The following is a 72089-nucleotide window of genomic DNA, read 5'->3' on the forward strand; positions in this document are numbered from 1 at the left end:
GTTCCTTTCACTTTGTACTTAGATATACTCATGATACTGTTAATGGATTGGACGGCGGTCTAATCTAGCCTCATGCCGAGCTTTGTGATAGCACTCCCATCACAGGGTCTTGCCTGGCCGCTGATTATCTCCATAAGGGCTTCAGTCTGTGCCAAAGACTAAATGAGAGACAAGTCACTTTGCAGGGATGAGCTATTGGGAGCTGGTTGTCGAGCACAAAGCCCAGTTGTTTATACAAAGCTAGCCAAATGGTTAGCATGCATGCTGCTCTGTGTCCAGTGAACTTGTCATGACCTGGTTGAGTGCATCGTCCAATGTGTCTGTCACATCCTTTCTGTCTCTCAACAGATGCAGGTATTAATAGGGAGCCTCAGGGAGGTTCAAAAGGTTAATGAATCTGTAGCCTTAAGCAATATGGCACCAGATTCACCCTTCATAGATGCAAGGAGCAGCAGACCTTCTCCTAGATGAGCAGATGGGTCCTGTGGCACAGAGCATAGTGTGTCACCTGTACTGTAACAGCTCCACTTAAATGGAGTTCTAATCCCATAAGTCCTGTAATTGTAGCTTCTAATAAGATCACTTTCTATGGTCGAGTACTTGCTGTCAAATATGATTTAATGCTTATTAATATTTGATTTTTTTTTTTATTCAGGTCCATGCTTCATTGTACTTCAGAATGGATTAGGGCACTACATGATAAGTTTGATTAAAATGCAAGCGAAAGAAAAAAATTCTAAAAAAACAAGATGTCATTACATCAGTTCACTTGACTTTCATGCCCCCCTAAGCCTCAACAAATCTGCCGCTGGGGTGTGGAACATCCATTTTGTCCCCCTCAGGTGCTTGATTCACTTATATGAACATTTTAGGCGTCACCCCTATGAGTCATCTTGTATTTTGGATTCCCCAGATATCTTAGCTTTTCCAGTCTGCTGCAATGCCTTTTCAGATTGACATAATGCATTCATGACTGAGAACATCAACTAGAATTAACTAAGGGAAAGAAGATTTATTGATTTTAAAAAAATTTTAAGATCAACACACTTTTGTTTTCCTATATATTATATCTAAGGCATATTTGTACAATAAATATGGCAAAATCCTTAGGATAATGATGATTATTGCAATTTGGACCAAATGGAAACACCTGAAATCACTCTGTGACGTTACCCACCACTCATCAACTCTTACCCGATACCCTTTTGTAATCTCTTTTCCAGACAATGTGACTTTGTTGGCCACTGAAAGGTGAATGCAAATGTTTTGAGATATTTATTTATGCATTACTGCCCTACAGGATTAGCAAGAAAGTTTCCTAATTTATCAGAGTGCCAGGAAACCCTCCTAACAGCACCCCTCTCTTTACATTAAAAATTTAAAAGAGCTCTGGTGTTGCATGAGGATATGCCCAGGAAACATGGAGACCTGGGGTGTTTAACACATGCTGGGCTGCTGTGCTTGTTGTTGTGGTCTCAGCATGCATGTGAGAGACCAGGTGAGGGGGGGGGAGATGTTACAGGATCATGAACGAATGTGTCAGCCTTCATTGACTCAGCTAGCTTCAGTGGAGCAGCAGGAACCAATGCAGGGTGGTGAAATAAAGAGTGACACAGACATATTGGATCACTCATTGAGATGAATGGACAGAGACATGGTTATGACAATGAGATCCAGATGCAGAAATAAGGGGGAGGTTGTATACGGTATAACTAGTGTCATCTGTCATGCCATTTCAAAGGTGAGCGAGATAACTCTCCACCTACCTACAAAAATGTTATGGTCGTTGTCAGTTTTTCAGAGTTGCTGTGAGCTGGCTATGTGGTCCAGGTCCCATGTCCACGACAGTGCATCTCGGTCTCACCTCCTGGGTCAGTCAGTCTTCCTCTCCTTGATTGATGTCGGCACCCAGCCATCCACTGAGCTGATCCAGGAGCCGATTCCATTAGTGGGGATGCTTTAAAAGGCGGTGGAGCGGACGACCGGGGGGGCTGTACTAGTGTGTTTGTCTGTATAAGCTGTCCTGTGATTTCTGTAGGCTTTTATTATAAGCACGTGGTTACATTTTATAGGGACACTCGTTTTGGTTGGGACTGGGCAAGGGTTTAGTTTTCTTTTGTTTTCTTACCACTGCACCTTCACTGTGCAGCACATTAGGATAAGGGGTGGCTGCCGCCAATGTATTTTTGTTTAGTATTAATGATATGCTAGTGTAGCTTAGGCTTTGTTCTGTTTTTTTTGTTTCTGTGTTTGCTATTTTGTTTGTACCAACCCAGCTGATACCGCTGAGGTCTTGTTGTCTAGGTTTGTGCTTTGTCTTACTCATTTGCTTTTTCCACTTGTTCAATAAACAGTGATTATACGCCTAACTACACTGGCCATTTATGTTCTTCCCTTCCTTAGACACATAGGGACGTAACACCCAGCCATTATGCAAGAAGAACTGGCCAGCCATCTACAATCTGTCTACTACCAGACATCAAGCTGCTAGTTTAGCCTGGTGCCAGTCTGTAAGTCTGCTTGCCAACTAGTCCCCCTTGAGCCTTTGCACTAGTAGGTAGCAGGGAAACTGGGTTATAAATCTTAAGATGGTATTCCCCAGCAGGGCATTGTTTCAGCAGACAATCGGGCCAAAAACGGACCCCTGGACATCTTGTACTGTTGTTGGATTTATTAGCTGCTGTATATATTTGAACAAGGTCCTTTGGGAGTTGGTGCAGTGACGCAAACTCTCAACCGGAGGCTCTCTCCAGCGTTTACTTTCTAAATGTCACCAATCACTACCAATCATGATAAAAATGTAATGTAATACTCTTGTTATGTTTTAACCCCTTACTGCCTGACTTTATTTACAATTATATAGAAAAATAAATTATTTGTGTTTTTGCATTCAAGCAGATGCTAAATTAAGTGGTTGTTAATTTGAATATAGTATAGAATAGTATAATAATAATAATAATAGTATAATATATGTATACATGCAGATAATATATGTGTATGTACACACACACATAGAAAATGCATCAACTGGCAATTGTGGGATACATTGGCCACTTCAGCTGCATCAAGACCAGAAACGGTTTGAGGCGAATTGGCGACAGTGCTCTACAAGAGGTTAACCCTTCAGGGTCTGGGGTAAAACGGCGTTTTTTACTACTTTTCATTTTACCTTTGTGTTTCCCGTTAAAACTGCTTAGCTTGCCTTTCTTTGTGTCTTTCTTTTCAGCACAACCTCACCTATGTAATTCTACAAGTATTTATTTATTTTGACATAATATATGGACACACTGTATGTAAAAGTGCAAAAGAAACACAAAATCCGAGTAGGAACTAGTTGGATCTTTGGAGGAGCGGGGGTCTGCGCGGACACCTCCTCGCGTTCGTCTTAACGTGCAGTATCCACTTCATCCTCTGAAACTGGAGTCAGAGTCTTCCAGTGGAGGAGTCTTCCTCAGAACGTTCTTCCCCAGATTCAGCATCTTCTAACTCGTAGAAGAGCTGAGCTGTAGTGCGCAACTAAATTTAGTCTTAATAGGCCGATCGACAAAATTCAAACACTCTTTCCAACAGTCTTTGAATTGAGCACCTGCGTGCTTGTGTCACAACTTTACGTTTTCAAACGTGCGACATTTGACTTTGACGCCGTGTGGCGGTCCTAGACTCCGAAGGGTTAAAGGCCATATCAAATATTTCACCTGCAGCTGTTTCAAGTGTATGATGTGTTTGTAGCCACACTCTTGATCCAGTCTCTTTTCATCAAGCACCATCAAACTTTTTAAGTTATCAAAAACCAGCTGTACTTTCTGAACAGTCCAAATTATCAAATGATCGCCTGCTAAACAACAACTAAACAACCTGTTAAACAAAAATATTAACTATAGTAAACATTACACTTGTTAAACATCAACATTTTAGCAGTTTCATCACATGCATGCTAGCATGTTAGCACGCATTTAATTTTCAGCAAAACTGCCACGGTACAGCCTCACGTTTTAAAGCGGCTATAATCAATATTTGCAGTGTAACACTGGATCAAATGACTGTAATGTGAAAATGGTTGTGTGTACTAACAAACATTTAGACCTCAGCTCCACATAGCTCCTCATTCCAATTTGCACACGTGTAACACTCTTTGCACTACTAATTTTTGCACAGTTTATATTTCTATTATATTTCTTTTTTCACATGCTGCCTTCTACATTGCCTTTTTATTTATTTTTATCTTTTAACTATTTATACTTAAATTGTTTGGCATTCATTGCGGACAGCAATGAAAAAATTACTGCGCATATGATAATAAACACTTTGAATCTGTTATGTCTAGTTCTTACTTCTAGTTTGGTTTGGTTTTCTCGGTTACACACCACTGTCATAGTGTCATACTTGGCCACAGTTGGCAGCTGCTTTCATAGAAAATTAAACATCAGACAGACAAAGTTAGTGTCTAACTAGTGAACATTTAACACCTTAAGATACAGCTATTTCCCTCAGGTGTTGGTGGAGACCAAAAACAGAGCTAAAAGGAGAGTCAATATTGGACTTATATTATACATACACTACATAAACTTGACTGGAAAGGAACGTTAATATAGCTTCATATCACCAAGTGTAAATAAGATAATGTAAATAAGAAACTGTTTGCTTATTTGCACCACATTCACCATTAAAACGTTCAACATTCTTGGTAAACGTTCAAACATTTACCAAGAATGCCAACACCTCAAATAAATCTTAGCTTACATCTTGATAATGGCCATTTTATCTGCACACTCACACTGATAAACGTCAGAGAGCAGATGTGTTCATTGTTCCTCTTTGAGACAAATGAAAGATTTGTATTAGGAGTCATTGTTCTTTCATTTATTTCTCCACCTAGTCAAAGAATTAGAGCCAAGCTGCCACATTATCTTCTCTGGGATCTCTCACCGATCATTAATGACAGCATAATTAAATACAGGGTGCATTTTATCTCAAACGAACTGTGTGAGCTACAGCACATATTAGACATTCACTTAGACTTGAAAACTCCTATATGCTGTTTCTCAAAGTAGTGGAAGCGTAAATATTTGTTTTTGTCATCAAGGCTTTAGCTGAAGCTATCAGTGTGCTACAGTGAAATATTTAAGTCAGACAGAGATTTTCTTTTGATTGTTTGCTGTCAAAGCCGATTAACATCTTAATCTTGAATTCTTTATTCATTGTGTGCAGTGAAATCCACAACACTCCCTCAGAATGAGTCGCAGCCAAATGCATCAGTTGTTTTGCTTTTGTAGTTGGTTATAGCTTCAAAAATTGGATGTGGATCTGTTATTCTCGCTTGTGTTTCATCTTTTTTTTAACATGTTTTGGATCAGACATAAAGAAACAACTTCTCTTTTTTCTCTCCACAGATCCAAAATGACTTTTTCTGCGTAGCCACTGGTCGGAGACTAGTGCTGATCCATCGAAGAGCACTATGAGTAGATGACAACAAGCAGCCTTTAATCCAGAAAGGATTCCTCTTCTCTGTGATAAGAGTCTGCTAACCGTGTGTAACCACTACTGGGAGTACAAGTCAAGGACACATTCACTCCCTCTTAGCCTGCAGGAAGATGGGAGTGAGAAAATAAAGCTCTGTGAAGTCAAGAAGAGCTTAATGAATTCTAAGGAATCTTAAAACAAACTGCATTTGTGTGTCTGTTTGAGAGGACCAGGCAACCATGTGGACATTGGCTGCGACTATCCACCGTCTTCTGGCTGCTGCACTGCTATTGGCCAGCTGCCTCCAGTCACTGATGGCCACTGAGGATGATGTCACTCCGCGCATCAGTTTCCCGTACAGTAAGCCGAAATAATTACACACTTTTGTTCAGTTCCAAGTGTTGTGAACAATACTGGAAACATGGAATTCCAGAGGTATTATAGTTTTTCCAAAAATAATTGACCGTTCACAAAACCTCTCCACCTGAACAGTTATTGTCAAATGCTGAAGCAGTGTGTGTGGGGCTGTAGTATGAGTGATAATCTTTATATGAAGAGTGTGAATGATGATTTTGAAAAACTTGAAAAAACTAAAATACAAAAGCAAAAATGTAAGAGATGGCATAAATGGCGTGTTTCTCTGGTCTTATGTAAGCTGTAAACATCAGCATGTCTAGTTATTTAGCTCACTGTTGACAGCAGTAACCTTACCAGGATATGGCATTTTTAGTCTGGCTCACAGGATGTCCATCCATCCATTATCTTCCGCTTATCCTGGGTTGGGTTGCGGTGACAACAGGTCAAGCAGGGCACTCCAGACGACCTTCTCCTGAGCAACGCTGTCCAGCTCCTCCTGGGGGATCCCAAGGCATTCCCAAGCCAGATGACATATACAATCCCTCCAGTGAGTCTGAGTCTGCCCCGGGGCCTCCTCCCGGTGGGACGTTCCTGGTAAACCTCCAAAGGGAGGCGCCCAGGAGACATCCTGACTAGATGCCCAAACCACCTGAATTGGCTCCTTTTGATTTGAAGGAGCAGCAGGTCTACTCCGAGCCCCTCCAGGATGTCCGAGCTCCTCATCCTATATCAAAGGTTGAGCCCAGACACCCTATGGAGGAAACTGATTTCGGCCACTTGTATCTGCGATCACCCAGAGCTCATGACCATAGGTGAGGGTTGGAATGTCGATTGACTGGTAAATCATAGTCATTCCAACTGCTTCACACTCTGCTGCAAACCACCCCAGCGGATGGCTCGTAGCAACGAACTTGGTATCCCATACTCCCGCGATACCCCCCACAGGATTTGCAGAGGGACACAATCATAAGCCTTCTCCAAGTCCACAAAGGACATGTAGACTTGATGGGCAAACTCCCGTGACCCCTCGAACAACCCTGCATGGGTAAAGAGCACCAGTGAGTTCTTAGGTTGCTGCCCCAACCAGCGCTGACAATCTGGCCACAGCTCCTAGCAGCTGCCTCTGCAATGGAGACTTAGAACATGGCCCACTTGGATTCCATGTCCCTAACCTCCAGGTGGCGGGCCCACAGGGTGGCGGCTCCACGTCATTCCTTCAGGCTTGGCCCAGCTGGGCCCCATGGATCCAGGCCCAGCCACCAGATGCTCAGCGGTGAGCTCCCCTCCCAGTTCTGGCTTCAGGAAGGAGCCCCAGTTTCTCTAACCTGGGCATGGGAACACTGAACTTCTGGCTCCATTTCATAGAGGGGTATTTTTAATTGCTCTTAGTCTAGGCACTCCCATGGAACCACTTTGCCTTGGGAGACCCTACCAGGCACTATAGCCTCCGACGATACAGCTACCAGGTTCACAGGGGCGCACAAACCCCTCACTACGATAAGGTGGTGATTCTTTGGAGGAGCTCACAGGATGTAGGCTATGGATATAAAGCCTGCCCTTTGCCAACTCTTTCAGTTGGCATTCTCCTCCCCTGCTCTATATCAGTGTTTCCCTAATTGTGGTCCTGGGGACCCATCATTCTGCATGTTTTAGATGTTTCTCTGCTTCAACACACCTGATTCAGATGAATGGCTCATTATCAGGCTTCTGCAGAGCTGGATGATGTGGGCAGCATGGTGGTGCGGTGGTTAGCACTGTTGCCTCACAGCAAGAAGGTTCCAAGTTTGAACCCGGGGTCTTTCTGTGTGAAGTTTGCATGTTCTCCCCATGCTAGCGTGGGTTCTCTCCGGGTACTCCGGCTTCCTCCCACAATTCAAAGACATGCACATTAGGTTAATTAAGTGACTCTAAATTGCTTGTAAGTGTGCGAGTGAGTGTTTGTCTGTCTCTATGTGTTGGCCCTGTGATTGTCTGGCGACTAGTCCAGGGTGTACCCTGCCTCTCGCCCGAAGTCGGCTGGGATTGGCTCCAGCTCCCCTGCGACCCTGACGGATGAGTGGTATAGACAATGGATGGATGGATGATGATGTGCCAAATCAACTCTGAGTGATTGTGTCAGAAAATGGATGAACATGAAAAATGAAAGTCTTGCAAGATGGAATCTGGGTTTTCCCACAAGTTCTTGTTTGTTCTAATTCACACGAGCTTCTGTGATATCAGATTAATAACTAGGTACAATGTGGTCTTCTCAAATCCAGTGAACTCATCCAGAGCTAAAGTGTAGGCAGGCTTCTCATGGCAACAATCAAGTTATGTTTTTTTTTTTTTTTTTTTTTTATCTGTACAAGTCGTATCACATAGTCAATATATTGTCAGTCTTACAGTTGTGTTCTGTGGTGTTTTCCTTTGTGGAGATTTAGCCATTGTAATGAGACGGTTTGCCTCCCCACGTGTAAATTTCCAGTAAGACAAGTTTCCTCTGGACACTGTCACTGCACACTGGGGTTTGCACCTCCCAAGATGATTGTGATTTGAAGAAATAAGCCAACGAGTTTTCCCACTCCATTTCCAGAATGGTAATTTCCACACTTTATTTCTGGAGGAAGATCTGGCTGACCTATGCCAGATCTTTCTTCAGAAATAAGTGTGGAAATTCAGTTTATGTAGTCAACATTAATGTGAGAAATCTGCTACCACAGTCGTAATTTCTGCTAACAAATATATCTGTTGCTAGCTAGAAATGAGTAGCCTGTGTTCGTCTAAAACCAAGGACCTATTGTTTCAAAATGTAAGAAAATGTACAACATTTAAGAATTCCCAGAAGTAAATCTGCCAATGTTGTCATTGTAAAGTGCATGCAGGCAGTGCGAGAATGGAAAGCTGGACAGATGTAGCAACAGTAACTGAGGGGTTGGAGCCTAGTGACCAGTTCATTTCATACAATATAAAATAATTGAGGTCAATGGTGAACAAAGACAACAAAGCAGCTGCAACATTGGTGCAGGGATGGAGCCGTTGCAGAAGTGTATTCACAGACATGTTGAGATCACGAGCATCTACAGCCCCAGATACAAATGCACCAACTCGAAGACACCTGCACTACAAACGCCACTTCTTATAAACACATGCAATTACAAGTTTCCTCCCTGAAGGTCTTTTTCGGATTAGATGTCAGTCACTTTGCCCAAATTCCCGTGTGTTGTTTTTTCATCCTTGACAATTGGGTAAACTATGCATGGCATAACATAAGTCTCCAGAGTGTTGCTCAGGTTAACAAAAAATAGATTGTAGTAACTTGGGGCCTGGTAAGTTTTCTGTAGCACATACAGTCTGGCTTGGTACCTTTTTAAAAGCAAGTTCTGCAAAAAAGCAAAAAATTCTGTTGAATGTAACAATTTATCTAACAAATATAAACTTAATGTCTCCTGGCAAAACCGCTGACTGAATGGGAGACCTTTTTGCACCTGACTTCATCATTGCTTATAATTACTCCATACACACTGCAGCACTCTTGTTATCAGAATAACGGTGGCTTAAGCTTTTCTAATGTGGAAAAAATGGGGCTGTTTTTCACCATTTGTTCAGCTAACAGCTTTTTGGTAATTGATTGATGCATTATGGGAGCTTATGACAAATGAGGGAAAAAAAGAGATAAAGTTGCTGATTGGTTTCAGCCTGCTACTTTTTGGTGTTGCTAATCTTTTTCTTTTTTTTAAACTTCCTGTGTTGTAGCTGTATGAAATGTGATTAACAAGTTGCATCTTAAAATTATCCCCTGGTTTATGTATTTCTATCCCGTCATTGTCTCTATTTTTGCAACAGTGTTCATGCTGGCATATATACTGATTCAGCAGCAACTAAAGTATAGGCTTATAAGCATGAAGGGGTGGGTCAGCTCCTGTAAACAGTACATATCTGAATTTGAAGTTCCTCCCCCTGAAAGCAACAGTCCATGCTGGTTTTTGTCACTCCTCAGCCAACTCATTGAGGCACCATGCTGTAATTCACATGCACCACCTCAAATTGGTATCATTCATACACAACCTTTCACATACTAAAGCTATTTAACTTGTTCCTCAAAGAACTAAATTGATTAAATTGGCCCAAGGCTGTTGCCAGTGTGTTTTTCAAACCACTGATGTTTCTGTTTCCCCCCCAGTTTGCTTTACACCACTCAGGAGTCATAATCTAAATTTCATTTATTTTGAAACCAGCAGTTAGTGATTGAGACTGCTTTGGAGAGCATAAGTAGTGGTGTGACACCACATGCATTTCACCTGATAGTAGAAAATCTTATTTAAACATCACTGACTCTGACTGTAACCTGTTCATTAAGAGTACAGCTTTGCATAAACAGGCGCTGCAGCATCACTGACATGCTTAATAGTTTGTATATAAGCTCGCCTCAATTTAACCCGCACCATTGTTGCAAAACATGTAATGCAGATCACTGCTTTAAACCGCCAGTGTGGTTTCTATAGTTGGTAAGAAAAAGGTGACCCAGGCTGTTTTCTCTAGAGAGGACCTTAGCCTCAACTCGGCCTTTTTCCTGGAGAGGCATCCCTTTTTTTGTCCTGCTTCCCTCTCCTCGTGCTCGTTCCTTCTTTCCTAATGAGCAGACTAATCTCGTGTAGTGAGTGGAGGTTTTTGTGGTCGCTGCAATGGGTGAGCTTGTCTGTATTTCATTATGGCTCTTGTGCACAGAGAAAGTACAAAGGATCATGGGACTTGAAGCAGTAAGCATTGGTTAAGCATGTGGCATGTATCACTGTTGTTTATCAGAAACTTTTCGGGCAGGAGGTCAATGTCTTTCTCCAGAGATGTGCTGAGGAGATTATTCATTTTTTTTTTTTTTTTTCTTTCACTTCACAGCAAGGAGAAAACCAAATTCCACACTTAATAAGAACAGTTTACATTAATGAGCTGTAATATGTCACATTTTTTGGTTCTTACATCTGCCAGCAGCCAGTTAGCTTAGCTCAGAATAAAGACTGGAAATTGAAGAACCAGTAGCTTGGCTCAAATGAGTAAATCAATACATAATATGTTTTCACTAAGGTACTAAATGGTAAATGGTCTGTATTTGTATGGCGCCTTTCTGGTCATTTCGACTACTCAAAGCGCTTTTACGTCACACCCTCATTCACACATCATTCATTCAGGAGGAATTTAAGTTGGAGGAGACTGTTCTTTCACACGCATTCACACACTGCAGCTGCTTCAGGAGCAAGTTGGGGTTCAGTGTCTTGCTCAAGGACACTTTTACATGCTCATAGGAGCCAGGGATCGAACCGCAACCTACCGATTGATGGATGATCCGCTGGGGCACCCCGTTTGTATGGATTAAACAATCAAGGTATAATGCAGTAATAGGTGAACTTTACAAGTGCTCATAGGCAGATTTTGTTGCCTTCAAACAGCTTAGCATAAAGACTGGATCAGATGAAACACCTAGCCTGGCTCTAAGTTAACAGGATATTGGCTGTAGCTTCATACTTTTGGAAACAAAGTAGTTATATGCACATCACGTAGGTCCAAGCCTAGCAGTAGACAGCGTCCTATGAAAAAGAGGTAAGGCCTGCTCACTGGAGAACGTTAGAACTCCAAGAAGAGGAGGTGACTTAGACACCCTTCTACCCAAAAGACAGAGTTTTTATATTTTCACTCTCCAGATTCTCACACCTCGAGGTCTAAATCAGGATCATGAGATCAAATATTTTCTTTAAAAATTAAGAAAAATGGTGGCATTGACATAAGGTTGGTAGGTTTTACCTTTGTGTAATAAAATGAGAGATGTACTTGGTATTATGTCTGTTCTTTGAAGATACACTACTCACAAAAAGTTAGGGATATTCAGCTTTCGGTTGAAATTTCAGGATGAACCTAAAATGCATTCTAACCATTCCAGGTGAACTTAATGTGACCTTCTCTAAACCTTTGAATGCACATGTCCAACTGTTCAGTGTTTCAGTACTTTTTGCACAAGTTGCTGTTCTCTAACAAGAAGCTTAACAGCAACATTCACAACAGGTTTGATCCATGAATCGACCAATACATTTCCTGGTTCAGTTAGAATTGGTATTTAAACAGTCCTCCTCATCATGCTGTTCACATTCTGACATCATGAGACCAAGACGACACCTAACAATTGATCAACAGCACCTCAACACTGGAGGCTTCAAACAGGAAGTCCTCAGATAAAAGTTTTCACTGAGCTTAGAGGGTCACAGAGTGTCATCAGGAGGTTGTAACAGTGATACAGAGAGACTGAAAGAGTCACAGAAAGGAGAGGAGTGGACGTCCTTTGGCCACATCCCAATTTATTGACACTGAAAATTTTTTGTTGTGGTATACCTACCACTGTTGTTAGCTTTTCTTCAAATAAATTGTTTAAAATGAAGAAACTACCATTGCATGCTTCTACTTAAATGCCCTACTTTCATGATATAATATCACTGTAGCATTCACTTTTTCCATTTTCCATAAATTTCACCTGGAAGTCGAATATCCCTAACTTTTTGTGAGTAGTGTATATCCGCAATGTTTTGAAGCATTTTTTATTTTTGATTGTTGTCGTTCTTTCACGTACTTTATTTATGAATGAATGAATTGTTACTGATGTTTTGGAAGATTATTATTCTGGATGTTTACAGTGATTAAACACACCAGTGATCATGGTGTGTGCCAGCCTATTGCAGGGCATAATGTATATATATGAGTGTGGTTTCCGTTTTTTAAACCTGTTGACAAGATGAAGATCTGGGCCGGATCAAAACGTTGTCGTTGATAAAAGCTTTTTTTGTATGTTGGAATGAGTGTGCAGGCGTTACCTCTTTTTCAGATGTAACTTCATACTTATCATACAGCCTCGGGAGTGATGTCAATCTTATGATGTAACACTTGGCAACTATTCCTTTTAATATCTCCCGTGTAGTTTAGTTTTATGTTTAATCTCATTAGATCAGTAACAATTAAAGCTTATGTATTTAGAATGACTTTATCTTCCAATCTAGTGTCTAAGCATAACTTTTCTTAAAGTTTGGGGTTAGATGCAGCATAATGTTTTTGAATACCGTATATACGCTGCTTGTCCTTTTCTCTTTTTTAGAACAATTTGTGTTTGTAGTCATAAAGAATAAGTCAGTCCTATGTCTTTATGCTGGTAACTTTGGTTTGCGTCTTGTGTTTATTTAATGTATGCTGTTATGTGACAGGTGACCTGGTAGAGAGGAAATTTTTTACAAGAAAGGTCAGTCAAGCCAGCTTTTAGTTTGTGTTTTTATACAAGATTTGTAGTGTACTGCATGCATGACAAAGTAAACATTCAGATCAGAACATTTTCACTCTTTCACTCAGGCTGCTAGTAGAGAAGCAAATCAAAATCCCCCTTTTGAGCCGAGCTACTGAACATGCTGTGTGTGCTCAGTGTACACAGTGTCCTTTCCCGTTTACATTTGGTTTATGTTCGGCGAATATTGTGCGCTTTCTCTCATGCATGCTAATCCAGTGACCTTGGCAGTGAGTGGATCGCAGTGCAGAAGCAGAGGAGGGGCAGCAAGAGGGGGGGTCAGGCCAATTACTCATGACATGCTCCGATGCCCACCTAAAACCCGGCAAGGACACGCCCACTGATCCTGAAAGAAAAGCAGTCTATGGCTTCCAGCAGAGGTGGCACTCACAAGTGCCTGCATAGAACGTCGCAACAGCCACAACAATGAGACATAATTACAGCACATCAACTCCGTCTGTTTCAGATGTTTTAATGGCTTCATCACTTGCACGCTCCAGAGAATGTACAGAAAAGTTCAGTCTTTGCAGATTTCGATCAGGAACTTGTGATTTGAAGAAAATGGCAAGCACTGAGAAATAATGGTGTAGTTGCTAATTAAGACGGACACAGAGGAATGTGAGGTTAAAGAGAGTCATTAGATGTTTTTTGGATAGCTGGGATGCAGTGCAGCGTGAAGAAAAAATGTGGTTTGCCTCATCACTTTTAACATCTTGCAGCAGAGATTTACATAGATTTACAGTTGATGTGACACAAAAATTACCTTTGTGTGAACCAAGCACGATGAAGCATATAGGATTTACATGGTTTCTGAGGTCTTGGCTGTGCTCTTGGGCAAGTATAAATGCATACAAGAACCATTCAAGACAGTTTGAAATCAAATTGCTGAAACCACCTAAAGGTTGAAAAGGTGTAAATGCATCTGTTTTTCCAATATGCATACCAAACCTAATTTTTACTCCTCCCAGAGTGTAACTATGTGTGTAAGCAATTTGTGCAAAGTCACTAACTACCTGATTTTCTTTATAAATGCATGATCTGCCTCTGCCTTCTATTTGTATAGTGGCAACACTGTATATAGTAACAAGCTTAGAATATGCCTTAGAACTACCCATATTAACAATGTTGTGTTCTGAACAAAGAGATTTTATGCATTCTGCTGATGTAGAATGTAACATGTTGGCGCTTCTAACACCTTGTTATCATGCAGTAATGCATTTCAAACTCTGAAAAGAATAATTTTCTTTGTATAGAAGAAGTGGTTTTGCTAGACTAAGTAGAAATACAAGCTGGCCAATTTCCTGTAAATGAACTGATTTAGGTGAGTATTATGAAGTGACAGCAGCATTTTCTTAACTTGTTTGACTGAACTATATAGTCATGAACATTTTTGAAAATGGGTATGCATTATGGAAAATCAAATTAAATCATTGTGTGTATCCTTGTGAGGCCTAGCCGACTAGATATTATGTAAACTGAGCTGAAAGGTTCTGTTAAAGTTTTTTAATAGAAATGTTTATAGAAATTATTATTTATAGAAATCCTGTTTTTTTTTTTTTTTTTAATTGGCTTAATTTTTCATTTGACTTGATATGTAGTGACAGCTGATAGTCTGCTGCGCATGCAGGTGTAGGACTCATGGATTCTTGAGATAAAGCATTGTCCTTATCAATATGAGAGTAGAGTAAGAGTCAGAGCAGAATAACCCTTGTGAGGCAAAACATGGAGGTTAATGTAGCAGGTGTGGAGATCCTGAGCTCACCAAGCTCATGATCGCAGTATGACTACAGGAAATAAATAAGACAGTGAAGGAACATATCTGTGTGTGTGTATTTATGCATGTACATAGCGAGGACCAGAGCAGGTTTTTAACCAACAGAGTGAGGACACTTTCGGAAAGTGAGGGCATTTCGGCTGGTCTTGCAACTTCGAATGACTGTTAAGACTTGGTTTTTAGGATACAGTCAGAATTAGGCTTAGGTTAGGGTAAGGTGTTGAGTGGTGATGGTTAAGGTTAGGATAAGGGCCTGGTGGATGCATTAGATCAATGTCCTTACAAGTACAGAAGTAGAAAGATATGTGTATGTGTAAAACTAAGTCTACTGCTCTCTACTCATCCACATTGGTTTGTGCTCCTCACTAATGGATTTTCTCACATGCACACACACACGCACACCCAGAGACAGGGGAGAGGGTTGTATCTGCATGCTGTGATAGCACTTAACAACCTTCAACATATGTCAGTCCAAAGTGAGTGCACTTGGTAAACTGCACACAGTTCCACTAAAAATCGACATGTGTGCAGGCTAGAAAATGGCAAGTAGAGTATTAAAGTGTACTTTGATGGGATTCTAGCTGAAACAGTCTCAAATGTGCAAGCCAGCTGGATTTGGATGTTTGTAGTGCCAATGCAAGTGACATTTTTTCCACTTGGCTGAGCCATAGATATGTCATTCATCATGCCAGTCTTGCTTGCCTGCGTTTTTTTGTGTATAAAAGGACATAAGCAACTACCAAAATAAAGAAAACATTAGAAATAGTGGGATATGGATTTGGATATAAAACATTAAAAGCTGCCCCATATCTCACTCAAGTTACAATTCTTAAAATTCCAGTCCTGATTGACTTCGCGTGGTTGCTGGTGGTAACAGTAAGTACACTTTAACATAATAGCAAGCGCTCATTTAGAAGCTACTTTGTCAGAAATACAACAGAAGACCAGCAGGTGTATTTATATTCAATTTTTATAAAGTTGCAGGAAATAACAATTTTTTTTGATAAATAGTGACAGTCAATGCGAGGTTGGAGAGCCACACCACATGACAAGTACTGGCAAGTCTGTTTTGAATTGTGTGTGAGGAAATTATAGTGTCTCCCTTGCGCTGTGTTTCTGCTGGTATTTGAATAACTCACTCCAATACCACATGGAGTCACTCTCTCTGAGGTAATATCCAGGATTTTGTAAGCTTTCAGCTGTGATAGACCACTGCGTTCCATTGCTCTGCTGCTTTGAGTGTTTGTTGGGTGCATGCCAATCCACAGTACATCAGGATGATGTACTCTGGATTTATAATTACAGAGCAGAGCATCATGACTGTGTCAGCCTCTTGTTCTCTGATTTTAGAGGTGTGCAGTGTTTTGTGCACTGACCTCATTCGTAGTACACATGGGTCTGGGGAGATATTCTTTCTTCAGATGGTGAAGGGGGCATTTTTCAGTATTTTGGGGCTTGTACAGTCAACATTTTCAACAAATATTCAGTCATTTCATGGTTTTCTGCTGTTGCCCTGATTCTGAGCCTGCACACGCAACTGTGTGGCACCATTACCACCTCTTTTTGCTGCATAATCCTCAGACATCGCTAACACTGGACATACACACTGTCGGGCTCTGGTTATTATCTGCAAGGTGCAGCTGTCTCTTAGGATGATGCTTTCACATACACAGACTGACAACATAAATAGAATATACATCATATACACACAAATTTCAACAAAGCCACACCATCATTACAGTGATTACAAACAACACAACACGTCTGTTAGCCTTACCTGGCCTGCCTAGCCTTACAGATATTGTAGGTGTCACACTCTGTCTGAAACTGAATCAGTGCTGTTAGCTTTTATTTACAGCCCAGTTTTCTCTGCCCTAGTTTTTCTGTGTCTTTGCCTGTCAGGTTTAGTGGAGTTTTTACCTGCTGTGCCATTCATTTGCAAATTTACCCTTTTGAATATAATAGAATGCACATGTAACCATTTGTTAGTGAACAATTCATCAATTCTTCAGTCCATGAAGCCTGTTTAAAGTTTGCCCCTGCTCCTAATACCCAGTCTGCCTCCTCAGGGGTCATTGCCTTTTAACTGTGCAGACAAATACTTTGTCTGTGCTGCCTTGGCTGGCACACTACAGCAGCACGACAGAACAGACCAATAAATAACCATCACTTTGCCCAAATATGAGGAGGAGCAGTGCTGTTATGACCTTGAAGTGACTTCTGTCTCCTGCTGTCAGAAGCTCCAGCACTGCTATGAAGTCCATTGTCAGGTCTTGTCAAACAAAGCCTTGAAGCTGTGCATTGTTGTGTAGCTCTGGCTGGCAGAGGGCAGAGTCAGAGTTATTTTTTATATATATATATATATATATATATATAAATGTGTGTCTTGCATGTAAGATAAGCAGAGCTCAGTGTGAGATTAATATCAGCTGTGCTACACTCTCCTCTCCTTTGGGTTCTCTCAGCCAGGCTTGCAAGCGAACCCCTTTGTCCCCGTTGCCCCCGTGCCTTGTGACTTGGCTCATGTTGCTTTCGTAAATCTGGGGCATGTTTACAGTCAGGGCTTTTAGGAGTGTTTTGGCAGGCACACATACTTACCAAGCAGCCAATCAGTTGCCCCACCCTTGGAGTACTTTTAAACCTCAGAAAAAAATAGCTTGATCCTGCTCCATTTTCTCTGGAATATGACGTCTACCAAAGTGCTAGCATGTATTTTGTTTCTCAGCAACACTGTGTCTGCAAGATGGTACCCTCTATATCTTAGTGACCTCAATGGTGAAGTAAGCATAAGCTTAATAAACACAGCTTTGATGTGAAGGCATGCAAATCTTACTTAATGTCACTGGGCTATTTTGGTTGTCTGGTCTTGTTTTCCCTCAAAAGCATTCACTTTATACCTGCACACTATATATTTCTATATATTTATATTTCTCCCCAAGTCTTTGCACTTCTCTTAAAGGTACAGTATAAGATTTTGGGAAATATGTTGTCCACCTTCTGCTGAAAGTTAATAAGCGCTCTCATGTCTCTACAGTAAATATGAAATTATGGCCACCAGCTACAATAATTTTACCTTAGCATAAAGACTGAAAACAGGGAAACAGCTAGCCTGCTCTTGTCCAGGGATTACAACATCTACGCACCAGCACCTCTAAAACTCACGATGTTAACATGGTACTTCTTCAACTATAAGAACAGCAACTTTTTAATTGAAATAACAATAAACTATGGAGTCATCTATCTTTTGCTTTCTTCCACCTGTTAAGCAAAACATGTCTCGTGGCAGACAGTCACCTCTCTGTGCTAATGCGTGTGGCACAATAATTGCATTATCATCGCTTACATCAGTAGTAACATGTACAGGCACACAATAAGTTTACATGTAGGGAGAAGATGTCAGTGAAGAAGCCAGTGACTGCAATACATGCAGAATTGAAGATTTTAGACCTTTTAATGGCAAAGGTATAATACTTTCACCCTAATGTATCTCCGTTTAAATCAAGATGTCTATAGTTGTTTGTGCACATAATTAGTCTGGTTCTCTCACTATAAAGCAAACATTTCACTGTGTGATATGATTTGTTTCTGCCATTTTTACCTCCACAGATGTAAAAAAAAATCACAGTGAATCAATATAATGAACACACTGCCAAAATTGATTTCCATCTAATTAATTGCTGAGAAGTTATCATGTGCCAGTGGAGAAAAGATATTCAGATCTTGAATGTTCTAAATATTGTAATGCAGATCCTGCTATTCCTGCTGTAAACTATCCTCAAATTCTCCATCTTTTGAACTATGCCTCTGCACTGTAGTTAGGACCACTGGCCGATTTCTTTTGCAGCCTCTTTTTCAGCTTGTATTCCTCCATAACCATGGAGAGTTGAGGCAATTACTGAAATTCAAAGAACGTATGGTACTAACTTAATTCAGCAGCCATATTAATGGCAGGTGTGATGTGATGGGCACGAGCAGAGGTTGAGGGCCCAGCTTGGTGACAGCCAGCTGATTAAACATCGTGGGTGATGAATGGACCTGGAACCTTGCTGTAAAATGGCCTGCTTCAAGCTCGTCAAAACACACAACTGTTCAGCTGCACTGGAAAGTGTAACAAACAAGAATCAACCACTGTAGATGTGGGGGGAAAAAGAGAGACTTGAGTTCCTTTTGAGGTTATTGCAGCTCGACACAACACTGACGTTTGTTACTGGCTTGTCCTTCTGCTCTTATCCAAAATCCATCACAGAGTGCTTTGAAAATAACATTTTCTTCCCCTGTCTGCCTGTTTCTTCATAGGTCAACATCTTAATCCAATCTTCCTGGTTACCACAACTCCCACTCAGTCCCCGACCTCAAAACCGCCACACTCCTCCCACAAAGTAGCCCTGGACTGCTGTCTTAGTAAAAGTTTCATGAGTTTGCTCTCCTCTGCTCGTTATTCCATTGTCTGTCTCAGAGGATGTCACTGTGATTTATGTCAGAGAGTTTTAATATGCTGAGGGAAGGCTGTTTTTGGTTCCAGTGAATGGCTAAAACTCATGGGAGCCATGACAGCGAAGCTATGATATGTCCCCCTGTTAAGAGGAGAGCTGGCACTCCTTTGTCTGCCAGCGGCGGGGTCCACAGGGACTGAGCATAGCTCTCTTTATGAGCATTTAGGACATTTTTAACTGACTTAATTTACCTTGAAGAAAAAAACTGTTTTCTTTCTCATAGGAAAACTTATATTTTTTCCTCTCCTGAATGACAATAGGAAGACTTTGGTTTTTATTTTGGTCCCCTATCTGGATTTTAATGACAAGCCCCTCTCTTCATTGACTCCAGATGTCACAACATTTTAAACAGAATGAGGGCTGTTGATCTGGAGAGGACTTAACATTTGATTTTGGACAAGTTGTGGCTTGTGCAGCTGGCTTTCACTCCCATAAGGGGACGACGATCATTTGCCAAAGAGCTTACAGAGTTAGATGAACCATTTCTTTGCGCACATACTGAAAAGTTTAAGTTGTGGGTTGTAAACATTTATTGCTGTTTACTAGCTCCATTTGCATTATGGTCCAATGCACCACCTGGGGTGTTGGAGAAAAGTGTACTGCTGGTGTTTTTTTTCTTATGTTAGAGGTGTCTACATTTGAATTCAGTTTGCTGGTTAGACATGGGGGAAAAGGCTGTAAATAGTTTAACTGCAGCAAATAATTCCAGATACGAGTCAGTAATCTTATTTGGTCAAGCAAATGGAGTCTGTGACCCCCAGCACAGCTCGGGGAGCATATTGAGTGTGTAATATGTTTGGAGTTGTAGGCAATAGATTGTTACGGCCTCCCCACAAACAAATCAAACAAAAATATTTACAAAGATGGTCAAAAAAGTGCAAAGGATAAGAAGTATGTAAGCAACGGATGCACAAATATTTGATTGCACATATCCTGTCTTTGGTGACTTCTAGAAGATTGTTAGTCTTGTTGATAGGTATCAAGTGATAACATCCACCCCTCCAGATACATATGGGCAACTCTCTCACAATGCTTGATGTTCTTTAATAAATCACTTTTCATGATTTCCTAGAAGTATTATTTGTATTTTTAGTAGGTAGTTTGAGCAGTTCATCACACACAGCAAGTCAAACTGAAAAGTTACCAATTGTCAGACCTACGGGCCGTTACACAAACTGACTGCAAAAATCAATCCAGACCTCTTGAAACTCCACCTTCACAGCTGAATGCAGTAAAAGGCCACTGCTGATGCCACTGTGGAGGATCGGAAGTTGTTTGCAGTGCCAAAGGGAAATGCTGTTAAAAGAGTAATGTGTACACTGGATCTGTACGTCATCACAGGAACTAAGGCTGCAGGGCAAAAACGAACTAATTTGACTTACAGCCCACTGCTATAGAGATCCATTTGAAGAGGGTTGGCGAGCAGCAGAATGGAGGAGATTTGGATTGGTATTGAGTAGTGCCAGTACAGAAGCAGAACAAACGGGGAATTGGCCAGCATAGGAAAGTGTGGATGTGGCTCTTTAGTGTACATGTGAGAGAACAGTCGCCTCCCAGAGTGAGGGGACACAGCAATTATGCTCAATGAGAGTTTAGTATCATAAACTGATTTGACTGAAGCTCACCACTATGTGTTGTAGTTGGATGTAATGTGGTGTCTGTTCACTTGTTCTGGTTTCCTGCCAGATTTATGGCTGTCTGTGAAGCCTCGACAGACTATGCAGACTATTTTGTCGTTGTCGTTACCTCAGCAATGTTTGGCCAACTCTTACACTGACACATGAATGCTATATGAGTTATTTTGAGTAAGTATGTGTTTTTTTGCACTGACAGTTATTTCATGGCTGGATATGTCAAACTAATCATATACATACATGTGATGTTTCATGGGTCATCACAAAATGAATATTTTTGTATTCAATAACAGGAATAAAACATTTTTACTTCTGATAATGACATAGACTGGTGTGGAACTCATACATTGTTTTTCTTCCTGTTGAAGGTAAAGAATTCTTCACAACTTGGCTGTACTGTGAGCACATTTATGTGTATTCTTGTGCTACTAGCAGCAGGATATTCTGCATCACTCTGTTCCCCTCTGCTCTGTCCTGCTATGTAATGATAATCTCCAATGTGTGTTCTTTTCCTGCCGTTTCCCAGATGCAAAGGAGAGGTCGGCCAAGAGATTCTCTGTGCAAGGCATCTTCAATTACACCTCTTTGCTACTCAGCCAGGAGGACGATATGCTCTACGTCGGAGCCAGGGAGGCACTGTTTGCCCTGAGCCTCTCGGACATCAACAAGACTAAGCTGCAGAAGAACGTGAGTATGACCAAATGCTGAATGCATTATCAGAGGCAAAGTTGCAGTTTAAAGTGGCATTTTGAAACTATTATTGAACTTAGTTTTATCTGAAATGATAATTCGTAAATAAATACTAATAATACTATTTGTTATTTTTTTGCATCATAAGATGTCATTATTGTTAATTTTCCTTCTACACACCAGTATTCTGTACAGATTAACAAAGAAACAGTCCTTCGTAGAATTCAGCATGGTTCCCTGAATTTTACATGACATGTCTTTTTCATCTTCAGCTGATGTGGGGCACTCCTGCTGGAAAAAGAGAGGAATGCAGCTTCAAAGGGAAGAACCTCGAGGTGAGAGGCATCGTTTACTGCTCCAGCAAAATAATGAAAATACTTCAGGAAAATAGTTCTGCCATGACAAAATCGAAAGCATGAATGTACTTGTTCAGGGTATTTGTTCTTTCCTTGCAGTCCTCTCTGAATCGTTTCAGCCATGTTCGAAAAGACAGATCATTGAGTTCTGTGCTGACAAACCTTTCTGCCAGTTACAAATAGACAATCAAGTGTGCAGGGAATTGCTCTTTTTTGTGCACTGTTTCTTTCTCTCTGTCTGTATGTTACCTTGCTGTCATGCCAGCTGTTGTATCACTAGGCGACAAACCTTAGCAATCTTTGTACTACAGTGTACGACTCTGGTCTGTGTATTACAGAGAAGCCCACCAGGCAACTACTGTGTGATGCTCAGACATTTTACCAACATTGTTGAGAAGCAGGAACATTTGTGTGTGTCAAACTATTTCTGTTGAACAGTATTTGTCTTGATTTCAGGTGCAAATTTTAAGCTCTGAAAAAGTTATTTAGTTGGAAGTATTTCTAGTGGATTCATATACATCATATTCTCTGTTTGTTCCCCATCCAGACTGATTGCTTCAATTACATCAAAATTCTCCTGCGGCTGAACAGCACTCATCTCTATGTTTGTGGCACTTATGCCTTCAGTCCTATTTGCTCCTACATAGTAAGTAATGTCCTCTCAATCTACCCATGATTTTTATTTCTGTCCACTTCTCACACTAGCACAGCCTTGAATTCTGATATACCCTAACCCTAACCCTTGTTCTTGATGAATCAAGCTCTTTTATGCACCACATCAGTATTGGATCTGTTGTCATCCAAGTATAACCAAATGCTGCGAAGGCACCTCAGCCAGAACAGTCAACAGGGGGGTGCCCAAGCTGTGTGGTTTCCAGTGAGAGGATCGCAGTAGATCTGTTTAACTAGTGGAGCAGTAAATCTGGAGTAATGGTAACCGACCGCAGAATGACACTGATTTTAGCGATAGGGGGGCAATCAAGCTTGGCAATAGTTCGGCTCTTAAAGTGGGGCATTAAACTCTCCCCTTTGACGTCAGAGGGAAAGAAAAGCATGGGACTACTCAGACTGAAGATGACTTGGCAGGACTTTAGACCGTGAACTGGGATTCCAAGCAGCTCTGAGCCCGACTAGTTTGGCTGAACCCTCATCATGTTGACGGAGTCCAGAACTCTCTCTCTCTCTCTCTCTCTCTCTGTGTGTGTGTCACCCAGAGTGGGTCCTACTGGCTAGACGCTCTCTGAGATGCATAATATTAACATTGATAAATATTTGATTTTTATATCTCCTCATCAAACAGTCACAGAGGGTTTTATGGGCAGTGTAACAGGACACTGAAGCCAAGAAGATACATGAAACAGTCAGTGATAGACATGAATTCAAACAAACCCAGAGTTTAACAACAATTTATAATGATGAGCATGGGAAGATGTTCCAGGCAACAGAGGCACTGTATATGGTCCTATTTGATGTGATTTATTAGTAAATGTAACACGTTTTTGTTTTTACTGCCAGTTGCCCACATACATTTTCCACATTTGCCATAATACAATACCCACAGTACCCCATGTACATTGAAAGCTTTATTGGTTGGAAATTGAATATCTTTGGGTTGGTCAGACAAAGTCACCCACCCTTCCCTTAATACAATATGAGAGCATCTTTTGTTAGGACCTCCATCTCCAGGTTTTGCAAACATCTCTCAAGCTTCCTGCCTATTGTTTGTAACGCAAACATTTGTCTGTTAAAGAGGCCCAACCCTCAGATTACTACTACTCCAGAGCCAAAAACATATTATATAACTGTTGTCAGAGGCTGAATATTGACCTGCGTTGCTTAAATATAAATTAAAAAAATAAACAAAGGCTCAGTAATTTTCTGCAACAGCTTGTCACTTTAGTCTGTAGCAATCACCACTTAAACAGGAGTAAAGATTGCATTTAGGGGACTATTTTTAGCAGGGGATTAACACACATTAGAGACCATTTATTGCAGCAGGATGTTCTATGTGGGGTTTACCTACAATGGAAAGCAATGGCAGCCTACCATAGCCTACCACACACAGTATAGCCTTGGCTTATTCATGAGACTGAGCTACTATTTGTTCAAAGTGACCAAACTCCCTAAAAGTCAGAGTGCTGTCTTAAGTGTAATGAGGAAGTGGAGGGAATGAGCTTGAGGTCACTGAGCTCACTTAAGCTCACTCTACAGTAAGTAGGATTTAATTGGACCGGGGTGAGGTACATTCGCTGTTTGTGTCTTGTCTCCAGAACACGTCAACATTCACACTGGAGAGAGATGAAATGGGTGAGGTCGTGATGGAAGATGGCCGCAGTCGCTGCCCCTTTAATCCAGAGTACAAATCCACTGCCATCATTGTTGGTATGTAGTAATATACTTATTTTTATTCCTCTCATGCCAAATTAAACATTTGGCCTACAAAGAACAAGTTATTATTATAAGTGGCTACTTACTAGGAAGAAACTCTGAAAACCAGCTCAGCTGTTTCCAAAGCTACTTTGATGTTATCTACCACTTTGAATCAGCAATGAATCATGATGTGTCTGCTAATGTTTGTCTGCTGCAGTCCTTCTGATAAATAACCAGACACCAACAGATGCTGTTTGTGTTCAATGTCTTTAACAACCAATTAGTGAATAATTGAGCTGGATGTGAGTGGAAGAAATTATTAATCCCTCACTCATACTGCCCTGTTGACCGTTCTCAGTTCATTTTAAACTACTGCTGACTTCTTCTGTTGCATTTAAGTAAGCCCCGAGCACATTCTTTTGGTGTAGTTAATTAGATCTTATTAACAGTTAAACAAGTTCTTAATTTTAAAATTTTGCAACCTTTCTGTTTTCCCCCTGTTCTCTTCTAGATGGTGAATTGTACACTGGTACTGTCAGCAACTTCCAAGGGAATGAACCAGTCATTTTCAAGAGTTTGGGTCAGGGGACGGCTTTGAAGACAGAAAACTCTTTAAAATGGCTGCAAGGTTAGATCCATTTACCCCATCAGATGGTAGGATTTTTTTCCCTCTACTCATCTTCCATTTTGTACCCAACATGGCAGATAAGCTCCACAAAGTAGCGATCATTAGTGAGGCACAGCCGCTAATGCATTTAGACTAAGAACAAAGACAAGTCCTTGAAGATTGTAGGATCTCTGTCCTATCAGTCACTGCACATGCACTTCAAAACAGCCAGAGTTTACACAGCTCTCCTGTGTGATCTCAACTTCTTTCCAAACAGCCATTTCATCACTCCCAAAAGTGATGAAATGGCTGAAAGAATTAGATACATGTCTCTCGAACCACTATTACATCTATTGTATTTTATTTTCTATTTTAACAGATCCAGTCTTTGTAGGCTCAGCTTACATCGAGGAGAGTCAGCCAGTTGGCAACCCTGTGGGAGATGATGACAAGATTTACTTCTTCTTTAGTGAGGCGGGAAAAGAATTCGACTTCTTTGACAACACCATTGTGTCGAGGATTGCTCGTGTGTGTAAGGTAAGACACCTGGGGTTGTGGCGAGGTCTTTCCACAGAACGGCCCTGCAAGAATAAGAGGCACAGTGGAGCTTGAGCTTCCTCCCCATAATCCTGATACAATTACCTCAAAACAAGGCGGGATAACTCACATGTCAAAGCATGCTTGGTAGTATTTAACTGCATGTCATGCCTGTAATGGAAATGTGTTTCACACTTCTCTGTTTGACTGTGCAAACATGTTTTCAACAGATTTGGTTTTCCCCTTGCCTGAATCATCCTCTCCACGCCACCCTCCCTCCCTTTTCTCTGCAATGTCATCTCCCCCTTGCCTTCCATCTGCCTCACAATGTCAGCTGCACTCGTCCATCCCTCCAGCTCTTTTCTCCACCAGCGCTTTGAGCTTTGCAGGCATTATTAGTATTCAAGGGTGCTTCGCAGCAATATGAAGTACTTTTTCCACTCTACTACACGGCCTGTTTTTGTTGCAGGCAAAGCTTGCAAACTGTAGCAACTGCAGAGCTCACTCACATAATTTAAACTCCTGACGTCATTCGCCTCCTCCCTTCTCCAGAGTTTAGTTTGGTTGATCAGCCCGAATAATCAACGCCAGACTTTATCCCTTTTCACCTGTCATCAGATCAACTAAACGGCTATGATCGGCTAAGCTGCCTGATGTACATGCTCTCAGCATCCCACCCTGACTGATGCTGCTTGTTCATGGAGGCAGTAATGTGAGTAATCATGGGGACAGCATGTAATCTTAAGTGACAGCTTAATGACTTAGTCCTGCTAGGCTCTGGTACTTGATGCTCCGACACCTCTTAAAGCCAGCGGAGCACCTCCTGGGTTCTATATATGGAAATCATTGACAGAAAGGCCCCCAGACTGTGGCAACTTGCTGCAGATGAACTGCGCAATAGAGACAGAGAAATGGCTTTCTCTGCTCTACAAAGCGCCATTACTTCACTGGAATGCAGCAGCCCTCTTTTTCCCGACTGACACCTTTTTTCAGATGCTGTTCTGTGGCATTACAGTAATGATGTCGATGGTTTATTCTCCAGTGTACTGACTAAATGCATAAGAACATTAGTGAATCAATATTTTGAGACTGATTTGAGATGTTTCCATTCATGGCCCAGTTTCTACTAAAAGAAAGCTTTAGCTCAGACTAATCGGCAGACTTCAGATAAAAGTCCAAATTTATCTAATGTTCAAAGTTGTCTAATTGTGGACTGTCTGAAATAGGATTACTTTTCCTTTTACTTATTCCTAAATGAAGACATTTCAAATTGAAAAAGCACGTCTCATTGTGCAACCGGATCAAACCGCTCAGCTTCCTTTACTCCAGCACAAAATGTTGGCTTTCTGCAAAAAAATCAACATTTTACAGTGAAAAGTCAGTCAAACAAAAAGCAGATGTCACTGATTGTTACCATGGAAACATGACACTTATTTTAGAATTAGCATAGGTGTCGGGTGGCTAAGTTTTTAGGCTTAAAGTAAGTCCGTCTTTATTTTTGTGAAACCCACATTAGACTTGAGGTTTTCAATGTCTGACACTGCCACAATGTCTCAGCCCCAACCCTTGAAACAGAATACCCAAGATACTGGAAGATAATAACAGGTAGTATAATGTTGTCATGGATTTAGTAAGTTATGCTGCAGTCTTCAGCTTTGGCCCCATTCTTTGTAGCACATATTTGTTTGAATTTTTGACAAATTGGTACCATTATGGATATACAGAATTAGCTATTAGGGGTCCTAAGCAGATTATAGCCATGTATGTGCTGGACGTTAGAAATGATGATTTTGACACAATGCAGCAATCAGGTCCCATGGTTTTGAGGGATCACAATTGCCTCCATGAGCTGTGTGCCACCACTGCTGCTACTGCTGACCATGTTAGTGAGTGGTCCAAATCAGTGCCCTCCCCCCCCCCCACACACACACACACACACACACACACACACACACACACAGGTTTAAAACCCCTGCATTAAGAATGGCTTTTAACTACAGACCAGTCTAAAATATCTCTGAAAAATCAGCCCACGAATTGCTACAGGCTAACATCCTAAACTATTACCATATTCAGCTTTTCCTGGAATAGTAAATTACATTTGAGCACACGCCGTGTGTACTCCGTTAGTGAACAGAAAGTGCTGAACTCAGAAGTTAGGTAACAGTGAGATGGCCCCTCCCTGTTAGCAGAGTCAGTATCTATAACACACTTTTGTGGACAGACAGAAAGCTCACACTCCAAGGCCAAATATGTTTTATTTTATTTTAATATCTGAAATATTTTGGATGGGTTGGTTCATCTTTTGTTATCTTCTAAAGGGGACATGTTTCTTGTAAAATAAAATAAATCAAAGCCTCTTCATTTTTTTCATAGCATCCTAACTACTGTTTTGCTTGGGTTTGCCAAGTAATTCTGCGTAATTCTCTTAGTTGTTTTTTCTCCCCCTCTTTCCTATCTACCCCCCTCCCCTCTTCTACTCCCTCTTTCTTTTGTTTATTCAGGTGTGCACTCTGAGGGACTGTGGAAAGCAGGCAGATTATTGCGTGGCACAATGTTTCTTTGCTTCTTGTTCATCTAGCTCTAAGGTCGACAAACATGAGTCCTACATGTGAAGTTCAGATGAAATGTGATAGCGGTGTAATACAACACATTGGAGCAAGTATATTTTCGAAGGGAAGCTATTGGGGGAGTGGTCGATGCGATTGACAGTGCAAGCAGTGCAGTGGAGCACAGCAACAACGGTGTTGGACAGCTGAGAGAGCAAGAATGTAGTCTCCTCATTATGTGGACAGGCTACTACCACAACCTAGTAATTGACTCCCAGGCCCTGCATTAGTCCCACAAGCTTTCACCTCACTGTTGAGCAACATGATTGTTTGTGTGTAACAGCACACAGAGGACACAGAGGTAGTTTCTGTTTTGCATTTTATTTCCTCCTCAAGGATGATTCACTCTTTGTGCTGTTATGTAGAATCACTCAGGGTTTTGGAGGCCATGCTAATGGGATGGTTTGGATCTGGAGGAGGAAAACTGTCTTGAGATTGGGCGAGACTCCTCCTCCTCCTCCTCCTCCTCCTCCTCCTCCTCCCTCCCTCCCTCCTCCCTCCTCCGTGTTTTTTCTCAGTTTCCTAGCTGTATTTGTGAGGAGTTTATTTTAGTGTGTGTTTGCAAGGTCTTTGATAATTGCTAGTCATAGCAAACTCATCTGATTACTGTTTGTGAATATTTTGTGATGACTCAGTAGAGGGAGTGAATGCCTCCTCTGTATTTTGGAGGAGAAGTGAGTTGTGAGCCACTCATGGTTTCAAATCTTTAATGATAACCAACTATTGTTTGGTTGTTTTTTCATTTCATTTGATATTTATTTGCAAAGACATCTTTCATAGGAGCTTTTTTCTCTTGATTTATTGTCAAAATATCCTTTGTAGTTCCATATAAATGCACCACACATATGCTGCGCCACAGGATTTCAGTGCTTGGAAAAATCCTGGTTAGTTGTGCTCATTTGTCCAGGTTATTTCCAACAAAAGGAGGTCACAACTGTCAAAGTAATCACTTTCAAGTTTTCTTCTTCGACCTTAACAGCACTCGCTAAAGCAAAGGAAAGGGACTGCAGCATCGATACAAAACTAAAGTCTTTTTTAGCCTTTCTAACAGAAAGTAAACTGGAGCAATATATAGCACAGGTCTAAATTGGTTAGTATCTTCTAATATTCTTTCCCCTCGGCATGCACAATTGTTGATCATGTGTGCTTCAATGACAATGCTGCAGTAGTATTGCTGAGGTCGCACTAAAGGATTTGTAGCCCTTACAGTTTTTGGAGATTGCAGACAAAAGCCCCAGATCAGAGGCAAATTGGCGTTCACTCTGCACTTGTAAACAAGAAGTGCTCAAAGACGTGCGAGCTGACTGATGCCTTGCGGACACCTCGAAGATATCGCACACGTTAAAATATCTGGTCATATTGGGGAGAAATGAGCTACAGCTTACGTTTTGGTATCACAAACATGTTCTTTAAAATTAGACATAAAGTCTTAATAAAATACTATGACTTGAATTGTTTTTAGGGTGATAAAGGTGGTGAGCGTGTGCTGCAGAAAAAATGGACCACCTTCCTGAAGGCCCAGCTCCTGTGTTCCCTCCCTGATGATGGCTTCCCATTTAACATTATCCAGGACATGTTTGTCCTGAAGCCAATGGGAGACAGCTGGGAGAGCACCGTCTTCTATGGCGTTTTCACCTCCCAGTGGTAAGGGACAAATGGAGGTGTTTGTTCTTGTTACATAACTTAGACGTACTTAACTTACACACACATTGTCATTGATTAGATTCTTTAAAGTCCCTGTTACACTTTATGTTTATGCACATCAGCATCTTGAGCCTTTTTTATTTAATATCTGTGCTAAAACTTGACAAGTTGTTATTTCTTGCATTGCCCCTCTGAATTTAGAGCAGCTGTAATGAGCTTAAACACTAACAAAAGCTCATGCAACCCCAATGTCTAATTAATGTATCAACAAAATAAAGGTTTTGATATGCAAATCATTCAAGCGCCCACTGTATAACTGTTCTCTAGTGAGAAGTTGCTGCTCCAGTTTCCTGAATAAAATGGCAAAAACTGCAGAAAAGTTGGTTTGGGTAGAAAAAAAAAGGTAAGAATGCTGTAAGAAACTGAGTTCGAGTATGAGACTAAATTATTAAATGGCTCTATTTTCACGTTGCACTGAAGTGTGGAGTTCTGTAGTTCATGCAAGCAAAAGGTTTAAACATTTAATTTGTTCACAGGTATAAAGGAGCATCAGGCAGCTCAGCAGTGTGCGCTTTCACCATGGCACAGGTGGAAAAAGCCTTCAGCGGGCGCTACCGAGAGGTCAACAGGGAGACACAGCAGTGGTACACCTATAACCACCCAGTGCCAGAACCGCGGCCTGGAGCAGTGAGTGGTGCTCGCAATATCCTTTGTCAAAAAAATACAATTCAACCTCTGTATCTGTTCGTTTAAGTAGCATAGGTCTCTATTCAGCCAGAATAATCGCAGTTCACTGTACAGCTATAAAATGACAGCAATGCTTCCTCTCTCCAACAAAATAAGAATCAAAATATACAGTTGTACCTGTGGGCTGTTTTTTGGGCTGTTCAGCAAGTGAGCCTGTTGTAAAGCAGATGATCCCCTTATATTTTCTTTGCCTGATTAATGACAGAAGCCAAAAGTATTGTCTTGGTGATGTTCTACTTAACTCTGTAAGTCCGTGGAGCAAAGTGAAAGCTAGTAGTACTAGTGAATATTATCTTAAAAGACATGGTTAAAAATATCTATATCAGCCAAACCAGCAGATTTAATGTCTGCCATTGTATATATTGTTTTATTTGGATTTTGTTTCCAATGATACCTCACCCCAAACTTCATAAACTTCATAGATAAAGCCAGGATCATAGTTCTACATACATTTTCAATGTAAGTCTGTATTTGCAGGTCTAGTCAAAAAAGCAGAGATTAAATTTTTTTGTCTCTGATTTACTCCTCCGTAGTGCGTGACCAACCACGCCAGACAAATGGGTATCCAGTCGTCCTTGCACATGCCCGATAAAGTACTCAACTTTGTCAAAGACCATTTCTTGATGGACAGCGTGATCCGCAGTGCTCCCCTGCTGCTGAAACGCAGTGTGCGCTACACACAAATCGCCGTGCACAAGATCCAAGGCATGGAGAGGGCCTATGATGTGCTATTCATTGGAACAGGTGCAGCTCATGACACAATTTTTGTGGCTTATCTTGTGGGTATTTCCATAGTTTTTAGAGAAAATCTTTTCAAATGTGGTTTGTGATTTATAGACAATAGAAGTGGCCTCTATTCCCCACAAACGTACCCCTGCCTCTTAATGCAAGTGTCATCCACTCATTGTCTGTGTCTTTCAGATGATGGAAAGCTCCATAAGGCCATCAATGCCAATGATAAGATGCACATAATAGAGGAGATGATTCTGTTTCCCGAGCCTCAGCCTGTGCAACATATTGAACTAGATCCTCAGAGGGTAAATCACAACTCATCGTAATACACACCTGGAATAATTATCATTGTACTGGTTTGTTTCAGTTAATATTTAACGCTTTGTCGTGTTTTCTCATTTTGAACTCCTTTTCAAGCAATAAACATTTTGGAAGAGCTAGATTTACCAGAGCACAAAGTACAGACATTTTCTCTCTGCAGTGGCCATTCCATTGAGTTTTCCTTTGACTTATAGCACCACCTGGAACAGAGTTTATGATCCACTCTGGCATTTTAAATTTCATTACCTTTCCCTCTTTATTATAATATGGGCCTCTCCCAAGGCCTGAGCAGCCAGACAGCAATCTTATCTAAGATTATGTAATTCTAAGATATTTATTATTTTAAAGAGTATATTTTTAGCTCCAAATAGGGATATGAACGACAGAATGCACATGATGTCTATTTAATATACTGGTAGACAAGATGGCCTATGTATAGATTATACTTTTGGGAAGGCAGGGATATGCTGTATGTCAGTATCAATGTTGCATTCATGTTGAAAATTTATTTGTGGGTAATAGTATTTCCTCATAATGATTCGTACTGTATGAAAAGTGTTTAAAATGCAAAATGATAAATACAAGGGAAGACGATGCTTTATAGAAACCACTTGTTGCCATGTAATCTTGAGCGCAATGAAATCACTTGGCTGGCATCAAGGGAGAGAACAGGTTTGAGTACTTCATTTAGATTCTGTTCATCTGTTTATCTCAAGTAATGTGTGTTTTAACAGTCTAACTTTCTAATATCCGAAAACTGTGACCAAAAGCAGAGGGTCTGCCTTCCCTTTGATTTGAGATTTGCAACTCACAGACTCATACATGGTTTTTCTCTTATGCAGGGTCTGTTGTTTGTGTCATCCTACTCTGGGCTGGTGGAGGTTCCTGTGGCCAACTGCTCCAACTACCTGAGCTGTGGAGAGTGTGTGTTGTCCAGAGACCCATATTGCGCCTGGACCGGGCGGCTATGTCGGGACGTCAGGATGGCTCCACCTGACAGGTAAGAGATCATATACTAAGGGCCACAAATTCTAAATTATTCCTAAGCATGCACTTTACATTTGTGTATCTACCTGAGCTCACAGTCAGTATGGTTAAATTTATTCATTAAACCACTTTAATAGATTTGTTAATTTACAGGTACAAACATTGGGCATCATCCATGAACATTTTCACAGTCTTACACTTTCTTTTTTTCTGTGAAATTTGGTCTTACAAGTGTCTGAAGTATTATTTTGTGAATTTCAGAAGATTTTCCGTGCATGACTCATTTTAAGTGTGAAAATGGACCCAAACACGTAAAATAAACATGCAAAGCTCATAGTCATGTGCTTGAACAGGTCGCTTTTAAAGAGTTCTTCGTCACACTGATGAAGCTATACTCATAGGTTTTAAATCAAAGGCTTTGAGGAAGAAATGGGTGCATCCTTACAAGGTGCCTCTCATTACAGCTTCTAACTCTCATCCTGCATCCTGTTGTTGTGTTTGGTATGTTTTGTCTCAGCCACTGGCAGCAGGATGTGGAGGAGGCTGATACATCAGCAATTTGCAACAGGACGTTTCCCAGCGCCAGATCTGCCCGACCAGCAGCTTCTCGTGAGTATGTTCTCGGTGTATAGTGGTCTTTAATTAAAGTGTTGTCCGAGACCTCAAGCACACCACAACAACATGCATATGGCACTAAGAAGAAGCTGTTGTTGCAGATTGTGTGATGGCAGGAAACACTGAGCGGTGCTATGTATAAGAAAGTCAACACTGTTTCTCATTTGTGTAAATTATAGTTTGAATTTCAAAACTGTACAATACACAGTGAAATGCAGTGTAGTTACTGTGTCTTTGCTGACAAATAACATCACATACAACACCACATAGTTAGAGGAATAGTTCAACATTTTGGGAAATTCCTTAATTTGCTTTCTTGCCAAAGTTAAAAGTAGATGAGAAGATCAATACAACTCTCATATGTGTCCTTTAGATAAGAAGATACAGCCAGAATACAGTTAGCTCAACAGTTAAGCTGCGAGGCAGATACAATTAGCTTACCAGCACCTCAAGCTCCCATAAAACATGTCCTGTTTTTTTTTTTGCATATTAACAAACAACTTATAACAATTACTGAGCTTTAGAGCTGCTGGTGGGCAGATTGTTTCCTCATGACAGAGCAAGGCTAGCTGCCCCCCTCCAGTTTCCAGTCTTTATGTGAAGCTATTTTACTATATTTACCACCTTCATACTTAACTGAATAGTTTTCAGAAGAGTGATGCCATCCTCACATCTCTTAAGTTAGATGTATTCCATATGCTGTTTGTGAAATATTTCTTGAATGAACCTTTGTGTTTTCTTTTTTCTTTTTTTTTGCAACAAGGTGGCTCCCATTGCCAGCTCATTACAATCCCAGCCAACACGTTCAGGGTCTTGCCCTGTAAGCTGCGCTCCAACCTGGCACAGAGGAAGTGGCGTTACAGTGATAGTGCCAGTCAGTTCCTTTATGCAACTCCTGAGGGAAACCTGGTAGTTGTAGCTCAGGCCAACAAGATTGAGACCTATGAGTGCTGGTCGGAGGAGGAGGGTTTCCACCAGTTGTTAGCCAACTACTGTGTGAAGGTTGAGCCCCGCCAAGAAAGCACCACTCTGATTAGTCATTCACGCACACCACACATTGAACGAGAGGACACCATTATACTGCCCGGCGAGTCTCGCTCTGAGCAGGTTCACACAAAGACGTATTGGAACGAACTGATTGTGGTGTGCGCCCTGCTAGCATTCTCCTTCGTGGTGTTCTCCTTGTTCGTCATCTACAGGAACCGAGATCATATGAAGTCCATGCTGAAGCAGGGTGAGTGCCCCAACATGCAGCAGAAGAAGCCAAGGATTGTGGGAAAGCCTGCTGAGAGTTTGCCCCTGAATGGCAACACCATACCAGTTTCCACTTCTGATCATAAGGGCTACCAGACGTTAAATGACAACTACATTTGCAGCACGCCCACCCATGAGTCCTCACCAGACAACAGCAAGAGCTTCTCTGAGTCCTCAGACAGGCGGCCGCTTAACTTAAAGGAGAGCCATGTGGAATACTCCCCGACCTGCCCTCGGCCCAGAGTGAGGCTCGGTTCGGAGATCAAAGACTCTATTGTATGAGAGCACAGTGTTCGCTGAAAAGATGCCACCCTCTATCTCCATGAAGGATAGAGGCCACTGAGCAAAGCAGAGGAGATCCTGACATCCCTTCTCATTATAGCACATCTTTATTTTAGGCATCTTTATCCTGTGATCAATGCGGAGGTCATTTCATTTAACCATTTCCACTCCAAAGCCAGAGGTTGGTCTGATTTGCTGCAGAGGGCAGGAAGAGGGAGCAGCTCGACACTCCAGTTTCAACCAGGGTCACAAACTGTGGCAGCTGCTAAGAGAAGTTCTACAGTCTTTTTTTGAGGTGTTCTTATGGGGAAGAATCATAACACAAACAGAAGATCCTAACAGATATCAATATTTATCACAGTATCTCTTTAGGTATGCAAGAGCCAACATTAAGTTGTCTTAATGTTGTCTTTATCTCCATCACGTGATATTATAAAAACAATAGTTTAGAAATATTGAGCCTACACTTCTGTTATTATGCACATCATAACCAAGCTACAGCTACATGGTGACCAAGAGTTCAAGTTTAGGAGAATAAAATAAACGTATTATATATTCATTATGATCCACATATTATGGAAGGAAATAGGAAGCACATTTGTACCCTTTGGCTGAATAAATGTCATGACTGTATGAGGATAAAGATGATGAAAGATGAGGCAGACCAGGAGAAACCACCACACCTTGGTTAAAAAGAGCCCTCTAAACACTGTTGGAACAACAATTGAAAAGACTGCAACTTTAAAGAAAGATGATCAAAAAATGTGATCGCAAGTTATGCTCCAGCACCTAAATACTGACATTTACCTCTTGAATGTATTTTGTTGTTCAAAGAAGGTCTGTTTCATTTACACATCACTGCATCATGGACAATTTAGGGAACCTGTTGCTTTACACCTCTGCTCATCTGAGACAGCGCTGGTCTTCAGCACTGACCTGTAGGTACCATGATGGGCTCATACATTGACACATACCCTGTTTTTGAGGTGAATATGGAAGAAACCTGACGTTGTTATATTCGCCTACTTGGACATTACAAACAGATAGCCAAGACAAAAAGGCAACGCCCACACCTCTACCATGTTCAGGGCTGCAACAAAATCATGTGCACTGTGCCAAAAACAAAATTAACTTGACTCTCCTCTCTGAATGCAATAGTGCCATTCTGCTGTGACCATTCCCATGTTTTGTGTTAGCATTGATCACTGTCAAAGAGCACATGATGATGGAACCAGAGTTTGGTTTCCAGAAAAGTAAAGTGGCACTAATAATAAACAAATGTGAAGTACAAGGTTGGAAATTTCTCGAAGACTGTTAGTTTATAATGAACCTCTCAGACTGTGTTGGGCCGAATGATTGATTGACTTTCATGTAAAATTGGAACTGGGGCCAAAGGATATGACATGGAGATTAGTTCATGTGAAAACTTGTTTTAGGATGGTCAAGGGAGAATATATTCCATCTTTTTTTTTGAGCTACCCTTAAAGGGGTTAATCTGCCTTCTCAGTATACACTGCACCATACAGGTACAACTAGTTTGACATTATTGAGCTTGACAAGCTTTTACAATACAAACTCTCTGGTTTATTTAAGTGCTAATAAGCCCAGTGAAACTAAAAAAAGTCACAAAACAACTGATAACTGTAACTGTGGTGGAGAGATAATATTAAGGTAATATTTGGTGGTTATTTGTCCAGGCTGCAGCAGCCATATTAGCTCCATATAATCTCCCACACCAGGTTTCTTACATGCACAGCATTCACCATAAGCAGTAAGATGTCAAGGAGAGGCTAATGTGAAAGCACAAGTAATCAGGGTCTTGAATACTTACAGGTTTGCACATGTCAAAATTGGAACAAACTCTGAGAAATGTAACTACTGAGAGATGGACGGTGTGTGGCTGCTAAGGAAAATGATTTTCAGAAATCAGTTATAACAGGGACTAGTGCAGCCTTCACAAACACTGTCGCACCCACATTGCTTAGACGTTTGAGACTTAACAAGCAGAATTTTCCAAAGATGTAGGAAGCTGATTGTGTTGTGTAAATCTGAATGAGAAACATTTACGCGGCCATAGAGATAATATGGCACCACATGTCTTAGAATACAAAACTAATTCACTGTATTGATCAAGTTAGCCAACAGTAAATATTCCAGTATCATACAGAATAAAAAATTTGCTCTTTCACACGCTGAGCAAATGATGAAATGCTATGTAACTGCAGCAAGTTGACAAAGTACTTGCACAGCATACTGCACAACAGTGATCAGTGTTTCCTTTTTCCTTTAGTTTTTGTTGTGTATATACAGTATCTGTGGTTAATATTGTGTGTTTTTAAGGGACTTTGTGCAAGATGTGCTGTAGAGATAGTCTTTGAAACTAGAGAGTGAACACTGCTGATATTTTGTTTTCATAGTGCTTTACTGCATACTTCAGCATACATTTCAACTCTAACAGAATACTGCACATCTCTCACCATGCTGTTAGCTCAGCACCTTGGCTGGTTTTTATCAAGTGTGTCAAAGCAGGAGATGCATCCGTTTTTATTTTCATGCCACACTGAATGAAAGGGGTAGTTTGATAGTGTAAATAATGGCTTTATTCCCTTTCTTGCAGAGAGTTTGATGAAACATTTGATACTACTCTCATGTCTGTACACAGATAGCATAGAGTGCCCATATTTTCAAACACCCAAAATGGAATTTATTATTTCCTAGGATAGCGAAAGCAAATTCTGGCCCTGGACTGCCATTGATGGGCCTTACCCTGATATTATTAGCCTTACCATGTTATTCCTTTTGCCTAAACTTAACCAATCATTGTTCCCCGCATCTAACCCTAACTAAATGAAGGGTCCCCATGGGCCTAATCCTGACAAAAAAACCTTTTGATGGGTTGGAAGCATATAGATCAGGATGGGGGGCTATTACCTTAGCGCTTAACAACCCTACCGAAGTGCGCCTTTAACACCATGGACGCAATGAATTCAGCATTTTCGTTGCTAGGTACTTTTATAAAGGAGGGCTCCCAGAGCTCTTAAGGAAAGACCTGGCAGGTTCTGTCAGAAAGAGCCGCAAGAGTCTTGACAATGACACATTGACACACATACAGACCACTCAGTGCTGAATTCAGACGTATGGTTCATTGTTTATGTTAATGAGTGGGACAGAACATGATAAAATGTCTAAGGAAGTGCTGAAAACAAGTATAATATTCTAATTGTGTAAAAACCAAGACAAGTCGGTAGTGAATGTTAAAAACTGGGACACTTAAGTGTTTTGCAGATATTTGACAAGACCTGGGACACCTACCCTGAAACCAGGACATTCGTGGAGACAGGGTAACATCTACGTAGCTTGGCCAAGTTAACAAAACCTGTGCAGTAAGCGAAGGCTTATCAAATAAACCAGACTAGACTTTAACATCTTCCAACAGATGTATAACAAGTATGAATCAAACTTTAAAGAGCATTGTCAACACAGCGAAGGCAGATTTTCTAAACTATAAAAGGTCTGGAGGCTGAATATCCTGCTTTGAGATGCTTGGTTGATAACCTCACAACATATTTACAAAATGCCTTTAAATATTAAGTTGTTCTGCCTTCAGCCATGTGCCACATTGTACGTTACCCAGCAGTGACCTCACCAACAGAAATGTGAATGGCGTGATTGTAGCCCTCCGTGGGCACACTTAACTCCATGACACAGGTCAACAGTAGATATACAGTTTCACCCAAGCCACTATTAACTTAACCTGCAACAATAAGACTGGGAGCTGCTCACAATCTTGTACCGTTCTGCAGCCTTTGCTTATGTCAGAAGTGATACTGTACACATAGTAAACATCTTCTGAAAAGGTCAGTATTTAAAAAAATAATAATAATAATAATGCTTCCTGTTCTCATAGAAAAGCTGAAGTTACAATATCATTTGACCCTAATAGTTAATGATGGTAAAAGGGTACACACTGGGTCATAATGCATATTTATTAATGACGTGCTTTTACTATGAAGCAAATAATACCATGGTGATTGATTCTTTATTTTGAGTGGCTCCTCAGCAATGCAACTTACTGTACTGGACATGAATGTAGCCAACTATATCACATGTTGTAGAGCATCTACAGTCTATTTTCCTAAAACATCTTGAGTAGGCAATCCATTGTCTTTTCAGGATTTTGTTTTACTGGTCATACTACAAAGAAATGGCACAATAGAAGTAATTTATCATTTGTGCTGCACAACATAGTACTGCAGTAAGATGCAAGCACAGCTCCAAATCCTCCATATCGACACAGCAACAGCTTTGCCTCAACATACTGAACACCATAAGCTTAGTTGACTGAGTAACTATTAGACAAATGTGGTCTTGCCTGCATGAGTTCTTTTTTTATTTGTTGTGTACAAATAACATTGTGACTGTATTTTTTGTATCATTGAGATTGTGACTGTTGTTTTTATTATATTGTACATAAAAAGCACTTTATTTTAATTTTTTAAGATAAATGAATAAAATACATGTTTTGACACATGCATGTGTGAGTCCATTTTATGCTGTATATTGCTGTTTAGTCCTAAACTTTTGCATTAAGGACATGAGTGAGAATGTGAAAATCCTCACTTAAATACCAAATTTGTTTATAATTTTAGATTTGAAACCAAAGTTGTATAAAAAACAATTTAAAACAAGTTTTAAAACTTTAAAACACAGCTTTTTAAAACTAGAATGTTTTAAAAAGTAAGAACACTAATATGTTCCAACTACCTACTTTAGAGTGTTGTCATCAAACTAAATAATACCCAACAATGATAGACAACTCATTAAATGATTAGGTAAATTAAGATCTCAAGTACATTATTCAAAAAAAGTTTGTAAAGAATTAAATAATGTAATGTGGCAATTAATTGTATTTCTATGTTTATCAGCACTGAAGTTGTGCTCACATCCGTAGCTTCATTTATGTTTCATGATCAAAGCTGCTGGGCTACTGGCTGACTTGAAATGTCCAGCCACATTCATGCAGGTGTACAACGTGACCATTATAACCTGACACTTTTCACTGCTAACTTGCTTATAGGCTCATGTTAACACTGTGTGCCGCAAAAGCCCCCTCCACCACTCCAACCTCCACCTTATGTGCCAGATGGTTTTGTATTGTTGATTTAACTAAGATGTAATGTTTATGATTGCCGTTATTACTGTGGGATAATGGGTTGTTTAAGTGCTTTTGACTGAAATGCAGTCAGTGTGCCACACAAAAAAATCAAAAGCTCTGAATCCACCTGATGATAGCCTCTTCCTCATTGAACATGGAGACTTGAGTTCCTTACACCCTATTAAAATATATACATTTTTCAGAGGTCAGCCCTGTCATAAACGTCAGCTTTGTGAATCAATACATAGTTATTATTGGTCGCTGTGCACAGCTGCCACCCAGCACTGTAGGATATTTACTCAGTACTGACAGAGACAAGCCAGACCTCATCACATTCTTGGGTCAAACTTAAATATGAAGGACACTGCCACAAAAGAGGTCGCTCTATCTATGCCTTTTCTCACAATCTGAAGTTTATCAGTACATCTTTAAATGTGAGGCCTTTCTGGAACATTTAAAGACAAAATTATTTAGTTTTCCCTCTTCTATTTTTGAACACAGCTGTTGCAAATATTAAGCAATTCTGAACATTCTCCACCACTTGTGTACTACATGGCACTGACCAGCATTTCCACAAAACACATGCAAACATTCAGACTAGAAAAGTGGGGGGAAAAGGAAAATAGCTCATGTTAATAACAAAATCAGATATTGGGAAGCATCTTATACTTTGGGCATTAAAGGTCATTCTTGGCCTAAACACTTGTTTATTAGCTGTTCTGGAGATTTTTATCACATATTGCTGCTTTCCTTAGAGATTAAAATACAAGTGTTTGTACATACATTTCTGACATTTTGGCATTGTTTAAATGGTTTAATCAGATAATCTCTGGGTATACCTCAGATTGTGTCTGTGTGTCATCACTCTGCACAGTTACACCTACAAACACTGAAATAAGATCATTTGAATTATGGCCAAATTTTACTTGGATCTCATGAGTCTCAAGACACAACAGTGAATGTTTTTCTCATTCCAGTGAAAAATGAGAAAAAATGTTGTTCAGGTGATGTATGACTCAATCTTCTTTGTTCAACACGCAACCTGAGCAATGACAATCTTCAGTATGGGGTCTCTTGTTGAATACAGCAGGTTGACAATTAATTCAGAGTTTAATTGATAATCTATCTTACAATCGATGTCTTTCCAGAGGTTAGTGTCACTTTGGATTTGTTGATATGAACATGTTTCAAAGAGAAGCTTTGGGGTTGGGCTATTAGTGAAAACCTACAAAATTAAGTCACACTAGTCACATCAAATATAAGTTGACAAACATAAAAATAAAAATAAAACCAAATATGGCCATAAAATAACACCAGGTTTTAATCATGACTTCAAAGATCCATCCTCATAAATATCCATTCTGCTGCATAAATAGACGTCCTACTTACATCCAGACATCTGCTGACAGTCTGTCTATTCAATTTGAAATTTGCACCACTAATACCACTTTTTTTTTTTTTTTATAATTTTTGTAAAATCTTAGTAGGGAATCAGGTGATCAGGAACAGTTACAGAATGGCAGTCTGTGTTTATGGGCAAGCCAAAATTGACCATAGAGTCACTATTCGCTTGAGCCTCAGAACCAAAGTCATCCTCAACATAGGCAAAATGTTCAGCAAGAAACTCTGCACTGACAGGACAGTGCTCTGTGAATAAATCTCACCTTATTGATGTCCTCACACCCCTGCTGAGACAGAGATCAGCTGCCAGCAGGAATAATGGGCCTCTTCCCTCACAGACTGCCCATATGTGTGAAAACTCTGATGGTCACATGGATGGATATGACTGTGACTATGCAAACAACTTGCATCCAGCATCTTTCCTCAGAATGATTCACGGTTAATTGAAACAAAAAGAAGCCTCCATTCTCATGCTTTCTCTTTCACTCTCTCTTTCTGTTTTACTTGAATCCTGCTAAAATTCTATATATCCTCTCTCTTTTGATGCTCTGCAACAGACCACATTTACTATCGACACCAGCCACTTATCTGCTGTCACTGACCATTTGATCCAGAGCAAAGATGGTAATTTGCTATTCATTATTAACAAATGACTGTACTTTGAAATGTGCCTTTTTTTGCCTCAACCTTGAAAACAATTACAGTCAGCATGCATTTCAGCTGTGATTGCATTGCATATTTCATGGCAACATTTTGCTAATCCAGACCCAACATCTCAGGTCACACACAATCTCATCTCTCTTCAAAACTGGGTGTTCGCATGATAGTTTATATTGTTGAATGGATGGGGATTTTAACTTATCTGGTAATAACCCCAATCATCTCCTCATTAAAGAAAGTTTTTCCCATTATCATATTCGTTTTGTTTCAGTCTTTATTTCATCAAACAGGACATTGATTTTGTGGCCATACTCAAAATCAAGAGGAGAACTTGAGTGTTTGTGTGTAGTGTAGTGTCACGTATTAGGCCAGTGATGGAGAGGTCATCTTTATTGTCCCAGGGGGGATTTGCTTTCACAGTGTGTGCAGTCTTGTCTCTCAAGCAAGCAACTCAATACACTAAAAATCTGAGAGCACTGTTTTAATTCCTCCTCCTTTTATGTTCCATTTATATTTGGCAAATTAAAGGAATAGTTCGATTTTTTTGGTAAATATGCTTATTCATTTATTCTTGATTGATACCATTCTTATGTCTGTACAATATACTGTACATAAAGCTACAGCTACTAGGCACTTAGCTTAGCAAAAAGACTGGAAACAAGGGAAACAGTTAGCCTGGCTCCATCTAAATGTGAGACAATCCATGTACCAGCACCTCTAAAGCTCACTAATTAACACATTATACAATTGTCACTTATCAAAGAAAAAACATTAAGATTACTAATAAATGTTTTTGTGCATTTTTCAACCAAAATCTAAAGTTTTTCACAAGCCATAACTTTCACTGTTAATGCCTGAGGGTTTGACTAATTTTTGGAACTGTTTAACGACCCATTAACGACATGACCAGCCACCTAACCAGCTGTCATTGTCCCCAAATCAATATGAAGATTTTCACAAACTAATGAATGGCTATTTGTAAGGTTACTGTCAGCTGCAACCTGAGGCAGCACACCTGAATGTGAGATGATTGCTTATGCCAATATCACCCACCAAGCTTGTTGCCCTGAATTTCCACAAACGGACAATTTCTCAAGATTGCAGACAAAAGCTCCAGATCACAGGCTCGCTCCTAATGATCATTAATGTGTTAACTGTTCAGAAGGTGATGATGTGATCTCGGTGAGATCAGAGGAACAGTGTACTTCCTGCTGCTTGTGTGTTAGTCGCCACCCTGTGGCTTTCAGAGGATGAGGACCTGAAGGACTAATGTTACACTCAATGTTGGAAATAGATTGTAAACAGAGGCTCTGACTGGGTTGCTATGGTTACTTATTTAACGTAGCCAGTGCATAAATTTAGAGCGGTGAACAGACGGTTTCACCAGAACTACTTAGTAGGTGTCTATTATCCATCCATTTTAACAGACACACCCAGAAGCCAATCAGAATCAACAATTCACCCCCCCCCCCACACACACACACACACACATATGTATGTATTATGTATGTGTACATACACACGCACATTACTTGATTCGAAACATCCATCGTTCATTGTGCAGTCATTCTCTAAGTGGTTGCAGCAGTGTCAGATGCATTCTATTCAGTAAACAAGTATTAAAACATTGTGATACCTTCAATCTCAGCTGCCTCTGGCTATATTTATCAAACACGTGATGAACATAATAATCACATATTTCTTGAAAAGAGAATCCTGTATACATTCCTCATCAGTGTAAAATATTGTTGCATGTAGCTGGCAAGCCGGTAAGTCTGGCTGTACATATTTTGAAGTTTAAATGTGATTGATATGGTGATAAAGTTGGATGATGAAATGTGACAACGGTCTCAAACGTAGAACGATGGTGGTTAGTTAAGCCACCTGGCTCCCTAAGGAACTAAATCCTTGTCACAACAGCAGCTTGGAGGAGGTATAATGTGGGGAATTAGGAATTTGGACACATAAAGTACTTGTATTGGTCAACCCAGGTAACAAAAAGGTTTTTAACCTTGTCCTCAGTGGACATCCTAAGACTCATGCCTGAGCTGAGGATAATCGTAGCTCTTGGAGAGAGCAGTGAGATTTTAAAGCCCCTGGTATGAACTCACGTCAGTTGTCTAAACTCAAGAGTTACTGAGCTCTGTGTGCTTCACTTAGAGCTAGACTACATCAGAACTAAGCAGGAGCATTGACTGTCTGCCAGTGGGACATCTAACCTTTAGATGTATACTGAACCTTCATACATTCATACAAGTGTCGTGTATGAATGGGGCGGGGCTAAATCAGTCCCAGACCTTTCCTGATGTTTTTTTCTCTTTTACTTCATATTTGACTTGTCTTGTTTAACATATGTAAAGCCATGCAGCAACGGTACACTTTCCCCAAGTTGTGCTTTGGGGACTGTTCAGTGTCATAAATAGCATAGCAATGGCTCTGCCTATCTAACCAAATTCAGCAGAGAAGGCATAAAGAGATGAGGCTTCCTCTCTGACTCTAATCAAATGAACTGACTCCGTCATTGTATTCTCCATCTCTCATTAACACTGAGCTCCTCTCTTGCTGTTTTAAGAAAACTTACCAGAACCCACAGTCAGTCTGTTGGGCCTTATGCTTGAATTTAAGTATCAGGGATGATAGTGAATTTAAGCAACTTACTGATTCTGCATTTGTTCCTCATCACTATTCAGCTCTTCAGCCTCAGCTATCTGAGATGGAAATGAGCTAAACTGGTGACTTAATTATGCGCCCTTTAATCTGAGAACTGAGGATACAAACTCGCTCAATTTCAGTAAGTAGACACACAGCTTATTGACTATAAATAGGCTGAGGTGTATCTTATTGGTTACTGAAGATTACAAACTACTACTACTAAGTATGAATAACATGTTAATCAAGACTTTTCAACCTCAAATTGGCCGGTACATAACCTTTATACTATATATTTCAAGCAAATTAAGCATTATATTATACATCATAACCAACTTAGCCAAACACAGTGTATCTGCTTTACCATCCTGATAAATGAAATGCTCACCAATAAGAATATGAACAGTTTGAAAAAAAATGCCTTGGTGTATGCTTCCACCTAGTGGCTGAAATGCCACTACGGTATATTTATGCCTCCTGGCACACGTTGTTACAATAAACTTGGCTGCAGATTCCAGTGTTGCACAACAGAGACAGAACACAGATGTATCCTCCCCCTAACCTCAAGTTATGTGGGCAGGATGCTATATCAAGAGTCATTTATGGAAAATAGGCCTTTCTAAAGGGAGCTATCCTGTGCTACTGGTATCACTGTGCAACCATTTAGGTATTACTGTTAAACTATGAACATATATCAAAACAAGAAGAAAAAGAGTTGCAACTCAGATGACCACTGTTGCAGACTAAACTTTGATAGGTTCATTAACTTTGTAGGGTGTCAAATTGCCACCCTGACCCTAACACTGAAAGAGTATTTTTTCTGCAATATATTGAGTATATTGTACTGCAGGAGTTTGGCATGAATTTGTGGACATGGTGCTGTATCTAGTGCTACTAGTTTATTAATAGTTGATGATCCCCCCCCCCCCCCACCATTATTAAAATGTCAGTAAATTGCTTTTGAATGTGATGTCATAATAAAGAGACGCTACAAGGTCTAACATAAAAGTTAATGTTAGCCCTTCAATGCTCTCACAACAGAAATCCATATGAAAATGTTACAAGCTATCTTCAACACCAACATTCAGAGTAACTCAAGCAAGCATCAACTAAAAAGTTACACTTTATTTAAAACCAGCAGGGGACATTTTTGTACAAAAATACACAGTTACATGGGTGCTTTGTGTCAAGAATTGTTCATCTTTATCCTGCTGCTTACACCACTTAATGCTCCTTTGCATGCAGCAACATCATGGGACAACTGCTAACTTGCTCAGACAAAATTTTACCAAGTAAAATAACAAATCCATCAAGCAATGTCATTTGCCATAGGGAAGAATGTAGGATCCTAGATTCTTGAGTCTAGACAGAAATGACAGATCCATTCTCATAAATATCAGGAAGAATGCTGAATATAGGATGTTATTGAAACACTGAGTTGAATTCCTCTCCATCATCATTCTTCACTTGGACTTTGTTCCCGCTTTCCCTCCTTCATCCGCTTTTTTCTGCTTCTGTTGCATTATCTCAGCATCCCTTGTAAAGGTACATTTAAAAAGGAAGAATAGGCATCATTAGGGCAGATTCTACTAAAACAACTGTGTAAAGCATAGCTGCACCTAATATGCCCCCTTTCAGGCACACATGTAAATTCAATAAATAGTTTACTGAAATAGATTCTCAATCAAAAACAACTTGAGTTGCACTTTGATTTTTTTTTTTTTTTTAAATCAAAATGTACAGCAAGGGTGTTTTTTGCAGCACAGATAACATGAGGAACTATATAATGTATTTGTAGTTTGAAACTGATCGAAAATGTGTTTCTATACAACAAAAAGTGCTGCAAAACTCCACTGCATGTTTGTGAGCATCACATTTTCTTGGACCTCGTGCGATGTGCTACCTTACCTCTGCTTCCTAGCAGCAGCAGACAGGCCGTCATCACCTCTCTTCCCTTTACCATGTTCATTGGCTTTTTTGGCATTCTTGGCACGTGCTAGCTCACGTTGGTTTCCCCCTGCATGTCAGTGAATGGAAATAACAAAAAAACACATTAGCTGAACAAGACGTTAAGCATGTAAGTTACACCCTTGAATCACCTCAAATCGCTAAATTCAAAACACAGGGATTATTTACTAAATGAAATATAGTAAATGTCTAGAAACCATCATTTAAAATGACATCCGTTCATGTCAAGTATGTTTGTATGGCGGCATAAACAAAAATGCTGCAAAGCAGAAGAGCAGCCTACGTGGCAGAGAGGCGCTCCGGAGCAGCTTCATGCCAAGAACAACAGCACAGAGGTCGGCCTCTTCCATCATAACACGGATCGTCGCGCTCATCGGCTAATTAAATAGGCAGCGGAGTCAGAACCGTCAGAATTCTTATTGGGAACGAGTTTGACTATCCGTCTGATAAAAGCAGCGTTGAATACATCCATGTTCGGCAATCGGAGGCTTTCTAGAAACGTTAGGCCGAGGCTTGGGCTAACAGCTGGACAACACATAACTCACTAGCCTATCCATGTTGATAAAAGCACACAGCGTAACGTTAGCAAACCGCTTCGTGGTACACAATGTAGCATAAACCCGTCTACTCCAGTCTACTCCATTTTTAAACAAGCACTACATTCAGTATTGTGCGTCGTTTTAAGGAAAATGGGAACAGTAGGGACATTAAATTCTGTTAGAGGGGAAAAAACACGTAACCCGTATTTCAGAAAATAGACGGAACCCGAGTCGACGGTGGCCAACGCTAACGAGCGGAAAGAACAACAACCACTGACTACATGCAATCCAATTAAGAACATGAATGCCTTACAGTCAAAATATATGTCGATACCCACTGGTCATTTTAGTAATCGACGATTCTTTCTCCCAAAGCCAAATAAACGCAGCCAAAGGGCCGTCGGATCCCCTCACGTCGCTCCAGACGTTGCCTCTGCTTTGGTGGAGCCTCTGTGGCTGACAAATATGCGCGAGACTTCCGTGCGAGGACCAGAACGTTCCATCTCACCACCAGATCGCACTGCGCATGCGCCATGCAGTCACTCGCCAGTGTGAGAATCCAAAGGATAAAGATATAGGATGGGATATAGATGTCAAGGTTAATTTATTTGACATTTTACAACACAGGGTTGCAAACGTTGTAAAATAAATTACTAAATGAGTACATTTAGAATAGGATAAATAAAAATTAAAAAAAAAACACATAGGCCTACATGCAGTTTTATTTACATATACAGGTATACACCCAGGAAATAGTTCTTTAGTGCATTTTTTTGAATTTACATTTACAAGATGACGTGTACAACAAGATGGTGTTAATATTATGGTCCTCATCTTCACATTAAAAGTCAGAATCTGGAAATCCCTGTCCAACAACTTTGGGATGTGTTTGAGCACAAAGCCTCACTGATTGTCAACTCCCCTCTTCTTGCCAGTGTCTTGCAAATCAGGATTATAGTACGTACGTACGTAAGTGGTCAATCAAATCCAAAGCACAAGCTAAAGCAATAATACCACATTCAGCGTAAAACATTAAATGGAATATACAGGCCATAATATACTCAAAATTGTGAATCTGAATTAAAATGATTTGACTTCCAAACTAAACCGTCTCAAAGATGGCTGAGAAACTCAGGAAGGCCATGAAATGTGGTTGAACGCTGCAGAAACAACAAGTAACTCGCACCCTACAGGACTGCTGCGTGCATGGTCAAGAATTAACCTTAAATTCAGCTAATTCTTTTGTAAATATATTGTGATGTAGAATGAAACCATGACAGTAAATCATAGTTACTCTCATAATCACAGTTTGGAAATTCTTAGTTTATGCTGCATCTGTAGTTTATTTGGTAGTGTTGCTTGGTTCCTGGAAGAAGATGTTATCAAATTTTGTTATAAAGCTGAGAGATTCTGAGGCTTTGATTGAAGGATATGGAGCTTGGTATTGTCGAAGGGTGACTTTTCGTCTCATCTTCCGTCACCCTGGACTAACACCAGGATGTGAGACACACATGGGCCCTTATGTCATTGTGCACAGTTGCTTTGTGTCCTCTTCAAAGCTTACAACAAAAGAGCCAGCAGGTGGCAGACTATGCTAAAGTTAAATTTGAAATAAGGGCACATGGACTTCGAGGGAATCTACATCGCCAGTCTTGATACAGAGTCTGTCTGCTTATCATTTCAGAATTATATTCAAAGTAAGGTGACAAAAGTATTGGATACTAAATAGATGACTGCATGGAAAATATTCAAGTTGATGATCAGTGCAATGAATTATGTTCCAGTGTTGCATTTTACACCATGTAAAATAAAATCTGACTGATTTTGTTACACCAATTGCTTGGAATCATTAATTGGACAAGATGATTTTGTATAACAGTAATATCCACCGATGATGTTGAATTATTTCCCAAGCCTGCTTTAAAGTGCAAAATGGAATCTTCTTAATTGCAATTTGAAGTTTTATTTCTGCTCTACAATAAAAACCACACAATGTTTTCCTTGCAGTTTTGGTAGAATGATTTTATTGACCATCTGGCAAATAAATAAGCTAAATGACTGAGTCATGTCTGCCCAAAACTGAACTACCCAGACAGACTGAAACTATGAATAGAAGACAAGTTGTATGCAGCTGAACCTGGATGTGCGCAGTGTACAGTTACATCTGTTTTATTTCAAGGGAAATTTCCAATTCTCTGCAGCTACTTTTAAACAACAACACTGCAAGTTTAGAAACAAGACAAACACACACATACAAAAAGTGTCTTGAAGAACTGGAAACCTCAGGTCATGATAACTATGCTGCATGTTACATCTGGAATAGAAATCTTAACATATTCATAGCAGTGGAAGAGAGCTTGTAGGAGGAGTATGAAGTGAGGTTTTCTTGCAGAAAGATGAACTCTGTAGGACATAATTACCATTTGAATACAATGAGCCATCAAACTACTGCTGTGATTGTTTAGCCAACAATCTATTTTGATGAAAAATTTAAATATCTTTGAATATGTGCTGTAAGTTTGTTCTCGTCTGCAGTTCTCTCCATTTTAGTTAGTGGTGGATGTTTGGCTGAAAATTTACTTTAACTGATAGAAGTAGATCATGTCATGTTTCCAATTAAGGCCTTAGGGTCAAAATCATGTCCAAGCCTCCTAGGTAGAGCTGGTCATCTATAAATCAGAAGATCAGCAGTTAAATCCCTGGCTTCTCCAGCCTGCATGTTGGGCAAGACATTGAACCTTAATTTCTCCCAACTGTGTGGGAGAGGATCGTGTCGTCCAACTTAAATTGCTCATGTATGAATGATTTGACTAGTGTAAAAGCGCTTGGTGGTTGAAAAGACTAGAAAGGAGCTATACAAGTACACATCATTTTCTTAAGTAAAAAGAAATGCTTATTTCTGTACTGATTCTGACTGTAGGAAACAAGTGCCTTCTATTTTGCATGAATTTGACCTGACAAAGCGCGCTTATCTCAAACTGCTATAAAATGTAAAATGTGTTAATTTCAGAAGGATGTCCGTAAGAATCAGCAACATACACAAGTTCCTGAGTTATTTGAAGGACGATACCCAAGATACCCAAATACTGGACAAATTGAAATTTTGGCCAATTAAAAGGTAAGAATAATCAAAATTGTTCCACTCTATCCTAAGGAAAACATAAATGTCTGAGCCAAATGTAATGGCAGTCAGTCCTGTAGTTACTGAGACACTGAGACTAAAAATGTTAACCCGATGAGGGAAAAAAAAAACCATCATTAGGATTCATCCTCTCAAGACCATGAATGTACAGTTGTGGTCAAAAGTTTACATACACTTGTAAAGAACATAATGTCATGGCTCTCTTGGGTTTCCAGTTATTTCTACAACTCTGATTTTTCTCTGATAGAGTGATTGGAACAGATACTTCTTTGTCACAAAAAACATTCATGAAGTTTGGTTCTTTTATGACTTTATTATGGGTTAACAGAAAAAGTGACCAAATCTGCTGGGTCAAAAATATACATACAGCAATGCTAATATTTGGTTACATGTCCCTTGGCCATTTTAACTTCAATTAGGCGCTTTTGGTAGCCTTCCACAAGCTTCTGGCAAGCTTCTGGTTGAATCTTTGACCACTCCTCTAGACAGAATTGGTGCAGTTCAGTTAAATTTGTTGGCTTTCTGACATGGACTTGTTTCTTCAGCATTGTCCACATGTTCTCAATGGGGTTTAAGTCAGGACTTTGGGAAGGCCATTCTAAAACCTTAATTCTAGCCTGATTTAGCCATTCCATTACCACTTTTGATGTGTGTATGGGGTCATTGTCCTGTTGGAACACCCAACTGCGCCCAAGACCCAACCTTCGGGCTGATGATTTTAGGTTATCTTGAAGAATTTGAAGGTAATCCTCCTTCTTCATTATCCCATTTACTCTCTGTAAAGCACCAGTTCCATTGGCAGCAAAACAGCCCCACTGCATAATACTACCACCACCGTGCTTGACGGTAGGCATGGTGTTCTTGGGGTTAAAGGCCTCACCTTTTCTCCTCCAAACATATTGCTGGGCATTGTGGCCAACCAGCTCGATTTTTGTTTCGTCTGACCACAGAACTTTCCTCCAGAAGGTCTTATCTTTGTCCATGTGATCAGCAGCAAACTTCAGTCGAGCCTTAAGGTGCCGCTTTTGGAGCAAGGGCTTCTTTCTTGCACGGCAGCCTCTCAGTCCATGGCGATGCAAAACACGCTTGACTGTGGACACTGACACCTGTGTTCCAGCAGCTTCTAATTCTTGGCAGATCTGCTTTTTGGAGGTTCTCGGTTGACTCTTCACCATCCTGACCAATTTTCTCTCAGCAGCAGGTGATAGCTTGCATTTTCTTCCTGATTGTGGCAGTGACAAAACAGTGCCATGCACTTTATACTTACAAACAATTGTTTGCACTGTTGCTCTTGGGACCTGCAGCTGCTTTGAAATGGCTCCAAGTGACTTTCCTGACTTGTTCAAGTCAATGATTTGCTTTTTCAGATCTGTGCTGAGCTCCTTTGACTTTCCCATTGTAGCGTTTGTGGGCGTTTGTATCCAATGAGTCCTATTTAAATGGCCTCAGAGAAGTCACCAGCTGTAGTCACTCATAATCACTCACAAGAAGTTAAGAGGCCATGCTATGAAGCTCATTTCATTGACACCAAAATTGCTAGTCACCAAGTCACCAAAATTGCTAATTCATGTTGCTGTACATATATTTTTGACCCAGCAGATTTGGTCACATTTTCAGTTGACCCATAATAAAGTCATAAAAGAACCAAACTTCATGAATGCTTTTTTGACAAAGAAGTATCTGTTCCAATCACTCTATCAGAGAAAATAGTTGTAGAAATAACTGGAAACTCAAGAGAGCCATGACATTATGTTCTTTACAAGTGTATGTAAACTTTTGACCACAACTGTATGTAGAGAATCTCATGGTAATCTAAGAATTGTTGAGATATTTCAATCTGGACCAAAGTGGTGTACCAACTAGCCAGCCATCATGCTGTTAGTTTGGCTAAAATGCTACTTGTTATCATTTTAATAGTTCAAGAAATCAACTTAAAATGTATAAAAATGTATCTCTCATTTGAATACTTTTCAAATGAGAGATACTGACATGCATTTTATATGGTTTATTTGACAACTTTTTCCCAAGGTTTGTGAACAGAGCTTTATCAAGCATCTGTTTCTGTGTATAGACACAGTATAGACATCATATTATATATCATATAAAACCAGTCAAATTCCTTATATTTATACATACTGGGTCAATAAAGCTGATTCTGATCATATAATTCCATCTTTAGTTTCCGTCCTATCCTTCTCATATTTTTTTGCATGTGACATTTGCCACCACCAGATTTAAAATGTTTCTAGCGTTAGACACAATGCCACTTGCGTGCTGGAGAATGAACATATTAACAGCATGTAGAACACTGTGGTCAGTTTATTGGGCTGGTGGCAACACAGGACAGCCCACGATGTCTGGTTTTGACTTGTTTACCCCACAGCTGCTTTCAGTGTCAGCATCCCGCTTAAAGCAAACTATTTTTGTCTCCCAGTGCAATTATCACTACCTGGTAATTTTGACTATGTTGACCGCTTCTGCTTTTACAAAGCCTTTAAAGGTCAATACTGTCCTTGTGTGACTGCTGCTCCAGCTCAGCAGCTTTTCTGCTAATTTCATACCAAATTTAATAGGATTTTATATTTACAGTAAGAGTCCTTGCACTCTCTTTACCTCCAGCACTTTTCCATACTGAGCACTTGGTGGCAAATTCCCTTTCACATGATGATTTGACAACCATGTGTGTGTGTGTGTGTGTGTGTGTGTGTGTGTGTGTGTGCATGCGCATGTTTGATTTTCAAGTATATGCTGTAGGATAATCATGTAGCAGGACTGAGTCAAAACCTTTGCTGTTTTAGAGTAATTGTGTTTATGTCTGTCTGATTTTTATGATTCATGTAATCATGGAATTGCGGGGTGCATATAGTGTGAGATGACAACATAATAACCACTATTAATTTCTCCACCAACATTTAATTGCACCATCTTCATGCATAGGCCATGCACTGCACTGTTAGCAGCGTTCTTTGCTGATCATGAAGCAGTGGAAGCACTGATGTGTGGCAGTATAAAAGTATTGTGATAAGCTGGACGTAGGATGCATTCTTCTCTGTCTCATTTCACCGCTGTCATTCATCACGCTGCCAGAGTCCTGCCTGCTGTCATGAATGATTGATGGGATCTGCTAATCCCATATTCTGCATTGCCTCAATGTCCCTTGTGTCCTGATTGTTGGAGCTAATTTTGACACGAGCCTATGAAATTCTTGTTGTTCGTCTTTTATTGCAAACCAGTGTGGGCCTACATGTACTTTTCTTCTCTAATCAAAACCTCTACTTTCTGACTGTTAGAACTTTTTCTCCTGTTCACAGAATACTGCATATGTTTTCAAATATACTGTATACCTGTTCTTGGTCTTGATAAGCATAATTTACTGAATTTTTGAGACCAAGCTAATTTATTTTATCTTTTTTAAATAGTGTTGGGGTTTAACAAATGGTATGTTCAATTTGGCTATCAGAAATAATTAATAATAATCAAAGATAATTAATAATTATTTAAATTAATGGGACTTTGTATAAAGTCCACCTCAATTGGGGCACCAATGTGTGTGTGTGTGTGTGTGTGTGTGACTAGGCAGGAGGACTGTGAGATGGAGGACCATAAAGGTGGGAGAGCCCAACTGGTGATGGTTGCCAGACCCCCTGTGATCAAACTCCATGAGCATTAAAGCTAAACCAGTTAGAGTTTGTTATCAGTCCTTAAAAGGGAAGAAGATGGTCCTTCAGTGTGCTGCTTTCTTTGTTGGTGGGCCAGGCTAGAGGAAAGGTGTGGTTCTTTGTCCTTGCTGTGTGGTTGCAGTCTGGAGGAATCTGGTCACTCCTTTGTTTCTTGCTAGTTAGCAGCTTGGTGCTAACTTGCTGGTGTGCTCCTGTTGCTCTGGTGATCAGCTGGCAGACTCTTGGGTCATACCTGCTGGTGCTGATAAGCTTGGTTCAGGCAGGACTGCCATGAAAAAGGTGGTCTGCTCTGGTACAGGCCACACTGAGGCAGAGAGGTCAGAAAGAGTACTGAGCTTAGCTCAGTTGACCCTCCGGGGTCCAGGGCTGGAAAAAGGAGGATATCTCCTCTTCAGGAGAGAGGTGGGAAAGAGGAAGTTCAGTGGGGGTAATTTGGTTTTGTTGGCTTGAGGTCGTAAAATCATGCGTCCCACTCTGGCCAATGGTGGCTGTGAAGCTGGGTGATTTCACACCTATCTGTGAACTTTGGGGACTCTGGGAAACTGAGTCAGGGAAGGAGTCCTTTGTTGAACAGACAAAGAAACATGTAGTCTTCACCATTTGGTGAGGCCCAATAATAGTGAATGTTCAACATGAGCATTTTCTATAAATAATCTTATAGATGGTAATGTAGGTGGTATTACTTTTGGCCAAAAATATAATTTGTGTACTGAAAAATACTGTAGTTGAATATGAACATCCTTGTCTAACAGAGCAAGACTAAAGCCACGCTTCCACCAACACGAGTTGGCCCTACTCGACTCGACTCGACTCGGCATGGTTGTGTTTCCATTACACCAGGTACAACCTCAAACGTGGGCTGTGTCGTCATAGCAAGGCGGGCCGAAACTCCGGTGGCGTAGTTTCGTGTATGCGACACAATACACTACACAACACAACACAACAGAAAACATGGAGGTGATGGTGTACCTGCTGCTCGGTCTGTGGCTTTTGTCAGAAAAGAAGAGAGTCAGAGAAGACTGCGTGTGGCGAGACGAAACACTCAGGAAAAGCAACCAAAAAACCAGTCGAGCACGAGTGGTTATCGAAAATGCTTTCGGCAGGCTGAAGGGAAGGTGGCGTTGCCTTCTGAAAAGGAACAACTGGTGAAATCCATGGTGCTGACTTGCTGTGCTCTTCACAATCTGTGTGAAAGTCATGGGGAGACTTATGAGGCTTCATGGGATGCACCTGCACCAGCAACTGCACCAGTACCAGCACCACTTGAGCCTGTGGTGGCACGGGGTGTAGAGGAGGGAGGAAGAGATGTCCGAGATGCTCTGATGCAGTACTTGTTGAAATAGATATTTCCTGTATCTACACATGTACTCATTGTATCTCGCTGACTTGAGAATAAACTTTTGTACCACTTGCAGATATGACTCTTGTTTAAGTTTCATACTACACCTTTTGTACTTGCCTTTAACAGGCAAAATAGAAAATCATGACATGATCACATAAGTCATTAGCACAAGTATTTATTGGTCAGCAGTAAAATTCAAAGTATTTACATATATATTTACAACATCCAAACAGTATGCCTCTCCCAGATCAGAGGGCTAAAGTGCAGAACATGATCATGATTTTTTGATATAAAAACATGGCTCGGGGGCAATGGGTCACACACGCCGGCCACGCATTGCCTGCACAAGCTTGCCCAGCACACCGAGGAACGCTTGATTGAAGGCAGCGTTCTGCGCAACCTCCTCTCTCCACACAGCAGCTTCATGCTCCTTTGCCTCATGTGCCTCATTAAGGAGCATCTGGATGTGCTGGTCACGCTGGGCCCGGTTCAGCTCATCCTCAGCCTGCATCTCTCTAAACACGGCTGCAAGGTCCGGTTTGTGGACCCTTTTCCTCTTGCCTAGACAAAAAAAAGAAATGGGAGGTGGTTAACCAAAGCAAGTTTAAAAATATGAATGAATGAAATCTGGACCAAAGTGGTGTACCAACTAGCCGGCCATCATGCTGTTAGTTTGGCTCCAGTATTTCAATGAATATGAAATACTGGAGCTAAAAAAAAAGCCAATGGTGTGAGACTTGTTTGCTTCTTACCAGTGGTAACACATTGCTGTGTGGTGCTGCATGTTGCCGGCGTCGAAGCTGGTGCCGGTGTCGAAGTAGCTGCTGGTGCTGGGACATTGGCAGGGGAGTTTGGGGGGTCCATCATGAAGGAGGTGGACGAAGACTCGGAAAGGGATTCTTGAATGAAAATACACACACAACACAAAATTGGAACACGTAAAAAACAACTTCCTGTAGAAGTAGTAGTAGCAGTAACTGAGTAGGTTTTGCTCAATAAAGAAAAGTCTCAAAATACAAGCAGAGCACGTAGTTAGCATTGATGGCTAACTAGCTAGCCCATTGTCTGCATACAGCAGACGTTATTTTTAATAACATATCCTTGACTGTTCAAAGTGAGCTCACCACCAATGGGATGAGTAACGTAAAAGATGCATAAAGTCACAAAACACTCGCCATCATCTATGGTTTCCAACAATGTTGAGGCAGAGTCGAGGGCACTCTCCCTCCTATTGCTGTAAATGGCATCCATCTGGTTGAACCACCGCCAGTCCCTTCTGTTGAACCCACTCCGGCCGTTGTGGTCCTTGATGGTCCGGTAATCATTTTTTAGTTTCTTCAGCTTTTCCCGACATTGTTTTAATGTCCGCTGGTATCCGTGAGCGGCCATCAGCTTGGAGACCTCCTGAAACACCTTTTCGTTCCTTGTAGCTCCATCTAGCTCCCTCTGGATCTTTTCATCAGCCACCAAGCACAGGAACGTCTGCACCTCCTCATTGGACCACGGTGTTGGTTTAAAAGCAGCCATTTTCCACGTTTACACGTTTCAATTCGTTAAATAAAAACGCCCGGTCGCTGTTGCAAGTGTTTTAAAAATGGCGGGTTTGATTCTTGTGAACGAGTCGCTCTCATGACTCATCCAGTGACGCGATTCCCTGGCCAGTCAGTGGGCTGCAGTATGTTGACGTCACATTCACAGCTCGACTCAGCTCGCTTGGAACCCCGGCCGAGGAGGTACTTAAATAGTACCTGATACCAGGTACTAGGGCCGGTGGAAACGCAACCTAAACTGTGCCAAGTCGAGTCGAGTCAAGTCGAGTCGTGTTGGTGGAAACGCGGCTTAAGAGTCTGTAGCGATGTTCTGGAAGGCTGTAGCTGTTTGAGCTAAACACTAACATCAGCATGTTAGCATGCTCACAATGACAATGCTAAGATTCATTCATTAAGTGTTGGACAAATTAAATGTTCACATGGAGAATTTTCATCCTGATGGGGACATGAATATCTGTAGCAGATTTTATTTTTATTGTAGAGTATAAACCGGATCTTGTAACCACACAGGAATATTACTGCGCCACACATATAGTGCTAGGCATGCAGACTTTCACATATAAAATAATATCTGGCCTTTTGATGAGCTAATGCGTGCTTCTAAAATAAATCTTAATGTAACAACTTGAAAAAGGAGCTTGAGAAAAGTTAATCTGGACAAAACTGGCGACTTGGCGGAAGAATACTATCTACATCAGTCCGCCATAAGGTCCTGGTACACTTTGCTGGAAAAAGCTGACGTGACAACTCATTTTCCTCCTTTCGTCATGGAGTCGAGGAGCGTGTTGAATGTAAGGAAATGATATTTTACTTGTTTTTTAGCCAAATAAAATATATGCATTATATCACCTTACGCAATGCACTGCACGCACATATAAATGTGGTTATATACTTTTTTCATGTCGAGTAAGCCATGTGGTGCTATTGCTAGCTTGGAGGGGGGAGGGGTTAGCTACTTGTAGAAATGTGGGTTTAAGTTATGTTTTTAAATCGATTGTAGTTTTTTAATGTATCCGCAATATAAATTAGAAAAACTGTTAATTTGCTCTAAATGCTCCTTTGTGCACAATAATGAGAATATTTCCTACAAGTCGACTTTCAACGGTTTAGTTTTCCTCTTGGCCCCGTTTTGGGCCGTTTGTGGGGCACGGGGCGCGCACGATTGATAGACAATGAAAATTGACATTTTCATCACTTTATAAAAGTCACCTTTTTCATGCCTTTGGTGTTTGCATGTCTACTCGGCAGGAGCGAGGCAGATTCCAGGCTGGTCGAAGCGAAGAGGCACTGCAGTTTTACCAGAGGCTTGTGCCTGTAAAGATAAAATTCTAATGTTGGCTTTTTACTGTTAAGCAAGTACTTTTACAACTTAAGCAATTGTTTTGATGCATACACAATTTCCACGTTGTGTTAAATGTTACCGCGCTGCAATGCGCGGTGCAGCGTGAGTCCGAGCACAGGCCATGATCTGCGGTCACTGTGTAGGAGAGAGCCCCATGCACCGCACGGAGGTTTGAACATGACTCATGAACATGTGAAGCACTTACTCTATCTTATCTGTGTTTTGCCCAGTTTTATTTAAAATGTATGTTAATCGTTCATACGGTCACTGTTATAGATGCATTGATAATTCTGTTACTTGTCAATCTGAGGGTACGTGTGTGGAGAGTGGAGAGGATACAAAAATACGAAAATTATAGAGGCTTTAATATTTATTGTACTAATAAAATGTATACATAATTTCTATTTTTCTTGAACACATACATCTGGCTGTTTTGGTGGGCAAGTGCTTCAAAATACTTAAATTAAACTTAAATTTAAGAAATAAAATGTGGGATGATCACAAGTTGAATAATATATTTATTGGCGCATACAAAATGTTACAAGCCATTAAAAATGACAGAAAAAAATCATATTTTGGGGTCACGCTGGACATTTAATAATTTCATTAGTTATAATTGTGTAATTATTGATGCAATATTGTTTGAGATGATTGTAAAATCCCCCCAAAAAGTAAAAAAAACAATGCAGGTTAGTTTGAAAATGTGCTATGCTTGCAAATATCAATTGAACTTATGCTTACATCATGTAGGCCTACAGCACTACATTTTTCTTACACAAAATTCATAACTGATTTGATTTGATATCATTGAATTCATATCTTAAGTTAGTGGTATTTTCATGGAAGCACACTGAGAGAGATAATAAGCTATTCAATAAAAAGTTTCTGGCTTTTATAGTAAAAGTTTGTGTAGCTAAAAACAATTGCTTTGAACTTTGTAAGTACTACTTATAAATTTGAGTTGGTTATTAAGAATATTAATTACATTTTAATTCCAATTTTGTGTTCTAGGCGAAGAACATGGAAGCTGTAAATTTTGCTGTTTCACAACTTTCACCAAACAGACAATACTGAATCACTACAAAGGTAAACATGGACGCGGGAGAAGAGGCTTGATCTGCATTTATTCAAACTGCACAACTGTGGTGAAGTCATATGTGGATCTGACATCACATTAAAAGCGCACAAAGGATCCAGTTCAGTCCAAAAACTACGGTGTGATCTATGTGGTTATTTGGAACCCACCACCATCAAGCGCTACTTCATTCATTTAAATAAACATTTGAAAACATTAGAAACAGTAGCTTGTCCATTTTCAGACTGCTCTTATAAGTCAAGGTTCTAATGGGAGCTTTTCATGTCATAGAAGTCGTCGTCACAAGTTTGCTACCTTGGATGATATTAGACCAGACCTAATTGTTAGTAGTTTGCCACAAGCCTTTGGAACTGCGGAACATGAGGATCCAGATTTTGAGTTGATTGTTTCTGAACCTGAGAATCCATCTGTCCAAGACCCTACACAACGGTGAATAGCTTCTCTGCTACTGTGCATGCAAGCTGTTCTTCATGTGTCACAAACTGCCATTCAACATGTTGTAGATGAATTGTTTGATATTGGTGACTGTGCTTGTCGAATAACTGAGGAGGCTGTGGTTGATGATTTAAAGTCCCATAACTGCACCTCTGAGGAATTAATCACATCAGTGACTGAAATTTTAAAAAGTACAAATTCATTTTCCTGTTTTTCAAGAACAGGCCCACTCTACACAATATAGAGAATATAAAAGACAGGCATTTTATAGGTGCCATTTTTCTGTTATTGAGCCCGTTCAATATGATCTAAATCCATTGATAAAATCTCATAAATTTGTATATATTCCAATTTTAAAACTACTCACTGAACTTCTTCAAAGAGATGAAGTACTGAAGGCATTGAGAAACACAGCTGAACATTCAGAGCACTACAATTCATGTCAGGATAGTGATTACTTTAAAAAAAAATTTAGTTCTCACAGGTAAACCCAGCGTCTCTTTACTGTTATACATTGACGACTTTGAAGTATGTAACCCTTTAGGTACATCCAGAAAAAAGCACAAAATTTGTGGGATTTATTGGGCACTAGCTAGTTTACCAAAGCAGCACAAATCAGCTTTGTCTTCAATTTACCTTGCTATATTGTGCAAAACTGAACATGTTAAAGTATATGGCTATGAAAAGGTTTTGGCATCGTTAATATCAGATAGTCAATATTTGGAAACGGTTGGAGTGTTCATCCAGAAACTTGATTGTACTGTGAAAGGGACTGTTTTTTCAGTTGCTGCTGATAACTTGGCTGCACACTCACTGAGTGGATTTCAGGAGTCCTTTAATTTGGATAAGTTTTGTAGGTTTTGTCTTGCTTCACGTGAAGAGATACAAACTTTTGATGTTCGAAGAGGTAATTTTGTGTTACGATCACCAGAGTTGTATGATAAAGCTGTGGAAGAACTGAAACTGGGAAATTTGGGGGTCATTGATGGAGTGAAACAAGAATGTCCACTTAATAAATTGGCAGGGTTTCATGCATGCACAGGTTTTCCACCAGACTTCTTACATGATGTACTTGAAGGAATTGTACCAATTGAGCTGAGTCTATGTTTGGCTAACTTGATTTCTAAAAAGTATTTTACGTTAGATGAACTCAATGAGGGAATACAAAACTTTCCTTTTAAGTTTTCTGACCAAACAAACAGACCTCAAAACATTCCACCGAATTACAAAAACAAAAGGAAGCCTTGGGGGAAATGGACATGAGAACTGGAGCCTTGTGCGCTTTCTACCACTTATCATTGGCCACAAAATTCCAGAAGGTGATGGCTCTTGACGAAGGCGGTCGCATTCTCCCCTCTCTCTCCTTCCCTTATCTTTTCCTGCTCTGCTCTCAGTCTTGTCTTGACTAGGAGCCTCTCTCTGCACTGTTCTCTAGAACTCTAAACCTTAACCATGGAATTAGTGAACTGGTCTCTCCATGCAGTTGATAAAATTTTCAGCACCTGGGGAACCGGCATGCCCTCAGCTGGCTACACGGTCAACTCGTGGGATAAGTGGAGGACCATGTGCCTGGCGGACCTGTCCATTGAGGACGTGGAAGATGTTTATCTGTTTGGATCCATGATACTAGGTGTTCTGCTGATTGGATCATGCTTTGCACTGATGTATCGTCAAATCTGGAAGACGGTGGCAGCAGTCAAGGGCCCCACTCCGTTGCCGACCATGATTGAGGGCTTAGGCAGGGCTCAGGCCACGGTCGTGGCTGCGGTTCTCAACCACACGGATAACATCTTGGAGAAGCTTTCGGCTCTGCAGAAAGGATTGGATTGTTTGGATCGATTGAGGGACCAGAATGGACAATAGAGTAAGCCAAGTCTATTGAATATGGCTGTCTCGCTCTAACCCAAATAATCTAATCTGAATTGGCCTCCCTAAGCAGTGGCCTTGGCCAAGGTCACTGTCTGAACAATCTCCCCTCTGATTTCACTGCAGCTGGGATGCTCTTCTCCATCCCTCCCCCATCCACCTGGTGTTTGTTGGCTTGTCTGGAACCAGACCAGGGACGTCTCCATGGCAACCGCCATGTTATCACCGACGACCGCGAATGAACTGAGGCGGGTTTTGGGAACTGATGGGCAAACACATCAGGACTTACTCCTGCCCTATATCCAACGCCTTCGCCAGCTTCCACCCCTCCAATACGAGGGGCGTGGTCCAAGGGCTCGCCTATCGGGGCTGTAGCCAGCGGCCTGCCTCCTGCGGTGCTGGAATTCTCCACTCCCCCTTTTCCCCTCCCCTGTTGCAATGTTGTTATTGTCATGTGATGTGCAAAAATTTGTGCTGAGGTTTTTTTACTGGTCCCACACTGCACTCCACGTGAGTACAGTCTGGTGTCGCATGTTTTTTCTCCTCCCCTCTCTCTCTCCTCCTGTTTTCCTCCCCACTTTCCCCCCCACTGTAAATATGGAATTTCTCCCCTTGGGGGGATCAATAAAGGTGAATTGAATTGAATTGAATTGAATTGAATTGAACTGAACTGAATTGAACTGAACTGAACTGAACTGAACTGAACTGAACTGAACTGAACTGAAAGAGTTGTTGTCAACTTCATGTTTCACTCCAGCCAGGTTATGTTATTTGGAATCAAAAATATCTGACCACAGGCAGCAACTACAGTTAGTTTTCCTTGATTATAAACTACGGCCAAAGAATCATTTTGTAGAACATTATCCTGATTTGATTAAAAAGTTTGGACCTCCAACAGAGACATGGACAATCAGATTTGAGGCAAAACATTCATTCTTCAAGAAGGTTGTGAATGATGTCAACAACTTTAAAAACATTTTACATACATTGGCCAAGAGGCATCAACTTATGTTGGCACACTACTTGGAAATGCCAAGCCTTTTCAGACCTGAAGTAGAGACTCCTAAGTTGACAACAGTACCACTGAGACTTCTGGACAGTGCTGTGCAACAGGTGGTTTTGAGTAGGTTTGGTGATGTTGAGGACATTGAACTGACTCCCCGTGTGTTTTTGAATGGAACCAAATATTGTATTGACATGTTTTTATCTGTTGGCAACACTAGTGGACTGCCGAACTTTGGGAAAATAATTCAAATAGGCATTGTTTCAGCCTAACGTCTTAATTACATGTCTGCTTTATTCTTGAACCTTTTACAGCCCACTATGTCAAGCATTTGAGGAGTTATCACTTGAAGAAAAGCCTGTCTCCTTGTAGTTCAAAAGGAAGAACTCAATGACACATTCCTCTTGTTGCATACTTCATTCGAGGCTGCCTTCTGATGACGCCCAGAACCTTCTTGCTGAAGTAAATGTAAGTCATTTTTGATTTATTTTTGTATTATTTTTTGCTTACTATTAATGAAAAACTATTAAATCTGTTAGAGCAGAAAACACTGACTTGCTAAAGAAAAGAAAAAGAGCAAAGGCAGTCAAAAAAAGTAGACATCCGAGGCACTCTGGTGACCAGAGTGCTTTTGTGACATGGATAGCCAATGTGTTTCAACACAATTAACTTTTTGGCAGTTTAAACTGTCCTGACATTGGTGTCAAAACTCATTGACTATCCATGTGACAATAAAAGGTTCTTAACTTTTTCACCTTACCTCACCTTACTGTTGTTAGTCTTTTTGTTACTTTAGCAAGTTAGTGTTTTAACTCTGTTTTTATTTTTCCATAGCCAAGACAATCCACAATGCTACTACAAGTAATCCTATCTCCAAATGACATAAGGCACCTGACCATTGAAGAGAGACCACCTACTGTTGACAAACTTTACGAGATACTCCGAAAGAATTTTGGATTAAGGGGTAGCTTTTGTTTACAGTTTGAGGACCCTGACTTCAATAATGAGCCCTGCAATTTGCAAGATATACAAGAACTTCCTGTGGATCGAGCAACATTGAAAGTGCTCCTTACTGTTGATCCAGGAGAAAGCTCTGACTCCACACTGGACACAGGAAGCTTGTCAAGCCCCTCTATTGGTAACGTGGATTTGGCTGAGTGGCCTGACCCTTACCCGATACCTCAGTTCTCCTATGACCATGAGCACAAGTTGAAAGAAGCCAATGCAAGATATGCAAAGGATGGACTCCTAATGGAGGTATCCAAAGCAATGAAGTCAGACATTCTGGATACTCTTGCAGATGGTATATGTAAAATTAGTCCATATCCTGAAAATCATCATTATGAGTTGGTGGCAAGGGCACTTGTGGACAAGCATCCACGCTTGAGGGATCCTGGGTCCCCAGCAGGATGGTATTCGTGGGTCTATAGCCTTAAGTATAAGCTTGGAAACTTTCGTCGTGACTTGGCTGATGCTGGACTTCCAGAAGTGGTTGTGAACAAGCGAAAAGGAGGGCAGGCTAAAAGAAAAGTCAAGAAGTCTAAAAAAGGCGAAGTTCACTTTTGTCCACAGCTACAAGAAGGTGACAGTGTAGAAGCAATGGAGGAAAACCGGAAGAAGATTGAGAGGGAAATGCTTAAAACAAACCCCGATCATGACGAGGTGGATGAGCTGATGGTGTCAACATTTGCCCAGCGGAGGAGAGAAATAATAGGTGATGAACCACTAATTACTGAAGTTCGCAACCGATGGCCAGCATTGCTTCAAGAAAGACAGGTAGTGTAACTGCTTACAGTTCATAAAAATCGTGTTTTGTGTGCTTGCCAGTATAAATTATTTTTCATTTTGTTCTTAGATAAAAGCTGAATTTCAAAGAGTTGCTGCAAAAGAACTGCTGCCTTCATTTCTGGATGGCCTTGATGAAGTTGTTCCCCGGCTGCTGGAACTCTACAAATCTTCAAGCAAGTCTGGAAGGTGTCGCTCCTTGTGTGACATTTTGACCTCCCTTGAGAAAGATGTAAGTCAGCTTTATGTAAGATGTAAGGGTTTCAGCGTGCATTACGAAGCATTAAAAGTCCCTAAATGAGTTCTGCCAAAATTAAGGCCTTAAATGTCTTTAAAAAGCATTAAATTGGATTCTAACAGGCATTAAATCTAAATTTCTTTGAAAAATAGTATCATTGCCCCACTTTTTAGGTCCAAACGTTCATAGAAGATTATGGTTTGAAACATAACTGCAGGTTTTGATGAAATTCTGTAAATTTTCAGTCACTTTCAATTGTCTGTTTTACACAAAGTTTTGCTCAAAGCCTGTTGAATCTAATTTTCTTCAGAATATCTAAATTTGTTTCGAGATACGTGAGGGCAGAGACGCGCATTCCGTAGTGAATTCAACGGAGCTTGATGGTATTTGCTGCTCCGTCCCTCAAAACTAATCAAATACGCAACCCCACGACTTCAAATCACTCGTGTGGACAAGTTGTCACCTACACATTCACGGCGCTACAAAAAAGTAATGTGAAATTATAAAATAGGGTTGTTTTCGAGTAAAATGCAAATCCAATAAATCGTTAAAGACTCTCCAGCTGGTCCAGAACGCTGCTGCTTGTGTACTGACGAGAACTAAGAGAAGAGATCATATTTCTCGTGTACTGGCTTCTCTTCACTGGCTTCCAGTAAAATTTAGAATAGAGTTTAAAATCCTTCTCCTTACCTACAAGGTTCGTAAGGATCAGGCTCCATCATATCTTAAAGAACTCATAGTACCATACTACCCCACTAGAGTACTGCGCTCCAAGAATGCAGGCCTACTGGTGGTTCCTAAAGTCTTCAGAAGTAGTGCAGGAGGCAGAGCTTTCAGCTATCAGGCTCCTCTCCTATGGAATCTCCTTCCAGTTTGGGTTCGGGGGCAGACACCCTCTCTACATTTAAGTGTAGACTAAAGACCTTCCTTTTTGATAAAGCTTATAGTTAAGGGCTGGCTCTGGCTTTGGAGCAGCCCCTAGTTATGCTGCTATAGGCTTATCATGATGGGGACTCCCATGATGCACTAGGCTCCTCTATCCTCCTCTTCCTTTCCATCATTATGTCTCATGTCCGCTTAATGTCTGCTACTAACTTGGTATCTTCCCCGGGGCCTTTCTGTGCTTTTCTCATCTCTCAGGCTCCTGTGGATCCTGGTCCTAGTCCCGCTGTTCTGGTTCTCTGGCTTCATGAATCACTGCTGCGGATCGTCAGCCACTCATCATGTTTTCCAATGCTACAATATTGCTAATTTATTAGTCACAATCCTACTGTTGCCTAATACAATATCTGACGCTTGCTGATGTGGGGATTCTTGAATCCTTAATTTTGAATTCCTGAATCGTTGGGTCTCTCTCTTAATTAAAGAGTTTGGTCTAGACCTGCTTTTTATGTAAAGCGTCTTGAGATAACGCTGTTATGAATTGGCACTACATAAATAAAGATTGATTGATTGACTGAGCAGTTCCATCATTATTGACTGGAATACATTTCTAGCAATGTTTGTCTATAGATGGAAATGTCACATCAGTTCACCACTTCCATGAACTCGTGGTTGCTAGAGTTATGTCATGCTAGAAACAAACAACTTTGTCCAAACAACATGAAGCGCAACATTATTATTTATGGCTGCTATCAATATGTGTACCAGTGTCTAGTAAGTATCCTCTCTCTTTTTCCTCTGCTACATCTTTAAGTAAATGTTTTCCCTCTGTTGACCTCCTTTGGCCTTTCAGCAGGCTGATGGTCCTGCTCACTGAAAACCTGAATCCATTTTGTTGTCTGCTATTGCTATGTGGCTAATGCTGGTACTGGTAATAAGATGTTAAAGATTTGAGCAAAGCATAGCAATTGTGCTGTTGTTGGCTGCAAAAACTCACACAATCTGTAATAGTCTGTATGTTCTCCCACCATCTATGGAAGTGAAGACCCATTGGGTTTATCTTATTTTTTATGGGCTTGTGATGGAAATGTCTTCACAGCGACTGCAAAACATGACTGTTGTGTGTAGAACATTTTTTATCCCCCAAAGCAGACACTGTGCTCTGGAGACAGCAGAACTAATGTAGAGGTTTGTGGGCAGTGCCTGCTCAGGGGACTGTATTGTGATTAACCAACCAGTGACAGTGGAACTAACTTTACTCCACATCTCAATGTCCATTCCCTGGATGCTCACTGGTGTTGGGGAGGTGTGTGCGCCTGCAGAAATCCACCACCAGTTCTTTGGTTTTCCCCACATTGATCCAGAGGTGGTTCCGCTGGGATCAGTCCACAAAGTCCTGCATTAGTTCTCTGGACTTCCTGCCATCTCCATCATCATCCATGAGACCAACAATGGCAGAATCATCAAAGAACTTTTGCAGGTGGCAGGTGTATGAGTTGTAGGAGAAGTCTGCAGCCAGGACCGTTCTCCGTGGGGCCCCCGCACTGCAGATGACCATGATGGACACACATACTGTGGACGGTTGGTGAGATAGTCCAGAATCCACGATGCGAGGTGATGGTCCACACCAATTTTTTCCAGCTTGTCAGAAGTGGTGTTTATATCGTGTTGAAGGCACTGGAAAAATCAAGGAACATGACCCTCACAGTGCTTCCAGGATTCTCCAGGTGAGAGAAAGCTCAGTGTAGGAGGAAGATGGCAGTGTCGTCCACCCTAATGCCCAGTTTATCAACTGGGCCCACTGAAGTGGGTGCATCGACCAAGGACCAAGAGCTCCAGGGTTTTCATCATGTAGGATTCAGTACCACTTGCCTGTAGCTGCCAAGGTCCCAGGGGTAGGGCACTGCATTTGAGTTGCAGATGGGGGGGCTGACTGGGCCAGGGGAGGGGCGGATGACTGGTCAAATCGTTAAAGAATGAGTTCAGGTCATTCGCCCACTGTTGGGCAGTCTGAGAGTTTGGCTCCTTGTGGCCAGAGATGGTTTTCAAGACTCTCCAAACTCCACTTATGTTATTCTGCTGCAGCTGATCCTTCAACTTCCTTCTGCAAAGGTTTTTGTAATGGGCATTTGAGTTGTCAGTCCAGTCCAGTTTGCTTTTTAGATGAAAACCACCCAGGTACCTACAAGATGTCAACATCTCAATATCCATTCCCTGGACGCTCACTGGTATTGGGGAGGTGTTAGCGCTGCTAGCTCCTCCATCTTATTGAGAAGAGATCTTGCATTCCCCATGCAAATGGACCAGAGGATGGTTCGGCACTCAGGAATGGCACAGTTTCCCTGTTTCCTCCTTTTCAGTTTGCGGGGAAAGTCAGGCCTCTCTTCGGGCAGCACCTCTATATTACAGAGCGTCAACAGCTGATCCCTACTGTAAACAATAGGGCCATAGCGGGCTCATGACTGCATCCTACCATGTCTATCCATGTCTCCAAGGTCAAGCTGGTCCATGAGAGCTCTATTGTGCCTCAAGCTCCTCCCCCAACCCTGCCTTGCATCATTGATGGGGGGGTCTTGCTTACACTATCCACCACCACCTCTGCTCCCGACATTGCTGAAAGGAACTCCAATACTTGGTAGATTGGGAGGGCTACGGTCATGAAAAGATGTACTGGGTTCCTGCATGACATATTGGTGCAATCCAGACCAACCTGACGAAGCCCTCCACATCATCAAGATGCATGGCTTGTGAGGAACCCTCCTGTTCCCCTGAGCTCTCTGACCACACTGACTATGACGTGAGATCTTCCCCGGACGAGGATGAGACACGTCCTGAAGTGGAGGAGGAGGTCGATGTGGATGCTTCCATCAAGTACTAGCCCTCCAGACCCCCTCCACCCATTCAGCTCGGTTTTGCACATACTGTGTGCTGCATTTAGGTCCTAAACACTCCCGTTACAATTACAACATATAAACATATTTTAGCAGGATCCCTAATACAAGTATGAACCTGAGAAAGAGTTTAATATGTGGATAATGGCACACATTTTCAAACATTGTTTCCCAGGAGGCGTTCATAGTGTTACAAAATTGTTGGGCATAATGATACTGAATATAACATTGAGTAGTTTATTATTTAGAATTTAGTTTTTAAACAATAGCATTGTGTTCTATCTAAGTCATAAAGTATAAAGAAATAGTATATAAAGAAAATGTGATTAGTGTAAGGGAAATCACCCAAATGGATTAAATGGAACATTTCTACTGTTATTCTTTGTGCAAAATATAGATAAAATGTTCAGCACAAGCGTACCAGAGTTCCCAAAAGACCAACACTAAAAGAAGCATCTCATATGTGGGAGTCTCCTCCATGGCAACTTCCCTTTACCAGGCCTCAATTAGCTGAATGGCAGGACACATGGGAACCCCTTTCCCATCTCAAGACAAGGCTCCTGAGACCAAAGTAGAGGGGACTGAGTACAGCAGACGGGTTCTGTACAGTAAAGACACGGTGTAACAAATATCCACAGTGCCTTTTCCCTGAGAGAGCACATCAAGATAAATATTATGAAGGGTGGAAATAGATGTAAATGTAGATGTAGCTCCTGCTCCCAGGGCTCTTTGGCTATAAAAGCCTGCATTATGTGAATAATGATACTTACATTTATTATTTCGTGCAATTTTTAATCATTGTCTTTCACTCTTCTTGATGTATAATTAGTTGAAAATGTTTATTATTGCAGCTTTCATTTGGCTCTTAAAGTTCCATTTTCACATACATAGTGCTTTAATTTTCATACAATATACAGTTTTGTTTAAATGATGGATGAAATATGCATTACTGTAAAACTGTGTCAAGGGGTGTCTTTTTTTGTATCCTAACGTTAAAATTCATCGTCCTCAGCTGAACTAATGGTGCAAAACAATTTGACCTTAACTGCCTCTTTTTATTTTTGTGTCAGACTGGCTATTTTGGTTGTCCCTGTGCAGGATAATGTGCCCATCAAACCCTTTAACAATCAGTCATCCCCCAGTCATAATTAAGTTTTGGCCATTAATGTCCATGGTGCTTGGTAGCAGATTCATCAGCAGCAGGAGATACATTTGCTAAATATAAAGCAGATTTTCCCATTATCTTTCTTCTTCTGTCTTGTTTTTTTTTTTTTTACTTTTCCTTGTTTACTCACTCTTTCTCACTCCCATTTAAAGTGTCATGCAGCTGTGGCAACATGCATGCACCTGCCCTGAATAAGATGACGTGTGTGGTCTGGTTAAGTCATACCCACCAGGCCCTAAGAGCTGCGAGAAAACTAGAGTGAGCTGAATGACTGCTCCCCAACTGCAACCCCAACCCTGCCACCCTCCCATAAAGCTCAGGATGAGGCAGCTCATTGTCACTGTGTGACTCTTTTGTATGTTACTAGTCCTTTCACTTTCAAGAGTGATTACCAAGTCGTTGTACATAATACAGCTCCTGACAAGGCGATGACATTAATCAAGCTTCAAAGGAAACAGCATGGCGTGATGACATACACGCACGCATGCACGCATGCATGCACGCACGCACACACACACACACACACACACACACACACATTAATCTGTTTTATCTTGTTCTTAAAACCACAAAAATGTGTCAGTCAGCCAGAAGGACAGAAGTCAGCCTTAAGGTTGACTGACATTTTGACAGCTGTGCTAAAGACTCAAGAGTATTGAAATATGAGCTGTAATAAACTGTCTAAGGAATGTCTCAATATAAGTATCTCAACAACCACTGAATGAAGATTGTATGAAAAACAAATATAGGCAGTAATTAATTTATAAATGTGGAATAAATTCTTTCTTTCTGTTTTAATTTGCTTCTGTATTTATTTACCTTTGTATTAATTTCCCTGATTATAATTGTCCCATTTAATTTTCCATTTTATTCATTTAGTTCCTTTTTAAATCTATTTATTTATACATTTATGTCTATATGATTATATTGTGCATACATTGACTAGACATAGTTGTGACTAGGCTCACAAATGGCTAAGCTACCTCTGGTCAAAAATCACTAAAGAACCAAGGCGCTTAACCTCAGTCATCAAGCTGAAAATAATACTGTAATTGAGGATTATTTACTTTTTTGCGTCCAAAGCGTTTAACCTAGGTGCAAACATGGCCTTTTCAAGAAGCACCAAGATCCAAAAGTAGCTTATGGTATGCAGTGGTACCATTGTGAATATTCCTTTATTTACATACCATCATTTGGTGTGACAATGACAGTTACAATTCAAAAATCAGACAGAATCATGTTTGTGTAAAAGTCTGATCACTACATTACCCTGCTCTGTGGTGATAGATATGGTGTCAAAGACACAGCCCTTTCCTGGTCTCTTGATATAAATGCTTTAGTAGTCTGGTGTCTGACTTTTATTGGATCACTCTGTCACTGTGCCTCTGTGGTTATGGGAAATCAGCTCCAGCTCCCGACTACCCAATCCTGTTCCAGTGACAGTGCCATTTATTATTGCCTATTGTGCTCGGTGGCAAAGAGCTGCTAATTCTAGAGGAAACTTGTATTTTATTCAGAAAATGTCCAATTATGCCAAATATGCTGTAAAAACATGGACATTAACCATCTTACCATCACCGTAGTTCTCTAGAAAGAGAGTGCTCCCCTCTCTGTCCTAGCCCACTTCCACCAGACAAGCATGTGCCAGTGGCACAGGGATTTGCAGGAAAATGAAGGTAGCTGCTTCAAACATCCCAATCATGATTTGAATCCTGATGTTAGAGTGTTACATAAACATGAACTAGGAGTAGCCGCAGCTGCAGTCACAAGCTTTAAGCAGAACACTAAACAATTTGCAACTTTTAACATAGCCACTCATTCTGCTTTTATAGTAAATCTACGTACAACATATTGATACATTATTAGAGGTCTTATAATAATGTTATATGCATGACATCCTGACAAACTCTTGAAAAGTTCTCCTCATCATTTTCTTTAACTCAAAGTTCTCATCTCTCTCAAAAGCCTGATTCAAAGAAAGTCCTGCAGAAAAAGTTGTGATTCTAGCACAGGAACAACTGCTAACACTGCTCTCCCTCTGAGAGGACCTGTGACCTGCCAAAATCTAATGTTACAGGCTAGATTTTATAAAGCTTGAGCCAGAGCCAAGAGGAGGTGCAAAAGTATAGTTTTCTGTCAGACCACCTCAATGGCAATATGCTAAAAAAGGTTATTATGGAATTTTTGCTTAATGACACCAAAAATAAACTCCCTACTCCGGCTTTGATATCTGTTTCATATCTGTTTTTTTAATACTAAAAAATCTCTGAATGCTTAAAAATGTTGACTGCATGGTGGCACAAATGCTCTGCAGAACGCTGGTGTTATGAGGATGGTTTCCCAGTCAGGAGGACACAGAACTGTTCTTGTTGGCTGCTGTCTCTCTTCATGTGTGGAATGAACAGTCACACGTGTCACTGTAAAACTGGTGGCTTGTGTGGGCCTGTGATCCCCAAAAAATTCCAAACACCTGGGATTACTAAGCAACGAGTGTATACATGTGTCACAGACACAGAGAAACACACATACACACACACACACAC

At 40.7% G+C, this 72089-nt stretch overlaps 2 protein-coding genes across 2 annotated transcripts; one reads left to right on the forward strand and one right to left on the reverse strand.

Annotated features, from left to right (window-relative positions):
* Positions 1-5401: 5401 nt before the first annotated feature.
* On the forward strand, positions 5402-34997 carry sema4bb (sema domain, immunoglobulin domain (Ig), transmembrane domain (TM) and short cytoplasmic domain, (semaphorin) 4Bb). Its single transcript, XM_070829344.1, has 14 exons — positions 5402-5820; positions 21533-21693; positions 21969-22031; positions 22600-22698; positions 24323-24434; positions 24934-25050; positions 25409-25566; positions 29638-29819; positions 30356-30506; positions 31100-31310; positions 31488-31603; positions 32462-32619; positions 33124-33215; positions 33985-34997. The coding sequence occupies exons 1-14, from the start codon at positions 5700-5702 to the stop codon at positions 34755-34757; spliced, it is 2514 nt and encodes an 837-aa protein (XP_070685445.1). The 5' UTR covers positions 5402-5699; the 3' UTR covers positions 34758-34997.
* A 10735-nt stretch (positions 34998-45732) lies between these two features.
* On the reverse strand, positions 45733-47599 carry serf2b (small EDRK-rich factor 2b). Its single transcript, XM_070828961.1, has 3 exons — positions 47468-47599; positions 46531-46639; positions 45733-46158 (listed from the first exon to the last, which is right to left on the reverse strand). Exons 1-3 carry the CDS (start codon positions 47472-47474, stop codon positions 46086-46088), a joined length of 189 nt encoding a protein of 62 aa, XP_070685062.1. The 5' UTR covers positions 47475-47599; the 3' UTR covers positions 45733-46085.
* Positions 47600-72089: the final 24490 nt, after the last annotated feature.

This window comes from Pempheris klunzingeri, chromosome 1 (genome assembly GCF_042242105.1).
Source record: "Pempheris klunzingeri isolate RE-2024b chromosome 1, fPemKlu1.hap1, whole genome shotgun sequence".
Taxonomy (NCBI): Eukaryota; Metazoa; Chordata; class Actinopteri; order Acropomatiformes; family Pempheridae; genus Pempheris; species Pempheris klunzingeri.

Coding starts and splice junctions, on each gene's coding strand:
- sema4bb (XM_070829344.1), top strand. CDS start 5,700: ATGTGGACATTGGCTGCGACTATCCACCGTCTTCTGGCTGCTGCACTG. Junction 5,821..21,532: donor GCGCATCAGTTTCCCGTACA/GTAAGCCGAAAT, acceptor GCCGTTTCCCAG/ATGCAAAGGAGAGGTCGGCC. Junction 33,216..33,984: donor TGCCCGACCAGCAGCTTCTC/GTGAGTATGTTC, acceptor TTTTGCAACAAG/GTGGCTCCCATTGCCAGCTC.
- serf2b (XM_070828961.1), bottom strand. Junction 46,159..46,530: donor GCTGCTGCTAGGAAGCAGAG/GTAAGGTAGCAC, acceptor TACCTTTACAAG/GGATGCTGAGATAATGCAAC.